The sequence below is a fragment of the Cucumis sativus genome, chromosome 5, assembly GCF_000004075.3.
Source record: "Cucumis sativus cultivar 9930 chromosome 5, Cucumber_9930_V3, whole genome shotgun sequence".
In the NCBI taxonomy this organism is placed as follows: domain Eukaryota; kingdom Viridiplantae; phylum Streptophyta; class Magnoliopsida; order Cucurbitales; family Cucurbitaceae; genus Cucumis; species Cucumis sativus.
Genome location: NC_026659.2, coordinates 16,021,816 through 16,093,904, shown reverse-complemented (window position 1 = coordinate 16,093,904; position 72,089 = coordinate 16,021,816). Strand labels below are relative to the sequence as shown.

Here is a 72,089-nt window from a genome sequence, read left to right as displayed (position 1 = left end):
TAAATACATCTATATACGTAGGATGAAGGTATTGGCATGCTTCTCTAAAAAAACTTTCCAAAAAGATGTTGTGTGACTTTTGAAAAGAAAAATTACAAATGGGGTCGTTTTTAAACAAATTAGATATATCGAGTTATATTTATTTAATTTTTTTCCTTTTTTCACATATTATCAATCACATCTTACTTTTTTCTTTTTTCTTTGGAACCCTGCAAAAATAACAAAAACATTTATAATCACATGACTCATGTCACTACATTTTCTAAATTTTAAAAGTAGTAAATTTAAAAGTTGATAACCCTATGATTATCGTTTGATAGTCATCTAATATCACTAATTTTGTCATATTCGTAATATCCAAATAAGGTTTCTTGGTGAGTCTAGAGTCAAACGTGAGGACTTATACTAAAAATATATTTATATTTTGAAATTATCTTAAGGTGATTAATAACATACGCCTAAGAACAATAGCGGTATCATCCACTTGTAAGGGGGGAGGGGAGTCATCCACTATAGATAAGGTCCACTTGTCTCCCTCACCCAACTTCATAAGGCTGCCAAAAGAGTTAGGCATAATCACATCCACACGTTTACCCTTCTCTCGAACATAAACCAACTCTCTTTTCTTCCTAATAACGAGTAATTTCATCTCGATTACCTACCTCCTTTTCCTTAATATGCCTAATGGGGGAGCTATTAGTCTTACTTTCCTCCAACTATTTAAAGTCTAACACCACATCCACAAGACACAATTGTCCATTCCTCCTCTTTGTTTGAAACCACCTTGCTCACATCCTTCTCTCGATGAACTTTGTTTTCCACAATCTTAGGACACTTACCACTAGAATGCCCAAAAGACCGGCACAAATTACACCTTCGAGGCTTCCACTCATAATTCACAGTCATAACGAAATCCTCTCCCCTAAGGTGAATTGTAAATTCAGCAAGCATAGGAGAGTCCACATTTGATTCAACACATACTCAAGCATGTGACAACCTTCGTCTTTCCTTAGTAGCTAGATCTAAAGATAGAGGTTTTCCTATAGCACTAGCCACAACAGTCAATCTGACATCTATCCATAACTCCATTGGAATCCTACCTAGTTTAATCCATATAGGAACATAATAAAAAACAAAGGATTTAGGGACAATACCTGGAGTCCATTTACAGAGGAGCATACTTTTGCCAGCAAGATGTCGCGATCAACGAGGTAGGATCCATTCAACAAGTTTTGGGCATCTGAATTGGAAACATATGAGTCCGTTCTCAAGAATTGTAATCGTTGGCATTTTAATTTTATCAACAATAACAACGAGCTAAACAAAATCCTCTATCCAGGACGCACTAATGAAAACTAAAATGTAAAATAAGTACGAAGTAATTAATTAAAACAGAAGACAAAAGAAACCCAAAGTAAGTTGACAAAATGCCCACAATAAGCTTCAAGATGAGTGAGAGGGAACACCAAGAGAAACATGAATAGCCTTGCTAACTTTTCACTACTAGCTAACTACATATATTTTTACAATACGTGTTAGGGAAATCTTTCCCTTTGCAAAACAGACCAATATATAATCAATCATTGGCTCCTTATGGGAAAATACAGAAGCCCTATACATGTCTGTTTCAAGCTTGTGTTGAACAACTTTTAATTCCCTAAGATAAGGAGATTTATCTGAAGGTTCGAGAATAATGGCATGTCCTAAACTAACCCACCATTTCGCAACAGTGAACCAGTTTGATCGTTAGGGGACAACTTTTGACAATAAGCGCACAACCATGCCCCAATTCCAATGTTGCCCAAAAGTAAAGGCCTTTCTTCACAATGCTCCATAAAAAAAAAGTTTGACTTTCACATAAAGATCTTATTTCTTTTTTATTGCTCCAAGAGATCTAATAGATCTATTTTCACCACGCAAATCCCTTTTGTTATCATGGAAAATGTGTTGGTTGTGCTCAAACCAAATCTCTGCTTGCAACACTTTTATCAAATTAACCCATGTTTTTTTTTAAAAAAAAAGAGGATATGAGTCTCACTATTATTAATATTGAAAAATGAAGAGACAAAGCTCAATGTCATGAGGATTATACAAAGAGCAATAGGATGGAGGATCAATAGACGCACCTGGACATCTCAACTAGGTTGACACCCCCTTAGCACCCTCATCACATCCAAAAAGCGACAACACAAGATCAAAACCAAAAGCCACAAATAGAAGGCTTTTTTTGTGTTTGTTTTGCCTTTGGACATTACTCCTTTGTTATGGGTTTTAGCTTGGTTGGATATGATGAGGGTGCTATGGGGGTGTCAACCTAGTTGAGATGCCAAGGTGCACCCCCTGATCCATGGTTACATGTTCATTGTATAACTCTCTTGTACTATGAGCTTTTGTCTAATTATTATTATTATTTTAATATTAATAAAGAGGTTGTCTCCTTTTCAAAACAAAAGCCACAAATATAAAACCAAGCAAAACGATAAAATAATATGTCCAAAACAAAATCATAAATCATAGGTAGCAGGTCGAGAACAAAGAAGAATAAGCCTTGATTGAGCAAAAAATCCCAACAAATATTGAATGTTTGGAGAAGACGGAACCAACATTTCGATACAAAGACATAGTCAATTCAAAGGTGCTAAATATTTTTCATGTTATCAACACAAATGGGGCAGACATGAGGTGAGAGGACATGGGAGGGAAGTTTTCTTTGAAGTACTAAAGCACAGTTTAATTTTCCAAACAACGTAATCCATATGGGGATATTTATCCAAAGAGTGAGCTAAATAGCCCAATGAGTGATTGTTTTATAAAACATCGTTTTGAAATAATAAGTATTTAACAATTAACTCTTAACATAAATGAAATCAAACTCAAACAACTTATCTCAAACTTTCCCTTTCAGTTGCTATACCTAGAATCGTCGAGACGAAAAACAATAAACTAGGCATAGAAGCCCTATCCCGTGATACGATACTTACGAGATGAAACTCTAGGCATCAATTGTGCCCTATCTCGTTATAACTACAATGAGATGGAAAACTAGGCATTCGTACAGGCTCTCATCCCTTGAGATGGGAAACTAAGCATCTTTAGAAGTCTTCATCTCTTATCTAATACCAATGATGGAAAGCTAGGTATTTACTGAATATCCAAATCAAATGACCTCTATGCACAAGAAAATATTTCCCGAAGGGTTGCTATATATCTTAGAATATTTTAGGTATAGACTAAAACATGCTAATATTATTTTCAAGCTTAAACATTTTGAAAACTTAGCACAATCATGATTGCTTATAATTTTCATTAGTAAATTCATCAATAAAAACATGTTTACCAAAATGTTTCTAAATTCATGCTTTGGAAATACTTTATAAGTCAGTATTCTCAAATATTCAAACATCAAAGCATGCTTGAAACATTTGATAGTAAATTCATGTTTAGAAATCAACTTTAAACTCATTTTTGTCATTTATAGAGAGTAGCTTGGACCCTTGGCTTATAAACTTGTTCGATCTCCTTCAGATCTAAAATAATGAAAAATAATGGGAAATAATTCCATTTAATTCCCGTTGATCATAAAAATATCAAAACTTTGCTTAAAATTTCCAAAAACCACAAAAACAGCCCAAAGACATTAGCTTGCGTACAAAATATTGTGGCAGAAGTTGGCAGGTGCGCGTAGGGCTTGCCTTGCCATGTCTCGTTCTAACCTCATGTGCAGCGTGTCACAATCACAACTTTTCAAACACGGAACAGACTATTGTGCGACACTTGTTGTAACTCGATGAACACGTCAGTTGTATGAAATTCGATACGATGTAGCCTCCCTATAGGTTTTAAGAGAAATTGGTTTTATTAAACATGAGAGAGAAAGGAAAGCATTGGAAACATCGTTAAAAAAAACTTTGAAGACTGTCCATTGCAAAGAGAGCTTAAATTGCAAAGAGTACCATTAGTGTCGTTTTTAAGAAAATTGTTTTCTTCTAGATATTATAACTCTCTTTCCTTCTAGGAATAGAAAATGAAGTAGAAGAGAATCATGAGATTCTATTAATTTATAAATAATTAAATTAATATATATTTCAAATCTACTGATTAATTAAACATTAATCAATTAGTTAATAATTAATGAAATCGAATTTAATTAAATAATATTAAACTAAACTATTAATTAATTCTCCAATTAACTAATAACACTAAATTATTTATCTTATATTTAACTTAAATTAAATTTGAATCATATTCAAATATAAGTTTCTCTCAATAATTTTAATATGAATCCAATTCACATTAAATTAATATTTGAACTCATTCAAATATTTTATCTCTCATAAATTAATTTTGAATCATCCCCAAAGTTAAATTTATATAGTAAAGTTTGATAAACTTTATATTATAATGTATCACTATACATTATACTAATTCCCAAGTTAAATTTAAACATTTTAAATTACAACCAATACAAATAAATCTCATTACCCTTTACGAGCTAGGAAAGGGACCTAATGGACCTACAGATCAGAAGCTACAACGATCTAAGATTAATTGGCTAAACTCATTAATCAATATTTGTTAGCTTTGTGTACACTCCACTAAAGACTCACAACTGAACTCTTCTCACTAAAAATATATTTATGTGTCCACGGATATAGACCAATAATAGTAAGTTAGTCCTTCACGAGTGTTTGTAACACCAGTTGGACCAATTTACCGCTTTACCCCTATGTTACCTCTAATCCTTAAAAACCAGTGCTCCTCTAATGAACAACTTGTTTATGGTCCTACTAATAAACAAAAACCCATCTCATGTCATAGAGAGGGTACGAGCCCTTTGTTCAAGTTTTGGAGACACCATTTAAGCTAACATTCATCTACTTACCCTAAAGTAGGAAATGAGTGAATTCCATTTTGTGCAATTATAATCCCAACTCCCCACTCAGTCTTGTCCCCAAAATCACTACTACAAAAACAGGCTCTCTTGACGGTTGTAGTTTTCCTTTCTTGACGTTTTTTCCCAAAAACGTCAAGAAAGATGTGATTTCAAATAAAAAAACGTCAAGAATTTTTATGAAAGGCCAATTTTCAACTTTCTTGACGTTTATTAAACGTCAAGTAAGATGTACTTTTTCTTGACGTTTTTTAAACATCAAGAAATATCTAATAATTTTTTGACGTTTTAAAAACGTCAAGAAATTTATAAAAAAATTCTTGACGTTTTTAAAACGTCAAGATAATTCTAAAAAATCATTGATGTTTTTAAAAACTTCAAGAAATTTTAATTTGTTTTTGATGTTTTAAAAACGTCAAGAAATTTCCAAAAAAATTATTGTGTTAATATTCTTTTACAAAACGCAACGTTTCAATTAGATCACTTCCCCTTTTCTTAATTAAACCTAATTCGCCGCGACTTTGTCCCTTCTCCACCCGAAATCAAAAGCGTCGTTCACCTAACCTTCCCTTCGCGTTCATCTGTGCATTCATCTGCGTTCATCGCCGAAAAAGACTTCCCTTCGCGTTCATCAGCGTTCACCTTCATTCATTTGCCTTCATCGTCCGTCACCGTTCGTCTGCTTTGCGTTCCCTTCACCTTCGTTGATTTGCGTCCGTCTGTTCACCGTTTGAAATGTGTAAACACATTCTCTATTCGAAAACGAGTAAACACGTTCACCGTCCTTCTGTCGCATTCCACTTTCGCTAAACCTCTATTCGTTTCCAAATCCTTCATGGTTACTCATTCATTTTCTTCCCTTTCTAAAGGTAATAATTTTCCTTTTTTCCTTTGTGATTAAAATTTGTAATTTGGAATTTAAAATTGGAATGCAAAATTAAAGAAGAGGAAATATGCCTTAGAGAATGGAAGAAAGGTTTTGCATTTTAGGCTTGAAAAGGGGGGATACAAGTTATTATAATTGTAATATATAATATTTTGAACAAGGCTACCAAGCGTGCGAATATGATTCATTGGTTAGTTTAGGGATTGGAAAGAGAAGGATTGTGGAGTTTGTGATAATATTTTGGTACACTGGAGCTGGAAACAGAGAATATTAAAAAACACATACTGTTATACACAATATTATAATAATACGAATCACTAGATTTTCTTCTTCGTTTTCTTTTTCTTCTCCTTGAATTTTTGTTATGGGTATTGTATTGAGTTTTGTGTTTTAGATTGTGAAGTATGGGGTAGCTAAACTCTTAATCCTAGGGATAGATGTAGACAAAGTTTATGAATTATTCTTTGTAATGCATCTGATTATCTGCTCTTAATCTTTTCATGTTTTTATGTGAATAATGTTCATAATATCTTAATCACAGATTAATTGTTGATTGGCCATGAACCTTAATCTTTGCATGACTAGAGTGGTTATGAACTTGGAAAGAGCTAATTAAGGATCCTTGAGGAGGTTGTTGAAAGAAGTGGACCTAAAAACTTTTGTTTGTTAATAAAAAGAAAAATGAACAGAGATTCATCTTCGTGAGGGGTCTTGATGTTTAATTTAATTTAAATTGTGTATGAATTTTTAATTACGAGCATTTTAATATGTTGCGTTTTAATCCTAGGGATAGATGTAGACAAAGAGCACTATAGCCAAGGTATAGAGTGAGGGAGATAAGGTTTATATGTCTTAGAGAATGGAAAGATGGAATTTGTGCTAAAATCATTAGTGTTCCAAATACAATTATGAATTGGGTATAGTTGCATTCCCCCTTCTGGATTGCATAGCACATAAATATACTCTCATGGATTGCATAGCACATAAATATACTATCAAAAACAATAACATAAAACACAAACTTGATTTAGTTTCATTCACACTTGTACACCAACATGTTTCAATTAATGATCATATATTAAAAATCATTTTCAAATTTGGTAATATAAAATGGAAGAAGTGAGACCTTGAGGTTTTAACCACCAATACTATCTAACTGATGAGTTTATGATTTTTGTTTCTATTGTGTTTTTTCCTTAAGCTTTAACTTGCTTTAGGGGCAAGATGGTGAAGGTCTAGTCCACAACCTTTCCCAAGAATTTAATGATGTTTGGGTTGACCCAATTATTGTTATTGGACACCGTTTTATGGTAATTGGTTGTTATGGTTTTTAAGTGTGTTTTGATATCTTGTGTTAAAAAGTAATTGCAAAAAGTCAGAAAAGTTTGTTAAAGATTAAGTGTTTTTAAGTTTGTCATTCCACTTTAATTCTCACCAGTACTTGCTGAATGGAAGCCTCTTGTCTAAGACAATTCGAGTGGAATAACTCTCGTGACTACCACAACATTTGGGAACTCACCAAATGTAAGACTATTCCTTTATCCTAGCATTTGATCTCTCTCTATAATTTGGTTTGCTATCGTAAGTTTGATTAAAATAAATGCTGATAATTCAACTCCAATGTTCTTATTTTCTTAACTCTCATTCAGTCAGTTAGAATCAGAACTCATTTATTTATCTTGTCTCCATAATTTGGATTCAAAGATTCATCACAATAATCTTCTCAACAACATTCTTGAAAAGGTATTGAATTTTCAACTGTGTGACCTTTATACACAAATTTCTTCAAAGAAATTTACATTCTTTAGAGTTTAGAGCTTTGAATTCTAGTACAACTTATGAAGCTTTTGATACTTGTTAGACTTTTTTGCTTGGTGCGGATAAAACCTTATTTACATTCTTTCTTTCCTGCATGTTCTCTTTTGATATTTGTTAGACTTTTTTGCTTGGTTGTCCTTAGTGTTTTCCTCTTTAGCTGAAATTTCTCTATCTTGAAAAAAATAGAGCTTTAAAATTCAACTTCAACTTTATTTGATACTATCTTAGTCCATACTTATTTTGGTATTTCTTTCCTTTCTCACAAACACATCTAAGAGGTTGCCTTCACAATATGGCCAAATTAACAATATGGCAACCTTTTTCATTGCAAAACATATTAGAGGTTGGTTACTTAGTTAGCCTTATTGGGTAAATAATTGACATTTAGGTACTTTTTAGTTTGTATATTTATAGATGCCAAATCGATATGTGAATTTTAATTGTTGCTTATTTGAAACATTGCAACCATTTGATAAAATGTTGCTATGTGAATCCATCTTAACTTGATATATTATTTTATTTTGGTTTAGGTTGTGGAATCCAAGTTTGTATTTGAAGTCAAATTCATCCAAGATCATTGAGTTTCAAAGCTTCTTTAATTAAGATTTTGTTTCTTGAACTAGAATTGTAGTCTTGTGATTTTTGGAATAGCATAGTTGGATTGGTTTTGTAATTTTGGGATTATCATATTAGGTTGGGGTTGACTGAAGTAGTGTTTTGTATATGACAATATCGAACAAACATGTAAAGTTTTCGAAATGTTCATACATATATGATTAAATGTTAATATATGTTAAAGTTTTGGAATTGTATTCGTGCATATTTATGAGATTGTTGGGCCACACTACAAGAATTATAGAGACAATACAGGAACAAAAATATAAATAAATTATAATTTAGAAAAAAAATGAAACAAGCTTCATGTTTTTTAAATGTCATAAACAAATACATTCTTGACGGTTTTTCAATGTCATTAACAAGTAAATTCTTGACGTTTTTTAAACGTCATAAACAATTGTGTTCTTGACCGTTTTTAAATGTCATAAATTACATTCTTGATAGTTTTTAAATGTCATGAATACTCATTCACTTGACGATTTTTAACTGTCATGAATATTTGTATACTTGACGTTTATAAACTGTTAAGAATCGCTATTCTTGACGTTTTATTAACCGTCAAGAACTTTGACTTTCTTGACGCTGGCTTCAACGACGGTTTTAAAACCGTCAAGAATAGTGATTCTTGACAGTTTAAAAACGTCAAGAGAGTCTATTTTTGTAGTAGTGAATGATAAGCTTATTGAGTCGGCGATCTAGCCACTCTCACTCGTACAAATCAAAGGACAATCTCTCGCGAACAAGAGTTCATAATACACTCAAGATTAAGACTAAGTTATCTAGGTCATCCTAGTGAAATAGAAACCTAACTAGTTAATGTAGTAACACCAAGTGGTTACTATTTCACGGTCTGGTCTATTGCAATCTCATTGCATAGGATACCTTCACTCGCATGTCAACTACATGAACACATTGGATCATTGTATTTGTATCAAATACAAGGTGAGTCGTATTCATAATGTTACCAGGATAAAGGTACCCAGTCTTATCCCTATACTATAGACCCTTTAAGCTGATCTCGAACATTGATCCTTGTATGTCTCTACATAATATTCAATACTTATTAAACAGTTTAGGATGTTAGTTTATTGGATTTGAGTTATTAAGACAAAACTAATAATATAATCAATAACAATTATTACAATAATAACACTTTATTAACAATGGTCAATGGATTATATTTACAATCTACGAGTTTTAGGACATAAATTCCAACAAACTCCCACTTGGACTAAAACTCTAGTCTCTTTGGGATGTTCATAATAAAGTAATCCTCTAACATTGAAAATGGTAAAATGTACAAGTGTATTACATAGAATGTGTATATACAAATACAATAAACTAGGGCATCCTCATACCCATTACACATCTGCCACTTTTCCTAGATTACCTAATGTACATAACTCGCAGATCTAGACTTTCTAGAAGACCCTTGAACACTTTAGCCATGAGAGTCTTTGTAAATGGATTAGTAATATGCCCCACTATTATCACAATATAGAGTGATGGGGTATGTTCATGTTTGGAACAACTTCCAAATTATGCAAGAACTTCCTCAGCAAAACTGCTTCTTTTGCTGCTTCACAAGTATCAATATACTCAACTTTCATAATAGAGTGTGTAATGACGCGTGGCTCAGGCTGCTTGATCATGCTAGGACATGCTTCCTGCATGTCCGAAGCCTAAATAACCTCTTTCGCTCAAAACACACGCTCATCTCACCTTGTCATCCTGGCAATCAACCCACCCTTGGCCTTGCCTAGAAATATGATTTTTCTACCAGAAACTTAACTCGACTTTGAAGCTTAAATCAATAAGATTCCTTCTACAAACTTACTTAGAATGTCTTCACTAGCTTACCACAAAGTGTCACTAACAAATTCCAAGTATTGAGTTATGTAGCTCCAAAATACTCTAACATTGTTTAGGTTTTTTTTTTTTTTTTTTTTTTCTGAAAATGACCTTTGAGTCTTTCTTCACTTCAATGCCTTTCTTCCTGGTAGCCTTTCTCCTGATACTACACTCAATTTAGGAGATTTTCGAAGTAGAGTTACCCAATTAACACAAGTTGATTGTTAACATAATTCGTCCAAAGTTGTACATATAGTGATCCTTGCATGCTCTTTGGTTGACACTTTTATTATCACCTCTTACGCCTATACTTGCCACTTTCCACCTCATGCAAGACACTTATTTGGCAAAACTTAGGTATCTTGTATGTTGTCCACTTGTACTCTACCGCACATCTTACCTCATATTGCTTAAGTCATCCTTGGACGCATATCCCTTTTTCTATAAGGGTTCTTTAGTAAATTCTTACTGCCAAGAATGCCTAAGACTTTTTTTTCTCGCCTAATCTCCCAAACATCCCTCAATGCCTTCAACAAACCATGCCATCTTGACTAGCATTTGGTTGAATTGCCCCATTGGCCGCATGGCCTATGTCCACATAGCCCACCTCTTTGTTGCATGACATTCCTTATCCACGTTCTAACTTCTTTAGAGTTTCTTGACATTTCCTAGATGCTTAGCTTCCTTGCCTAGCGCATACCCTTGGTCATATAGCCTTGTCTTATAGAGGTTGTCTTGACACCTTTCGGCCATACCACATCTCAACCTTTGGCCACCCAACATGTCTCTTTAGAGGTTCGCTTGACACTTTTGGCCGCCTAGAGTATGCAACATGCCCTAGCTAACACTTAGCCAATTTTCGAACACCCTTTAGGCCTTTCTTTGTTACGATGACACTTTTCTTTTGTCATCTTAAAAATATTAACACATCTTCCATAACACTTCAACTAAACTATCCAATCTTAAACCATCTTTCTCCTAACATCAACCCCTAATGTCCTATTGAGTTATTTAGATGAATTAAGGATTATTGGGTATCGGGGTTTACACGCGAGATGTAAGTCTTCCTCCTTGGAATTACGTATAGTAGTGTGCGGAGGGAGAGGAATGTGATGCAGTTCTTCCTCCTCAACCCTAAGGAATTCGTCTTCGCTAACAATGCCCTTTTTATCGGGTAAGGGCTTGTTCGGTCAGGTCGTGAGGTGAAGGATGTTGTTATAATGATGAGGTATTTGGTGGTGAGAGGATAATATTAAAGGTTTTGAGGTGTCTTCTTCTTCTCTGCCATTCCATTCTTCTCCCTTAGCTTTATTAAAGGTTTTGAGGTGTCTCTGTTCTTCTTTATTTTGATGGAGTGTTATGGTTTGGTTGAGATTCGCCTGAGAACATGCATAAGGGGTGATTGGAGAAAAGCTAAAAGCTTAGGAACCGTCGGAGGAAGGGCAGATCATTAATTGTATGTTACGCCTTCCTCTGACGTGGTGGCAGCAACGTTGAGAATAGATTTAGGGATTCCCGACGTATCATTAATCGCGTGGGAATATGTTTAGGGATTTCTGACGTTTAACAAATCAGGTCAAGAATAGGGTGCTATTCCCGACGTTTTCGTTGTGCGTCAGGAGTTCTCTGTCTTTTTTAACTCCATTCTTTACATAAAAAAAACATAAAGAGAAAGAAAATGAGAGAGGGAGAGGGAGACCGAGAGGAAGATTGAGAAGAAGAGGGCATTGTCATCTCCATTGCCGTCCCTGTTGTCGTCCTGTCGTCGTCGCCATCGGTAAGTGGTTTAGTTTAGATATTGTTTTGTTTTAGTTAATTAGTTTTAGTATTTAGATTTCAAATTTGTTTTAGGTGTTAGATTTTAGATTTCAAATTAGTTTTAGTATTTAGATTTTGAATTAGTTGTAAGTTTTAGTATTGAAATTTAATTTCAAGTGTTGTTAGAATTTTAAATTAGTTGTAGGTTTTAGAAATTTGAATTTGAAGTGTTGAAGTTGAGATTGAAGTGTTAAAGTTGAGGTTGAAGTGTTGAAGTTGAGTTTGAATTTAAAATTTTCAATTTGAATTTAGGAATTAATTGAAGTTATTTTTTTTAAAAAAAATAGAGGATCTCCCGACGCATGGTTCCTAGACATCTCTCGATGCTATATTGACAACATCTTCGACGTTCATACAACGTCGGAAGATGTCTAGAAACTCTCGACGCACAACATTGTGCATCGGGAGAGGAACTCCCGATACATTTTTCCTGACTTGTGTTCCGACGTATATTAGTGCGTCAGAAAAGCCTTTTCTGACGCTTTTTATATATCTCCCAATGATTTTATGCATCGAGAGAGCCCTCATTTCTTGTAGTGTTAGACAAAGAGCTTCAATGTGGTAGAGGGGAAAGGCATGACACCTTTAGGTTTCATCAAAGGGAGGATTGAGGTTCTGATTACGGCGCTAAGGTTAACTGCGCCATCTTCTTCTTAATGCAATAAATCATCATTGTGCACTCTAGTGGGATGGTGTTGTTGTCAACCAGGCAGGCGGTTTCGTTTTCAAGTCTTAGTTCTTAATTCTTAACAACCTTTGAGTATTGATGCTCTACCCCAACCCTCATCCAAAACGATAACTAACACAATGGTTTGGAAGTTTTTGTGAAACATCATCTATACTTTTTCTTTAATGGTCGATGAAAAAAAAGTCAGGAAAATGGTATTTCTGACCATTTTAAGTGTTACCAAAATATCACATTTGGTGTAGTATGGTATTGTTTTGAATATTTTTGTAAAATAGTGGATCAAGAAGTTTTACTAAGATAAAGTTTCATGTTGGACAAGAGGATAGTGGATGGGAATTAAGTTGAATGGTCCACTTTTTTTTTAAATCCTTTAAGGTTTTATGAAAACCTTTCACAATACCTTTTCATAATCATTTTGTAAAAATAATATCAAATCATTTAAATATACCAAAAAATTATTTCATTTCAAATAAACCTTTCTATGCTTAAAAAATCATTTCATTTTGTCAAGGATCCCGAATCGTTCTCTACGCTTGGTCTCATTACCTCGCGTTTAGACTACTGTATCAACAGCATCTGAGAACATACAAATTCGTCTTTGTTGCTCATACCGCTAAGCTTTATACGCTCATTTCAATGCATAAGTCAGCTTCTTATTACCATGTAGTTCGTACACTCCATAGTGGCCTTCACTCTTTATGTGCACACAAAAGTTAGCATCATCTCAAAGAAACATAATATTGAAATCATAGTCATCAAATCAAGCTTTAACATTATAAATAATGCTTGAAAACATAACTTTTCATAGAAATCTTTCTGAAACATTCTCATCTGAATTCTTCTTTCGAATCAGTAAAGAGAAATCGTAATAAAGTTTCTTAACATAAATTCTTTTGACTGAAAAGCACTCACCAAACTTTACTAAAGAAGTCCTTCTCACAACCATCTTTTCGTGTGGCTAAACCAACAACACTTTAGCATTTCAACAAAACTCTCATCATCCCCTCCTTAGTTACCTAAATTCTCCTATTTTATAGATCCCTTATACTAACTTAGTCATGCAAATCCTTAATATTTAACCTAGTCATGCTCAAATCCTTAATCTTACATGTTAACCCATGTCAAATCAGATTTGACATTTTCTTTACAAACCTTGCTCCCCACCTAACCCAAACCGTGAATAAATTCAACCACTTAACATTTCTCGTGAATAACCTTATCGCTTGATTATATTTTTATTATAAGAAACGTTCCACATGAACTAACCAACTTTTACTCGCATAAAACTCTTATCACGAACTTAAACTCCAAGGCTTCCTCGTAGACTTCTTCTCCACGAAATGCTTGATTCTTCTCGCGAAGACCACCCAAAACTCCTAGTCTAACACTCAAAACTTTCATTTCTTAACTTACGCAAAGACTTTTTCGCTTCTTATCGCACAACTTCTTTCGCGAACTACACACTTATCGCAAAAAAGTATACTTAACCGTAAAAGATCTTATCACTTAATCTTTCCATGGATTTATTTGAACACCAACTTCTTAATTCTTAGCCGAATTTTACTTCCTTACTCGAATTAGAAATGGGTCGCACAACTTCCTTCGCAAACTACCCACTGAATCGCAATAACGTATACTTAACCATAAATTTTTTTATCGCTTAATCCTTTTCGTGGATTTATTCAAACGCCAAATTCTTAATACCTAGCCAAATTTACTTCATTACTCAAATTAGAAATGGGTCTCACATTTAGAGCCTATCGCTTCTTTAAGATACATGATCTTACTGATTCAGAGAAATTAACCACAGGCGTTATTAGTTTTGATGATCTGGCATTGGATTGGTACCAAGCACAAGAAGAGTTGGAAGTTTTTAAGAATTGGGCTGACCTGAAAGAACGAATGCTTGTACAGTTTCGATCAATTCGAGAAGGAACTTTGGTTGGAAGATTTTTCTCAATCAAACAGAAAATGAATGTAGAAGACTACCGCAACCGATTTGATCGATATTTAGCTCTAGTAGCATTTCTTCAAACGGTAGTGTTAGAGGAGACTTTGATGATTGGGCTTAGCCCATGAATAAAAATGGAAGTGGAAACTGTGGAACCGATTGGGTTGGCCCAGATGATGAAATTTGCGTTGAAGATTGAGAATAAGGAACTAGTGAGAAAAGAGTGTGGGTTGAGCAGTGCATTTCATGTAAAACTGCAACTCACCCTATCTATTGTGGAAAACAACAATACAATGATGACTAAGGAAGAAACCAGCAATGGAAAGTCTACTGATGAGAGCTATCACCCTGAAGGGAGTTACTGATAGAACTAAGACATGCACAACAGAAAAAGAATCGAAATTCTACCCTAATTGGGCTTAATTAACGAGACTAAACCAAAAAATAAGGTTTTTAGAATACTTACATTTGAAGCTGCGTTTTATTCGAACAACCACTAAGTTTGACTTAGTATCCTCTAGACTCATAATCGAGTTGTGGGACCCGTTGGATGAAAGAACCGGACGAGAGAAATAGATGAAAAAAATGGGCGTGGTAAATTTTTTTTTTTTTTTTAAGTAAATAAGAAAAAGAAATTCCATTTGGTGTGAAAGCCCAAATTTAATAGGAAAATGAAAGGGAATTCCTTGGAAAGTTGGTTTGTGTGTCATTAAAAGTCAAGGTGGAAAACAAAGTACAACATATGGCTAAATGTGAGAGTAGGCGTGCAAGTATAATAAATACCTACCAAGATGTTTATTAATAACATGTGTTTGATACATAATTACAACACTTTGACCAAACAACCAATGCTTAACTATTTTCAAAACGTCTGGTCATCTCGCTGCAAATCCTTCAACCTTCTTCTCTACTTGGCCTAAACACCTCATCTTGGAAGATGAATTTTTGAAAGAATGTCTAAAAGACTAAGGTTTTATGAAATCCTTTTCGCAATACCTTTTCATAAACATCATTTCGCATAAACAACATCAAATAATTTTATCTCGCATAAACCTTTCTTTATCCTTAACATACTCATAACATAACAATTTCACATAAACACACATTAGTTAACATTCATTCCTTTCACCAAGGATTTTGAATCGTTCTCTACACTTTGATGTAGAACATCTCCCTTCTTGATGTTTCTTGAGTTTTATCCTAGAGGAGTGGTTTGAATTACCATTTTTATAGTTTAGGATTAGTTATTTGAATTACCAATTTTGTATCTTGAGTTAGTTATAACTAACTCAACTCCAAGTTAAACTAACTCAACCCCAAGTTAGTTTAACAACTCTCGTAATCTCCAGCCTATAAAAAAGCTTCTCATTTTCATTAATAAGACATAAAAAAAAAAGAGGCATTATACATAAAGATTTCTAGCTTTGCAATTACTGCATCAATTGGTATCAGAGTGTGATCCTAGCTCACTCTTCCCTAAAAAAACTTGGATCCTACCACTCTTATCCATGGACGCAGAAGCCTCCTTCAACCAAGGCTTGCAGTTGGTAGAACAAGCTATTGAAGAACTTCGAAAAGGGCAGTCGGATATACAGCAATCGTTAGTAGAATTAACAAACCTTTTTACCCGATTTCATGTCCAACCTTTAGAAGAAGCAATTCATCCCCCAAGAAACCCAATTGCAGCAAACCAAGAAAGACAAGAAAGACCAAGAAACCCAATTGCAGCAAACCAAGAAAGACAAGAAAGACCAATAAACCCTGTTGTAAACCAAGAACTACTAAGAAATCAACCTATTCACATCCACAATAATCGATTGTATGGAAACAACGTACTTGGAAATTTCTTAAACGATTCTGACTCTTTCGATGAAGACAACTTGCTGAACATTCATCAAGAACCTCAACAAAGGTTTGGACTTCGACCATACTTTCAAGAAGATCAAGAAATACGTATGAAAGTGGATCTCCCTACCTTCAATGGTCGAATGGACGTGGAGAAGTTTCTTGATTGGATCAAGAACGTAGAAATTTTTTTCGACTATGCCAATACACCCGAACACAAGAAGGTTCGATTAGTTGCTCTCAAACTTCAAGGTGGCGCAAGCGCTTGGTGGGATCAATTACAAAACAATAGACGATTATTCGGTAAACAATCTAAAGATTAGCTGAATATCTTATAAAAAGATGTTGCCGTAGGCTTAGTGGTGACAGGTGAGAAAGTAAGCTGTATCTTTTATGACTCTTAAACGTTGAAGTCAATCAATGAGTTCCAAATGCAATATTGGAAGTTTTCTTAAATATTTTGATGCTTTTGCATGTTGTGAAAGAACTTGGTTAGATGTGAGAAAGGGGTTTATGAGATTAGTTACTTACTATTCCCTTTTTCACTGTCATTGCTACTCCGTAGACATGCTATGGGCTCGTGTTTCTGTAGAATATAATTCAGATGCTCTTTCTCTAGAATATAATTTATGTGCTTTCTCTACAAATTTGAAGTAATTTCTACTGCTTTTGCTAATATTCTCTAAAGCTTATTCAAAATGTAGTTGTTTAATGACTGTTCAGATTTAAAATATATTATAGAGTTAAATTTAACACAGTTAATCAGCTTAAGCATTTGACTCTGGTGTTCTTAAGATATAAATTCAAATCCCTATAATTTTATCATGTTGATCTTTTCAATCTTCTCACATACCGTCTTCATTTCATAATCTTGCCTACTAGCTGTGTATCATCAATGAAATTACCATAGGAGTCCACATGTGGTAATTATGGATCTAGCACGATATACTGCGTATCATGTTGTTGGAGATCAGTTTAAATGATTAACCAGTCTATTGGTGGTTTGAGTCTTTTCTTTTGAATCTATAGGTTGTTCAATGGTCTAATATTAACTGTGTTTAGATTTATGGTAATTTTCATTCTTTTACAGCCTTAATAACCAAGAAAAGGTGTGCTTTGATAATCTTTTCTTTCTCTTCAGCATGTTGGTAATGTAGAAAGATTACATGTATACTATGCCCATGGACTAGATAGCCCAACCTTTGTTCGCCGGTGTTATTGGCTCCTAGATAAGTATGTTATGGTTGAAAGAAAATTGTTAAATTGCTTGCTACCAGTTGTTTCAGTGGGGTCTATCCCCATCATGCCACAAGCAAAGAAAAATGAAATTAGACAGTGGCAGTATATCGTGTTCTACTTATATAATTTATGACTTTCTTCTGCTTTTTGTTCAGGACCTTTGAACACATTGTCCTTGTTCATTACCGTGAAACACAAGAGGTTAGGTTCAACACAATGCATCTGCAGTTACTAAAATATTATCTTGAGACAAACTTTTATCATTTGGACTACTACATCTATTTAAGATTTGCTGATTTTTCCTCCATGGTTGCAATATTAGAACTTCATCCAAAATAATGTTGTCATGTGTGTCTTTAAATTTTTACTGGCAGTCTGGCACCATATAGATCTAGTAGTTGTGCATGCATGTCTTCCTCTCTATCCTCCATTGAAAAACTCGATAATTATCTATTTGTGTTTTATTTTGATGATTTAATCCAACATTTATTATGGATAAAGTCAGCCATAAAATACATATGTTTACTACTGCTCTTTGTACATTTTAAATACTAGATTTCTTGATGATTGTTGTCTTTAAGTTGCTCTTAATGTTGTTGCATATCGAGAAATGCACTGTAATTTCTGTACCAATTTTATCACTGCTTTTAACTAAATCTTCAAAAATCAAGGCACCACCTGGATGTAGAGTGCTATATGGTGATTCAAGTGTTGAGAGTTCTCTTTCTTCTGCTATCCATAAATTTATGGAATGGAAAGGCAATGATCATGACACTATTTTTTGTCAGATAAACACAGGTTTCATATGCTTCAACTCTGTGGTGCTTCACAGCACACGGATAAAACTTCCAAACATTCTGCACCCAATATTACCATAATGCATTTGGACACTTCATTAACAACTTCTTACAATTAGCCTTTCTATATTGAAAATAATTCGTTGTCTTAACTTCATGTTGCTGCTAGTTTCAAAATTTTGCATCCACATCGTTGAACTCAAATTCTGGTTCTGTCTCTAACCCATCAACTCCGTGGCTTTTATCGGAGGAACTTGATTCCAAGGCTACTCATGTTTATTCTCTTGGTGAAAATGAATTGTTAGGTGATACTGGCCGAACCTGTCAAAAATAAATGAGTCATAGTTTGTTTGATCATTCATTTTCTAATCTTTCTTCTTTATATTTAATTAGTTGTTTAATTTCTTAAAAAAGAATTCTGGTTTATTTATAGTATATTTGGTAGTATGCATGCCTCAGCTCCTTTAATGCATGTCTCTTACAGTATATTTGGTAGTCTTTTATAATGTTACACCCTTTTTTTTAATTCCTAAAACCTTTTAACTTTCCAAATTTTCATTCATTCTTTTAGAAAATTATTTTCATTATTTTTTTATGGTTACAAAACCATCCATTAACTACATTAATTAGACAATTCACTCCAATAATAAATAAATAACTTTTTTGGATCTAAGGTCTTTTCTCATTCTACAAATTTAATTTACTATATAAAGGTTATTATGCTAATTGAAAAATATATTTCTCTCAAGTATGCAATGACAGAAAATTAGGTTATAAATATAAAAAAAATATATTTTTAGGTATTATAATTTTTTTAAAAAAATTATATTTTAAATTTTTAATAAAACCTTGCATTTGGGGATTCACATGTTGTTACTTGTCGAACCAAAAAAGATAAATTCGTGGTGAAAACTCTTTAAAAGCCCAATTCGTGGAAGGAAAAATTGAAGTGTGGCGTTGAGTTATTTTGTTGTTGAAGAAGATCAGTAAAAAACCCACAGCATTAAAACTTCTTTTTGTTTCTTTAAGTATATTTTAGATTGCAACGTATTTTCTATTTGGGTTTAGTTAGGGTTTCTCTTGTTTATTCCAAGATATGCATGGATAGTTCATGTTCGACTATTTGGAAAGAGGGATTTATGTAGCACGGGTATTATATTCTGGTTTTGGAAGTGTCGAGATAAATTAAGGACTTTTTTAATCTTCTTCAAACAAACCTATACGAAGGCGAAGAATAATTTGTGCTTGTATTTTAGTCGGAATAAGAAGAAACATGAAGAGAATGCCCACGAGGAAAATGACCATGAGAAAAAGTTGTGTATTCCTCCATCCATAACTGAGCTCTCTAATGTGTATTCCTCCCTCCATAACTGGCTTACTTTGGACTGTTTGGATAGAAAGAAGAATCCTTCGAAGCCCTAGACTTGTCTCTACCGCATTCGAAAATGCCAAGTTCTCTCTGAGGATCTCTAACTTCTGCCGTGTTCACCGTCCGTCCGTCCGCGTTCACCACGTCTGCGTTCACCGCGTTCACCACGTCCGAGTTTATCTAATATATTTTTCCAAATCTTAAAGAAGAACTTTTGATTTCATTGGAGTTTATCATTAGAGGCATTACTATATTGGCTGCCTCTCAGTGGGCGATAGGTTTTCCAATGGTCATTTGAGACTGGTTGATAATAGCAAAAGTTAGAGCTTGAGAAGAAGGAGCGAAGAAAGTAGTGAAGACAAAAGAAGAAAGAAAGCTGAGTGAAAAACGAAAATTGACAAGGTAGAGATGTGACATGAAAATGATGATGAGAAGTGAAGGAGGCACGACACAATACTGGTACACAATAACAAAGCCTTGATAATTAAAAAAAGGATGGTGCCAAGAAAATTTAAATACAAAAAAAATGAAGGTTCTTGCAAGTGTATTGAGTGAATGGGAGAAAGAAAGGATAAAAAAGGTAGAAAGAGAGAAAGAGAAGTCAAGGGTAGAGATACATAGCTTTGTATATAGAAACTTTATGTTTATACTCCATTATACGTTGTGGAGAATATAACATCCTGATATGTTTGATTCAATTTGAATGATGCAATTATTTATTTTTCTGCAATAATTCTACTTCTAGAACCTAAATTTTGAAAGCCTACTAATTTTTCAGAATTAATTCGAGACCCCACTTTTGCTCCCCTTCCTACCTACGGTTACTTTTTGCTTAAACTTTAAAAGTTGTTTGAAAATTTTTGCTGAAACTTGTAAAATTTGTTTGAAGTTCGTATATCTCTCACATATTGCAAGGTTTCTTAATTATTTTATTGAATTTCCTACATAAATGCATTCAAACATGAGTTGACATAAATGCATTTTGCTATCAAGAGAGTATACCATACATGCATGTGTAGGACTTTTATCCCTTATATTTTATAATTTGTCTTACTACTGTTATTGACTGATATACCAATATACATGTGTAAAGTATTGATCATATAATTAATATTAAATTTATTACATTCACTCATCAATTTAAGTTTTTTAGTCAATGTATGTTCATGATGTACCATGGTCATATCATAATAGAATAGATCCAAGATTATATATGTTCAAACCAACTGGTGATTTAATTATCAAAGATATTATGATTTTGTCCAGTTTTTTTTTCAGTCACTACTAGAAAAATGGATTTTAATCAAGACATTGTGTCGTTGAAAATAAAAGAAAAAAGAGGTGGGATGAGGTACATTGTGTTGTTGAAAATAAAAATATGGATTATTTCTTAAAACAATCATATTGACACAATTTAATTTATTTCAAAACAATTTTTGCGTCATTAATTAACAATTTTTTTGTCATTAAAAAAATTTTCAAATGAAAAAACCTCAAATTTCAAAAAAGTTCGAAGTGGGCTACCGAGTCGTTATGAAGAACCCTTGCCCTCCAATTTTTTGCCACTTGCCGTCGTCGATTCCACACTCCAACCACTGTTGTCGTTGCTCCCACAACAAGCCTTCGCCGTCAAACCCACCAATCTAGCCACTTTCGTCGAATAAATTTATTTAGAAATATAAGTTTTAATGACACTTGAAATCAAGAAAAAGGGATATGAGGGAATAAAATGTGTCGTTAAAAATAAAAATACAAAATTTTTTGTGACACAAATTGAGTTTTCTTGACAAAATTTTCGCATTGTAAATAATGGCATAAATTATGTGTCATTAAAAATTACCCTAATAAAAAATCAATGTTTTCCTTCAATCATATGCTTTTTGATTTAAAACAAATAATTCGAAGCTTTCATCCCACTTGTGAACAATGACCGAAAAAAACCTTACTTCATCCCACATCGTCACTGTCTTTAGCTCTCTCGCAAATGCTCTCTGGCGACGTTCCCCCCTCTCTCGCAAATACTCTTCACGACTTTTTCTCTCTCTCAAAATTAAGCTCTTCGCCCACCGTTTGAAGGAACTCACCAAATTTGCAAGTAATTGAAGAATTTGTGGTCCATGAGATCGATTAAGTCCATTTATGAGTTAGTTTGATTAGATTATGTCACATATACATGTATTACAATTAAGGGACACTTGCGAAAATGGCAAAATAAGTTATAATAATTAAGTCCATAGAACACATACTTTATTATTTGAGAAAGTGACAAAAACAAAGACCAACTGTAACGACCCAACTTTTCTAGGTAAGTCGAGGTCGTTAATTTTTGACAAAAGACTTTGGTTGATACAAAATGAAATGTAAGCCAATTGAAAAACAACTTTAAGTCAGGCCTGATTTTCAAATATTCCAAAAACTTAAAAAAAGTACTATTTACAAATAAAAGTTTGTAAGCTAAGTTTCAATACAACGTCTTAAACCTAAAACAAACAATAAGCGGAAGCAAAATAACACATTTCCTATGGCAATCACACTTCCTTCCTGCCCCTCGCCGGTTTGCCGCCTTTATTACCTTTGCCTGAAAATTAAACATAAGAAGGGTGAGTATAAAAATACCCAGTAAGAGACCCTCTACTGGTCCCGTCAGGGGAAAAATAAATTGTTAACATTCTATTGGGACACCCTGTACAGTCGCAGTCTTGTGATCCCGTAGGATGCACATTTCAGTCTAACGCCCCGAGGGACGTACATTTCAGTGTAGTGTTCTGCAGAAACACATATCAGTCTAATGCTCCCGAAGGTGCAGAATAATTGGTGATCCCGTGGGACACCTACAAGGCACACATCCCAATAAAAGCTAACAATTTTTCCCCTCAATCCATTCGTACCATCTTTCAGTTACTTCAAAATATAAAGTTCTTTCACTCAACGTTCTAACAGTCAACTTATCTCACTTTAGCCCAATGTCTGTCAGTAACATACTAATACGTCAGTCAATCAAACTATATAGTCATAACGCCTCTCAGTTCACCAGCACACAGTCATACTTTAGTATAACGTACACCCAGTCTAAACGACAATCACAAGTTCACATCCGCATCTCATACAAACACAATCTACAATTGTCGTCCTGTCTACATCCACACACATATATATATATTCCAAGACAATCACAATATGCATTCAACATCAAGTCTACTTCAATCCATGTGTATATATATATTTTCAGTCATCCACAGTATACATTCAACACCGAACCTACATCCATACGTATATATATATTGTCTCAACACATTTACTCAATCAGAGGTGACTAACATTACAATTCAAAAGCATAGGTGAGTCCAGTAGAAAATAAAATCCCTTACCTCACTTTTATGCAAGTTCTTCAATCTACTAAATCCAATGAATCAAATCCTAAACATAATCAATCATAAAATCAACATCTTTCTAAATAGTTTCAACCATTCAAATTACCCCATATGTAAATTCCACAACTTACCCAAGAAGTGGAAAATCAAGTCCACTTCAACCTTTTGGAAAATCAAGGATTCGCTCACTGAATCAAGATGTACCTTCAAGAATTAAGCATTTCGCCAACAATTAAATCCAATGGCAGCATTCAACAAAAACCAAGAAACCAACAAAAACCATAACTTGTTCTTACCCAAATATGAGCCCAATGGTTCACGGCGAGGCAAAAATGACAATCAAGAACGAATCAAGCGGCTGTAAATAGAGCAACACTGAATGCGACTCAACTGGAAAAGAAAATCGGCTTCAAATCGTAACTCCGTCTTACAACGAGCAGAAGAACGTCGACTTGATAGGGGACACGTAATTTAGGAAGAGATCGACTTGGATCCGTGTATGACTTCACGAGATGTATGCGTCGACGGCTTCACGGAGGTGAAGACAGACGCGGTCGGAGAGTCACGCGGCAGTGCAGAAAACGGAGGAGAAAGGAACGGGCGGCGGCTGGGCTTGGCTTCGACGGAGACAGAGATTGCGCAGCAGGGCTTCACGAACGGAGAGGAAAGGAATGGGCACGGCGATGCAGATCTGGACGACTGCTGCAAGGTGACGCGTACGGCACTTCACGAACCGGCCGACGGTTGCAGCGACGGATCTGGGTTATGGCGAACTGCAAGGGTGAAGCACAAGCGACGGCGAGGACCTGGACGGCTCGGCGATGCAGATCTGGATGACGATTTGCTTTCCGAGGGAGGCACGACGGTTGTGAGCGGAGAGGCACGGTGGTTGTGAGCGGATGGGCGCGGCGGTTTCGATCCGAAGGAGAAAAGGAAGACGACCGGAAAGAAGAAGAAGAAACGACCGGCAGCTTGTGTGGCCGACTGGGTGAACGGAGAAGAGAGGGATGTGCGGCTGCTAGGGTACGGGAAGGAGAAAGGGATGGAGGACGCACGGGAGGAAGAAGGAAGGAAAAATTTCTTTTTTCTTTTCTTTTATTTAAATAATAAAAATAAAACTAAAATATAAATAAATATATATATAATAAAATTTCTTTTTCTTTTCTTTTATTTAAACTAAATAATAAAACTAAAAATATAAATAAATATATATATAATTATATTATCACATTTTCAAATCTTCTTTCCCCCTTCAACATATTTTCTTCAAAACAATAAATCTTGTACAAATCGAAAAAATCTCTTAAAATAAAATACCTTCGAGTTTGGGGCGTTACATTCTTCCTGCCTTAAGGCGAAAGTTCTAATCCTAAAATAACTCTTGATAACGAGTCCTCATCTCTTCTTCTCGCTCCCATGTCGCCTCTTCAATTCGATGATTCCGCCACAAAACCTTTACTAATGGAATGCTTCTATTACGAAGCATCTTTACCTCTCTAGCGAGAATCTCCACAGGTTGTTCTACATAGCTCAAATGCTCATCAATCTCCAAGGGTTCATAGTCCACGACATGAGATGTATCGGCCACATACTTCCTCAACATCGAAACATGGAAAACATTATGGACTGCAGAGAGTGATGGTGGTAATGCCAAGCGATACGCCACAACACCAACCCTCTCTAAGATCTCAAATGGTCCAACAAAACGAGGACTTAACTTCCCTTTCTTCTCAAAACGCATAACACCCTTCATAGGTGCTACCTTCAAGAATACCTTTTCTCCCACATCAAACTTAAGGTCTTTTCGCCGTACATCTGCATAACTCTTTTGTCTACTCTGCGCTGTTTGCATACGTGCTCTAATCTTTTGAATAGCCTCATTAGTAGACCGAACTAATTTAGGTCCCATCAACCTCTGTTCACCAACCTCACTCCAACAAATAGGGGTTCTACAACATTTACCATACAAAGCCTCAAATGGTGCCATACCGATGGTAGCCTGGAAACTGTTGTTATAAGCAAACTCCATCAAATGTAGATGAGAGTCCCAACTACCTGGAAACTCTAGAACACAAGCTCGTAGCATATCCTCTAAAACTTGGTTCAAACGTTCAGTTTGACCATCAGTTTGTGGATGAAAGGCTGTACTGAAATCTAATCTCGTACCCATAGCAGTCTGAAGTCCCTTCCAAAACTTGGAAGTAAACCGTGCATCCCTGTCAGAAACAATCGATACAGGCACTCCATGCAGTCTCACAACCTCAGTTAAATACAACTGTGCCCACTTACTAGCAGTATAAGTGGATTTCCCTGGTACAAAATGTGCCGATTTCGTAAGCCTGTCTACAACAACCAAAATCACTGTGAAACCCTTCAGGGTCTTAGGCAGCCCTGAAATAAAATCCATCGACACATTCTCCCACTTCCACTCTGGCACACTTAAAGGTTGTAACAAACCTGCTGGTTTCTGTCTAGGTGCCTTAACCTGCTGACATACTAGACACTTACTAACGAATTCCGCCACTTCCCTTTTCATATTCCGCCACCAATAAAATCGTTTTAGATCCTGATACATTTTCGTACTACCAGGATGCATGGAAAATGAAGAATTATGGGCTTCATCTAGTAAGTCAATCTTAGCTGCACTGTTCGCTGGCACACACAAACGTCTCTCAAACATCAATCCACCATCAGAGGATATGGAGAACTCATCAGTCTGCTCTGTTCCAACAAGGCGACGTCTCTCCATCAAATAAGGATCATTACTCTGAGCATCAACAATCTTCTGCCTCAGAGTCAGTTGCACCGTTAATTGAGCTAACTGTGAGGTGACTCTCCCCACAGATACTACAATCTCAGCTCTCTCCAAGTCTCGATGTAATGGTACCTGTCTAGTAATGAGTGCTGCCGAATGTGATACTTTTCTACTAAGAGCATCAGCCACCACATTCGCCTTACCAGGATGGTACAATATCTCACAGTCATAATCCTTTACCAACTCGAGCCACCTTCGCTGTCTCATATTCAACTCCTTCTGAGTGAAGAAGTACTTCAGGCTCTTATGGTCAGTAAAGATTTGTATCTTTTCACCGTACAAATAATGTCTCCATATCTTCAATGCAAAAACCACTGCTGCCAACTCCAAATCATGTGTGGGGTAGTTCTGCTCGTGACTCTTCAACTGACGAGAGGCATAAGCAACCACCTTACCTTTCTGCATCAAAACACAACCCAGTCCTTTCTTGGAAGCATCACTGTAAATCACAAAACTTCCGGATCCATCTGGTACTGTAAGGACCGGTGCAGTAACTAACCTTTGCTTAAGGTTCTGAAAACTATCCTCGCAAGCTGGACTCCAAACAAACGGAGTTCCCTTCCTTGTCAACTGAGTCAAGGGAGTAGCCAAACGTGAAAAATCCTCCACAAACCTCCGGTAGTACCCTGCTAAACCCAGAAAACTACGAACCTCACTAACTGTAGAGGGTCGAGACCAACTGGTAACCGCTTCTATCTTTGCAGGGTCTACAGAAACTCCCTCACTGGAAACCACATGACCAAGAAAAGCCACCTGCTTCAACCAAAATTCGCACTTAGAGAATTTAGCATAAAGTTTATTGACTCGAAGAGTCTCTAACACTTTATGTAAGTGTTCCTCATGTTCGGCCTCAGTCTTGGAATAAACCAAAATATCATCAATGAAGACTATCACAAAAGTGTCTAAGAAATCCTTAAACACCCTGTTCATCAAATCCATAAATACTGCAGGTGCATTAGTCAAACCAAAAGACATTACCATGAATTCATAATGTCCGTACCTCGAACGAAAAGCAGTCTTAGGAATATCACGGTCTCTAATCCTCAACTGGTGATAACCTGACCGTAAGTCAATCTTAGAGAACACCGTGGCTCCCTGTAACTGATCGAACAAATCATCGATTCTAGGTAAAGGATATCTGTTCTTGATTGTTACTTTATTCAACTCTCTATAGTCAATGCAAAGACGCATCGACCCATCCTTCTTCTTCACAAACAATACTGGTGCACCCCAAGGCGACACACTAGGTCGAATAAAGCCTTTGTCAAGCAACTCCTGTAACTGTACCTTCAGTTATTTCAACTCGACAGGAGCCATCCTATAAGGGGCTCTAGAAATGGGAGTAGTGTCTGGCTCCAACTCAATGGCAAAATCAATCTCTCTATGTGGCGGTAGTCCTGGAAGATCTTCTGGAAACACATCTGGGTATTCTCTTACCACAGGTTCTGAAGTTAAGGAAGTCTCATCTTCCCTAGTATCCACCACACTTGCCAAAATACTCCAGGTACCCTGGTTGAGCAGTTTACTAGCTTTCATAGCTGAGATTACTTTAGGCAGTACTACTGTTCCTACCCCTTGAATTTAAAGCTAGATTCGGTAGGGGGACTGAACACAACCTCTTTACGAGAGCAATCAATACTAGCATGATTAGTAGCTAGCCAATCCATACCTAAAATTACATCAAAGTCACGCATATCTAATACCAACAAGGTTACGTCCAGCACACGACCAGCTATCTCAATTTCACATGCTTTAATCTTTTCCTTAGACAACATAATTTCTCCAGACGGTGTAGACACTGACAAAACATAATCTAAGGGTTCCACCTCTAAGCATGCATGCGTCACAAAAAGCGATGAAATAAATGAATGAGAAGACCCCGAGTCAAACAAGGTCAAGGCAAAATGCCCTAACACTGGTAATGTACCTGTCACCACTGTGCAGGCCTTCTCTGCTTATGATCTATTAGTGGCAAAGATTGTACCCCGCTGTGGAGGTTTCGCTCCCTGACTGCTCTGTCCAGCCCCAGTAGATCTCAAGGGACATCGATCAGCCATGTGTCCCTCTTGCTTGCACTTATAACAGACTCTCGTTCCCATCAAACAACGACCCAGGTGGTGTTTCCCACACGTATTGCATAGTGGCTTCTCTCGAGTAGTGTCTCCTGCCCCGCCAGAACTCTGCTGGAAACTGCAAAAAGGATCGCCTAATCTCAAGTTCCTCTGAGGAATTCCCACAGTTCTCTGCTCTGCTTTCCTCTTTTGACCAGACGACGATCCCTTATCAAAACTCCTTGCCCGAATTTCATCCTTCCCAATGCTCATATCCACTGCCAGGCGCAGCGCTTCAGCCTGGGTAGTGGGCTTTAGTGCTCGCACAAAGCCTCTAATCTCATCTCTCAATCCTTTGACGAACCTATCAGCTCTAGCCTGCTCATTACCAACAAGTTCAGGGGCAAAACGCGACAGCATATCAAACTCCTGGTCGTACTCCTCGACTGTCATATGTCCTTGCTTCAATTCCAAGAATTCCTGGCTTTTGGCGTCTCTAAGGTTAGCCGAGAAAAACTTGGTATAGAAGCAGTCTTTAAACTGATCCCAGGTAATCTGTCTCACATCTCCACCTAGCATACGCATCGTAGTTCTCCACCAGATAATACCTCTGTCCCTCAGAAGAAAAGCAGCACACTGAACTCTATGCTCCTCTGGACATCTCATGTAATTAAATATGGTTTCCACAGAGGACAACCACAACTCAGCTTTAGTAGGATCCTCCAGTGACCCATCAAACGTCTGAGGGTCATATTTCCTAAAGTCCCTCAAATGTTTCGCCTCAGCAGAAAGTTGGTTCGGTAATGTCTGCGGCTGTTGTGCAGCCAATCCTTGCGCAGGAGGGGCTGCTGGTGCAGGTGGAGCTGCTGGTACAGGGGGAACCACAGGTGCAGGTGGAACTGCAGGTGCCTGCTGGTTCTGAGCTATAGCCGTCATAAGCTCCGTGAACCTCTGCTCCATGTGAGCAGACAGTGCAGCAAACTCAACATGAGTCACGGGTGCAGTAGGAATTCGCTATTCAGCTTGACCCTCAGTAGGTTGATTACGACCTGCTCCTCTACCCCGACCTCTACGACCTCCTCTACGTACACCTCTCTTTGGCGGCATAATTCCTATTATCCACCAACAACACTCTTTAAAAAGTCTTAATCATAAGCATAAGAAGTCTTTATCGTCATGCAATCTAGTTTAATTTAGGCAAACTCATGCAAATAAACCATACATATAAGCATAAAGCATACCTGACGAGAGACGAAGGGTCGCGTTAGCCATAGGGACATAAAACATAGACTTACATCGTAAGTCAGTCTACAGAACCTAAAACTTAGGCTCTGATACCAACTGTAACGACCCAACTTTTCTAGGTAAGTCGAGGTCGTTAATTTTTGACAAAAGACTTTGGTTGATACAAAATGAAATGTAAGCCAATTGAAAAACAACTTTAAGTCAGGCCTGATTTTCAAATATTCCAAAAACTTAAAAAAAGTACTATTTACAAATAAAAGTTTGTAAGCTAAGTTTCAATACAACGTCTTAAACCTAAAAAAAAACAATAAGCGGAAGCAAAATAACACATTTCCTATGGCAATCACGCTTCCTTCCTGCCCCTCGCCGGTTTGCCGCCTTTATTACCTTTGCCTGAAAATTAAACATAAGAAGGGTGAGTATAAAAATACCCAGTAAGAGACCCTCTACTGGTCCCGTCAGGGAAAAATAAATTGTTAACATTCTATTGGGACACCCTGTACAGTCGCAGTCTTGTGATCCCGTAGGATGCACATTTCAGTCTAACGCCTCGAGGGACGTACATTCCAGTGTAGTGTCCTGCAGAAACACATATCAGTCTAATGCTCCCGAAGGTGCAGAATAATTGGTGATCCCGTGGGACACCTACAAAGCACACATCCGAATAAAAGCTAACAATTTTTCCCCTCAATCCATTCGTACCATCTTTCAGTTACTTCAAAATATAAAGTTCTTTCACTCAACGTTCTAACAGTCAACTTATCTCACTTTAGCCCAATGTCTGTCAGTAACATACTAATACGTCAGTCAATCAAACTATATAGTCATAACGCCTCTCAGTTCACCAGCACACAGTCATACTTTAGTATAACGTACACCCAGTCTAAACGACAATCACAAGTTCACATCCGCATCTCATACAAACACAATCTACAATTGTTGTCCTGTCTACATCCACACACATATATATATTCCAAGACAATCACAATATGCATTCAACATCAAGTCTACTTCAATCCATGTGTATATATATATTTTCAGTCATCCACAGTATACATTCAACACCGAACCTACATCCATACGTATATATATATTGTCTCAACACATTTACTCAATCAGAGGTGACTAACATTACAATTCAAAAGCATAGGTGAGTCCAGTAGAAAATAAAATCCCTTACCTCACTTTTATGCAAGTTCTTCAATCTACTAAATCCAATGAATCAAATCCTAAACATAATCAATCATAAAATCAACATCTTTCTAAATAGTTTCAACCATTCAAATTACCCCATATGTAAATTCCACAACTTACCCAAGAAGTGGAAAATCAAGTCCACTTCAACCTTTTGGAAAATCAAGGATTCGCTCACTGAATCAAGATGTACCTTCAAGAATTAAGCATTTCGCCAACAATTAAATCCAATGGCAGCATTCAACAAAAACCAAGAAACCAACAAAAACCATAACTTGTTCTTACCCAAATATGAGCCCAATGGTTCACGGCGAGGCAAAAATGACAATCAAGAACGAATCAAGCGGCTGTAAATAGAGCAACACTGAATGCGACTCAACTGGAAAAGAAAATCGGCTTCAAATCGTAACTCCGTCTTACAACGAGCAGAAGAACGTCGACTTGATAGGGGACACGTAATTTAGGAAGAGATCGGCTTGGATCCGTGTATGACTTCACGAGATGTATGCGTCGACGGCTTCACGGAGGTGAAGACAGACGCGGTCGGAGAGTCGCGCGGCAGTGTAGAAAACGAAGAAGAAAGGAACGGGCGGCGGCTGAGCTTGGCTTCGACGGAGACAGAGATTGCGCAGCAGGTCTTCACGAACGGAGAGGAAAGGAATGGGCACGGCGACGCAGATCTGGACGACTGCTGCAAGGTGACGCGTACGGCTTGCTTCACGAACCGACCGACGATTGCAGCGACGGATCTGGGTTACGGCGAACTGCAAGGGTGAAGCACATGCGGCGGCGAGGACCTAGACGGCTCGGCGATGCAGATCTGGACGACGATTTGCTTTCCGAGGGAGGCACGACGGTTGTGAGCGGAGAGGCACGGCGGTTGTGAGCGAATGGGCGCGGCGGTTTCGATCCGAAGGAGAAAAGGAAGACGACCGGAAAGAAGAAGAAACGACCGGCAGCTTGTGTGGCCGACTGGGTGAACGGAGAAGAGAGGGATGTGCGGCTGCTAGGGTACGGGAAGGAGAAAGGGATGGAGGACGCACGGGAGGAAGAAGGAAGGAAAATTTTCTTTTTTCTTTTCTTTTATTTAAATAATAAAAATAAAACTAAAATATAAATAAATATATATATAATAAAATTTCTTTTTCTTTTCTTTTATTTAAACTAAATAATAAAACTAAAAATATAAATAAATATATATATAATTATATTATCACATTTTCAAATCTTCTTTCCCCCCTTCAACATATTTTCTTCAAAACAATAAATCTTGTACAAATCGAAAAAATCTCTTAAAATAAAATACCTTCGAGTTTGGGGCGTTACACCAACTCACACATCAAGAGGTAAAATGTCACAAATGCCCTCGTTATTGATGTACATTTGATACACCTTATACACGTCTGATACACCTAATACCTCTTGATACATTAAGTCCATTTATGAGTTAGTTTGATTAGATTATGTCACATATACATGTATTACAATTAAGGGACACTTGCGAAAATGGCAAAATAAGTTATAATAATTAAGTCCATAGAACACATACTTTATTATTTGAGAAAATGACAAAAACAAAGACCAACTCACACATCAAGAGGTAAAATGTCACAAATGCCCTCGTTATTGATGTACATTTGATACACCTTATACACGTCTGATACACCTAATACCCCTTGATACACTTGATACTTCTTACTGATACACTTGATACATTTGATAGATACAATTCATGCACTCGGTACTCATTGATACACTCGATACTTTTTGATACACACCTGAAACATCTTCATACACATAATACTTCTCGTTCCACATAATACTTCTCGTTACACTTGATTCTTCTTGATACACTTGATACCCCTGAGACCTTGATACACTTGATTAGTTTGATACACTTAAAGACTTCACTTATAAGTTTGATACACTTGATACACCACTAATAAACTTGTTATACTTCATTGGTACACTTAACAAATTCGATATGTTTGACGTACATGCACTACAAGAAATTTACCCTTTGTCGATGACAAATATCGTCAGTAAATCTTCAAAAACTAATCAACTTTTCTTTTGCCAACGAAATTAAGCTGTCAACACACACCGTCAGGTAGGTCTGTCGGAAGATCCTCTATCGATGGCAAAAAATAAACTGTCAGCAAAAATAGGAACTATCGATGAAATTGAACCATCAGTGGGCGTGTGTGTGTGCGCATGTCCACGTGTGCTTGGGTGTGTGTATGCGCACATACATGTGTACGTGAGTAGGTGTGTGCGTGTTTGCGTGTGCATTTGTGTGCGTGCGGTTTGGTGTGCGTGTGCATGTGTGTGTTTGTGTGTGTGTGCCTATGTTCGTGTGTGTGTGCGTGTATGGGTGCACGCGCGTGCAAGTGTATGTATGTGTGTGCGCGTGTGATTGTGTGTGAATAAGTTGATATTTTTTAATGTTGAGTTTCTCCCAATTTTAAAACAATAATTTAATTATCTTGATATTCAAGCCATTAATATTATTGTGAGATAAAGATAGTGAATAAGTTGATATTTTTTAATTTTGAAATTCAGTTAAAGTTATTTTGATACAAAATCTATTGCTGAGATTATCATATTCTGAAAAATAATAATTTTGTTATTTTGAAATTCAATTTGGTTATTTTGAAATTCAAATTCAATTAGGTTATTTTGAAATTAGTAAGATTAAATAAAGTTGAAGTCTTGAATCCATTAGTTGAGTCCCGAGATATTAAGAAAAAAGTATGATATGAGTTTATGTATCTTTTTCAGGTAAAAAATAATTAAAAGCTGATAAATGCATAATATAAATTAATTACAATATAGAAACAAGATAATTTTAGTTGGAGAATGTGAATATTTTGGTATTTTATAAAATATTATGCACGTGCAAAAAATGTTATTTGCTAAAATTAACAAAAAAATAGTTTTGCCATTTTTCAAAATGACCCATAAAAATGTTGCTATATCTCTTATGACAGAGTGTATATCTACTGGTTCATATTCGACATGTTTGTTGCTAATAGAATTGGATAAAATCGCATTATATTGAAATAATTACACGAATGACACTTTTAAGCCAATATTGGTAGAAATTATAGTTTAATTAATGTTATTAAGTCAATGAACATGGTTTAAAAGTCCTTCTAAACACAATTAATGTAGTTGTTTTTTAATTTTAACTCATTTATACATCTTTATGCATATGTGCGTGTAGTAGGTGTGCGCGTGTGTATGTGCGTGTGTTCGTGCGAGTGTCTGTGTGCATGTGTGTGTGGGTGTGTGCATGTTTGTATGTGTTTGTGCGTGCGTGTGTGTGCACGGGCTATTGCGTGTGTGCTTGGGTGTGTGGGTGTGCTCGCGCGTGCGTGTTTGTGCGCGTGTGCGTATGTGTTTACGTGTGTGCGTTTGTGCGTTTGTGCATGTGTGTGTGCTTGTGCGCGTGTGGATAGGTGTGTGTGTGTGCATGCGTGCGTGTGTGCATGTGTGTGTGCGTGCGTTCGTGCGTCTGTGGGTGTCTATGTGTAGGTGTGCGTGTGCACGCGTGTGTGTAAGTGTGCATGTGTACGTGTGTGCGCAGTGCTTCTATGCTTGTGTGCGAACAAGTTAATATTTTTTAATGTTGAGTTTCTTCCAATTTTAAAATAATAATTTAATTATCATGATATTCAAGGCATTAATGTTATTTTGAGATAAAGATAGTGAACAGGTTGATATTTTTTAATTTTGAAATTCAATTAAGGTTATTTTAATACAAAATCTATCGTTGAGACTCTCAAATTTCGAAAAATAATAATTTTGTTATTTTGAAATTCAATTTTGTTATTTTGAAATTCAAATTCAATTAGGTTATTTTGAAATTAGTATGATTGAATAAAGTTATTAATATGTTGAATTAATTAGTTGAGTCTCGAGATATTAAGAAAAATATTATGATATGAGTTAATATATCTATTTCAAGTAAAAGATAATTAAAAGCTGATAAATGCATAACATAAATTAATTACAATGTAGAAACGAAATAATTACAGTTGAAGAATGTTGATATTTTGGTATTTTATAAAATACCATGCACGTGCAAAAAATGCTAGTTGCTAAAATTCAAAGGAAAAAGTAGTTTTGTCATTTTTCAAAATGACCCCTAAAAACGTTGTTATGTCTCTTATGACAAAGAGTGTAGATCTACTGATCCATATTCGATTTGTTTTTTGTTGGTAAAATTGGATAAGACCGCATTATATTGAAATAATTACACGAATGACAGTTTTAAGCCAATATTGATAGAAATTATAATTAATCAATGTTATTAAGTCAAATGAACATGGTTTAAAACTCTTTCTAAACATAATTAATGTATTTGTTTTTTAACTTTAATTAATTTACACATCCTTGTGCGTGTGTGCATATGTGCGCGTGCGTGTGCGTGTGCGTGTCTGGATGGGTGTGTGTGCGTGTGTTGTGCACGTGTGCGCGTGTGCTTGTGTGCGAACAAGTTGATATTTGTTAATGTAAAATTTCTCCCAATTTGAAAATAATAATTCAATTATCTTGATATTCAAGTCATTAATGTTATTTTGAGATAAAAATAGTGTACAAGTTGATATTTTTTAATTTTGAAATTCAATTAAAGTTATTTTGATACAAAATCTATCGTTGAGATTCTCAAATTTCGAAAAATAATAATTTTGTTATTTTGAAATTGAAATTTAATTAGGTTATTTTGAAATTAGTAAGATTGAATAAAATTAAAATCTTGAATCAATTAGTTGAGTCCCGAGATATTAAGAAAAAAGGATGTATCTTTTTCAGGTAAAAAATAATTAAAAGCTAATAAATGCATAACATAAATTAATTACAACGTAGAAACGAAATAATTACTGTTTGAGAAGGTGAATATTTTGGTATTTTATAAAATATCATGCACACGTGCAAAAAATTCTATTTGCTAAAATTTAAAAGAAAAAGTAGTTTTGCCATTTTTCAAAATGACCCATAAAAACGTTGCTATATCTCTTATGACAAAGAGTGTGCATCTACATATTCGACTTGTTTTTTGTTCGTAAAATTGGAGAAATTGAGGACACAACTCCAATTCCTAGCATGCTTTCTCCCTAAGACTATGCTGGTCCTAGTCGGGGAGTGGCATTTACATCCCAGAAAGACACACATGTATCACCTCGTGTTGGCACTTCCATTGCAATGCACAACTCTGACATATATAGTGCCGACATTTCCTTCCTTAAGCTTGAAAAAAGGTGATTTGATGTCCATAAAAAATTAACTGAGCAGTTAGATATTTTCTAATATGTATCTCACGTAATTTGATGCTCATTGATACTGCAGTACTGTGTCAGGAACGTGTTGATGTAAAATCTTTCAGTTTTGATGGATCTTATTACAAGCTTTCAACTCTTCTTAGCACGACTTCTGACAGAACAAAGGTTTGATATATCTTTACACGATCGCATATCACATATGAACGATCGCATATCCCATCTGAAATATCGATCACCCTTGGTAAAACAACCGTTTAGATATTCTACACGATTGTTTGCTTAAGGATACACGATCATTTTGTAACTATTTTTTTATTATCCTTTTTTTTATTCTATACTAGAACCAGAATCAATTGTTTGATGATATTAACAACATGTATGATGATCTTCATGATGATTCTAGTCATCACAATCTGGACAAGAATGATGACCATCAAAATAACAAACATGTGATCATCCATGAGAATCCATTTGTTCAAGAGTCACATCTTCAAGAATCTACTGTAGAAACTCAACAGTTAGTGTTTAATTCATTAGTTACCGCTTTATATTGTTTAAAATTGCTTAGATTATAAATAAACAACAATAATTTTTTTTCTTTTCTGTGTAGGGAACAAAAATGAACAACGCCTCAACATCAAGAGTAGTCAGGCAGTGATATTAGCATATATGGCAGAGATGCACATTTGATATTAACTATAAGTAATATAGCAGAAAATATGGAAGGTCATACTCAAACAGAAAAGGGATTGCTAGAAATGATTGAAAATCTTCCGTTGGTAAGCCAACCACTTCCACTTTGTGAGATGCTACCATTAACTACTGTCAAAGGTCTTGCATTAGTTTAATTGGTATGTGTGCCCTAAAGGGATAAAAGCTCTTGGCAGTGAAAGATTTTACAAAACCATTCATCAATTTTAATTTGAAAATTCCAAAATACCAGTACATTGACAATATTTAGAATCAAAGTTCTAAATAAAGAACTAAATATGCTTTTAAATTAAAAGATACATAGAACTGACTCTTGTTGACGTCTTTGAATCTATAATCCACCGAATTGGGGACACCACCCGTTGGAGACCTTCCTATCTTCGAAGATGAGATTGGTTTGTGGAAAACAATTGGAATGAAAAAAAAAATTTAGAGAGAAACTATGTAACACCCCCAATATCAAGGTATTTCTCTCAAGCTAAATTTTTAAAATTTTATTAAGATTTTAAGGAATTTGGTTGTGGTGTGGATTTAGCAGGAAGTGAAGGGGGCTTTTATGAAAAAATATACTAATACTAAAGGTTAAATAATAATAATAGAATTAATGTTATTATTAATTTAAAATATCAATTCTTTATTGATTCACGTGCAACCCCATCTCTTTCTCCTTCACTCTTCCTCTTCCCCGTGCCCACCGCCGCCTGCCTCCCTTAGCCATTTTATATTACTCTTGGACGTCAGCCGGCCACGCCGTCACCGATCCCTTCGTCTCCGTTGAAGCCGAAGCACCGTTCGCCGTGAGTTCGAACTCTCGGCATCGCGTCTCACCTCTGTTTTCCAGCCAAGCTGTGATTCATTCGCGCGTAGCTCCTTCGACGTTCGCGCCACCACATTCTGCTCCAGGTGACGAGGAGCGTCACCGATTGACCTATCATCTCACCGGCGTTGTTACTTAGTTGAAGCAGCCGTCGACCAGACCTGAGCCCGTCACGTCTGTTGAAGTGCCGTCGCGCGGCTCTTCACCTTCCAGCCATGGGTTGTAAGCTGAAGTTTGTTTTTCGTTTGTTGATTAGATCTGATCTATTACACGCGTCGATTCCAGTTATTCGAAGTTGTTGCCCCCATTTTACTCTAATTTTTGGGATTTTTGTGGTAAGTTGTATTGGTGAGTGTGGTGGTTTTACATTGTAATTATCCTTGGGTTGTAGTTTTGGATAATTAGTTAAATTGTTAATTGATTCTTGAAGTTAGCGTTTGAGTTCTTTGGATTCACAACTAAATTGTAGATTTGTTGGAGTTCGATTCGCCAATACTTTGATAAGCTAGAATTTACATTGAGGAAATTAAATGAAAGAAAGTATTGTGAAAGTAATTGAGTTCCATATTCTTAGTATTAGGTTTCCTTCGTTCGAGAAATTTAAGTAACATTAAAGTAAGGGGTTTCTATTACTGGACTCTTTGAAAGTTTTGAAATGTGTTGACTGTTTGGATCTCTGGACTTAGTATGGTTTACCAAATATGTAGAAGTAGATATGATGACAAATGTATATTATGCCAGACTAGTATAGAAGTAGATACGATGGATAATGTATTTGTAAACTGAGAAAGGTGTTATGTATATATATATATCTTGACTGTCTGGTGTGTTGTTATAGTATCAACTGATTTTGTGATAGATTGAATAGATTGAACGTAAGTGTGTTAAGTTGGATTGATGATATGATTGTAACGACCCAACTTTTCTAAGTAAGTCGAGGTCATTAATTTTTTTTACAAATAAAAGACTTTGATTAATATAAAACAAAACGTAAGCTAATTTAAAAACATCTTTAAGTCAGGCCTGAATTTCAAACATTTAAGAAAACATAAAAACAATACTATTTACAATAAACGTTTGTAAGCAAACTTTCAATTCATCTTAAACCTCACAAGAACCCATAAGCGGAAGCAAACAACATATTTCCTATGGCAGTCACGCTTCCTTCCTGCCCCTCGCCGGTTTGCCGCTTTTATTACCTTTGCCTGAAAATTAAACATAAGAAGGGTGAGTATTTAAATACTCAGTAAGAGACCCTCTACTGGTCCCGTCAGGGGAAAATAAATTGTTAACGTTCTATTGGGACACCCTGTACAGTCGCAGTCTTGTGATCCCGTAGGATACACATCTCAGTCTAACGCCCGAGGGACGTACATATCAGTCTAGTGTTCTGCAGAAACACATATCAGTCTAATGCTCCCGAAGGTGCACAATAAATTGGTGATCCCGTGGGACACCTACAAGGTACACATCCCAATACAATCTAACAATTTTCCCCTCATTCCATTCAATCCATCTTTCAATTACTTCAAAACACAAAGTTCTTTCTTTCAACGTCCTAACAGTCAACTTATTTTACTTCAGTCATATGTCTGTCAATAATATGCTAATACATCAGTCAATCAAACTATACAGTCAACACACCCCTCAGTTCATCAGCACACAGTCATACTTTAACGTAACGTACACCCAATCTAAACGAAAATCACAAGTTCACATCTGCATCTCATACAAACACAATCTACAATCTTCGTCCTGTCCACATACACACACTTATATATATATTCCATGACAATCACGATATACATTCGACGTCAAGTCTACTTCAATTCATATGCATTCATATATATTTTCAGTCAATCCACAGTATACATTTAACACATACAATTCACAGTCATAAGTGAGTCCAGTAGAAAATCCCTTACCTCAAAGTTAGGGAAGCTCCTTAATCAACTAACGTCCTCGAAACAATCCTAAGCATAACAATACAAAATTCAATTACTTTCACGATACATATGTCACTTACTTTCCTCAACGTAAGTTCCAACTCACCGATATATTGGCGAACTGAACCTTCAACAATTCACAAACGGGTTGTGAATGTAAGGGAGCCTAACGTTACTCCCAACACCTCAACGCACGAATGTCGAACTCGCAGCAAAAATCCTAAGTGTGGGTCGGTCAGCGGTCGGCCAAAGGGAACGTGGCGGCTGGGCTTCACGGATGGAGACCGTCGCGAACAGACCGCGAATCTGAACGGTTACAGCAAATCTGAACGGTTACAGTAAATCTGAACGGTTACAGCAACTAGTCGGCCGACGTTGATAGCAGGTGGAGCGGCGGTTGTGAGCGGGGAGCGTGGTCGACGGAGACAGAACCGGCGGAGACGGTTGCAGAACCGTGGCTTCGACGGAGACAGAACCGGCGATGGAGAAGGCAGATCGGCGCGCGGGACGACTGCTGCAAGGTTGCTTCGCGAACCGGAGATGGAGACGGCAGATCGGGCGTTCGGCTTCAGTAGGGGAGACGCGACGGTGAGGCTGGGTTTGGACGGAGCGGAGAGGAGAAGAGAAGAAGGAGATGGTCGGCGGCTTGCTGCGAACGGAAGGAGAAGAGGAATGGAGGTCGGCGGTTGCTGCGAACGGATGGGGGTCGGTCGCGGCGCTGGGTGGAAGAAGAAAAGAGAAAGAGAAACGGAAGAAGAGAAGTCTCGGGGTGGCAGTTGCTGGGCTGCGGTGGCGGTTACTGGGCTGCGTTGGCGGTTGCTGGGCTGCGAACGGAGAGAAGGGGAAGGGCGCACGGGGAGGAAGGAGAAGAGAGAAAAGAAAAGAAAAAGAAAAGAAAAAGAAAAAAGAAAAGAAAAGAATATATATAATAAAGAATTTTCTTTTTCTTTTCTTTTTATTTAAATTAAATAAAAATATATAAAAAATAAAAAAATGTATATATATATATATTTTTACCTTTGGGGCTTTACAATGATGAAGTAGTTTGACTATACTAGGAATGGATTGATTAAATGTTTATAACGGACTAAGGGAAAATTGTTAGCTTTGTCGATTGGGTAGTGTGCCTTGCAGGTGTCCTACGGGATCACCACCTGTTGTGCATTCTTCGAGAGCACTAGAATGACATGTGCATTCTTCGAGAGCAATAGACTGACATGTGCATTCTTCGAAAGCACTAGACTTACATGTGCTTTCTGAAGAGCACTAGACTAATATTTGTGTCCTTTAGGGCATTGGACTGATTATGTGTATTTCTACATGATCACAAGACTTTTAAAGTGCAGGGCACCTCCAATAGGAAGTTAACAATTTTATTTTTCTTCTAACAGGATCAGTAGTGGGTCTCTTACTGGGTATGTTTATACTCACCCTTTTATGTTTAATCTTTTTCCGCGAAACTGCCATAGGGAAATGTCCTTCAAATTGCTTATACTTTATATTTTTTTTATTTTGGTTTTCTTTAGTAATTGAGACTGTTTTGGGTTTCATGATTGAACGACTTTTATGTTCTTGAACTTTCTTTATTATCGATACTTTTACACTTTCAAAATTTTATTTGAAATAGAGCCCGAATAAAAACTCTTTAATGTTGTTAAAAAATATATTTTTTTAAATTATAAAGTCTTATGGTTAAAGGACGAATCTAGTCTTAAAGTAATAACTTCAGCTTAATTCGAAAAATTAGGTCGTTACAATCTATTTTGCATAAAAGAAATTTTGGTTAAGAAAAGCTGTTTTTCTTCTACATATTTATAACTCTCTTTCTTTCATTGAGTAGGAGACGGGGTAGGAGAAAATCATAGGATTCTATTAACTTAAAAAATATTAAATTAATAGAAGTTTCAAATCAACTAACTAATTAACCATTAATCAATTAGTTAATAATTAATTAAATCATATTTAATTAATATTTCATTTAAATCTTATTGAATGAATATCTCTCCAATACCTTATAGTTTTATATTAATTTAATTAAATCAAATTTAATTAAATAATATTAAACTAAACTATTAATTAATTAATAACTAAATTAAATATTTTATATTTAACTTAAGTTAAATTTGAATCATATTCTAATATAACTTTATCTCATAACTAAATTAAATTTATATAATAAAGTTTCATTAACATATAAACTTTATATTATAATGTATCACTGTATATTATACTAATTATACTAATTTCCAAAATAAATTTGAATATTTCAAATTAGAACCAATATAAATAAATCACATTATCATTTTGTATCATCCATTACTTTGTATTTAGTCATACTAATTGGATCAACCTAATACATAAAACAAATATAGAAAAATTAAAAAAAAAAAAAGCATGCACAAATAGAGACAAATAGACATTGATAGCTATCTATCTCTATCTATCTAAAACAAGCACACATAAATAGCAGTCTATTTATATCTACCTGAGATACAAACATTAAAAAAAAAAAAACCTTACCAATAAAATTCTTGAATTTATTCTAAATGCAACACGTTCTCAGCCCAAGAAGTCAAACAACTCTTCATTGTAAAAGTAGCTTTACTTCTTTCATCAAACCACTTTTGCAATACATCTCTAATTGAACTAAGCATGGTAGCTACATGTAGTTCTCTAAGAAGAAGAAGACCTAAAAAAAATCAACAGTTACATGAGCAACTAATGGATGTATATTAGTTGTATCTTTAGCAAAAGATAAATACCAAGCCACATCATTGTCTTTCTTTACTGGCACCACAGTTGGACCTTGCTTTTACCAAAATCAAGTAAAACAGATAATTCTACTTATCCATCCAATTGAATCTGTTCACATATTAAATCAACTAGAGAATTAAAGCTGACTCGGACATCTACCAAAATTTCAGCAACTAAGTAATTCTCATAAATATTACATCCATTCCATTGACCTCCATAAAAAACAACAATAGGAAAAGACATTATAATCTGTAAAAAAAAAAAAAAATTAAGTATTTAATTGGGATAGAAAGAAATAGATAGACATAGATATACATTTATTACTGAATAAAAGAATAAAATGTACAAAATGATAATACTAAACACAATGCAAGAATAAGTAAACGATCGTGCAATGAAATAATATACATTAAACGATCCTATTAATCGTGATAAACGACCATTTAACAACGGTAAATGATAATATTGATTAAAATAAATTATCGTGTTGACATGGAAGGATACTTGTTATCGGTACACGATCGTGTTAATATTTGTAACTGATTCTATTGATAGTGGTAACTGATCGTGTAATTCCATGTAAATTATCGTAAAAAACTTTAAACTATCGATCTTTATAATGAAGTACATAATTCTTACATTAATACTTAAAATTTGTTGTAACGATCCAACTTTTCTAACTAAGTTGAAGTCATTAATTTGGACAAAGAGACCTTGATTGACACAAATTATAGTAAAATTCACTTGAAATCATACGATCAAAGAAAACAAACTTAAGTTCGGGCCCTATTTCAAATAACCAAAACTTTAAAAGTACTATTTACAAAACAACAGTTCGTAAACTCAGTTCCATCACAAATTTTTAAACAACCTCATGTACAAAGGAAAAACAAGAAACATAAAGCGAAAGCATTTGAAGAACATTCCCTTATGGCAATCACGTCTCCTTCTTGTCCCTCGTCGGTCTACCTCCTTTGTTACCTTTGCCTGAAATAGTTAAACATGAAAGGATGAGTATAAACATACCCAATAAGAGACCCGCTATTGGTCCCATTAGGGGAAAAAGAAACTGTTAACTTCCTATTGGGGTACCCTGCACAGTCACAGTCTTGTGATCCCGTAGGATACACATAATCAGTCTAACACCTCAAAGGACACATAAATCAGTCTACTGTTCTGCAGAAACACATATCAGTCTAATGCTCTCGAAGGATGCACATATCAGTCTAGTGCTATCGAAGGATGCACATATCAGGTGGTGATCCCGTAGGACACCCGCAAGGTAACTACCCAATAGAAATCTAACAATTTTCCCCTCAATCCATTCTAAACATCTTAACACTCATTCATAGTACAGTCCAGCTACTTCAACATATAATCCTTTCACTTAACACCCTAATAGTCAACCTATCTCACTTGAGCCCAATGTCCGCCAGTAACATATCAATACATCAGTCAATCAAACTATATAGTTATAACACCCCTCAATTCACCAGTACACAGCCCTACTTTAGTATAACCTACACCCAATCTAAACGACAATCACAAGTTCACATCCACATTCCATACAAACACAATCTACAATTGTCGTCCTGTCTACATCCATACATATATATATATATTCCCAGACAATCACAATATGCATTCAACATCAAGTCTACATCAATCCATGTATATATATATTTTTTTCAGTCATTCACAGTATACATTCAACACCAAGTCTACATCCATATGTATATATATCGTTTTGACATCTTTACTCAATCAGAGGTAACTATACAGACAGCACAATTCAAAACTATAGGTGAGTCCAGTAGTAGAGAATCCCTTACCTTATAACCTTACTTAAGCTTCTTTTTCAAACTAAAGTGCAACGAACCGACCTAAACATAATTGAAGAGAAATCAATCACTTCCACAAACAATTTAATCCATTCAATTCACTCTATATGTAAATTCCATAACTTACCCAAATTGTGGAGAATCAAATTCTAACGGAGACGGATCGGTGCAACAAATAACCGAACAATTCAGATCTAAACATACATGGCGTGACAGAACTGGAGTGACTCGGGCTAACGGTTATGCGACGATAGGAAAAAATTTGCTTGACGTTCGGTGTAGGTGGAAGACGGTGGTGAAGTTGATTGGAGAAGGAAAAGAGAAGGAAGAAAAGAGAGATTATGCATACACTGTGAGAAGCACACAAAAAAATTGAAAATAAATTGAAAAGAAGAGAGAGATAAGTCTGAGGGAGAAATATTCATTTCCTTTTCAAAGTGAATTGCAAAGAAATTTTCTCAAATTGAAAAGAAAGGAGAAATATACAAAGTCAGCCACCGCTTCTTCTCCCTTCAGTTTGCAGTTTTCGTCTCCCTCTCTTCTATTATTAAAATAAATAAATAAAATATCACAACCCGACTTAACACAAACTATTTACTCCAACTTTTTAAACTACAAATTTAATTTCTCAACTTTTAAACTATTTTAAACTTACAAATCTACTTTATTCATTTCTTCAGATTTATATCTAACAAATAAAAAAAAATCAAAATTTATAGACACTTAAAACATAAAATTGAAAGACCTATTAAACAATTGAAAGGTTTAAGAGGTAACTAGACAAACTTTAAAAGTTCTAAGGGAAAGAATCTTTTGTTTAACTATTACAGTAATTAATTTTGAAAATATGTTATTTTAAAAAAACTACAAGTGTTTGACAACTCTTTGAAAGCTATTGAAATACTCTCAAATTGTATTTTAAGCAATTTTAATAAAAAGAAAGTCTACATAAAAAAATTACCCTTTTTAAAGGAACATTTTTTCTCTAATCACTCCAATGGAACTCAAACACGTACTTCAAGTTAATTCTGGTATCCAAGAATCAGTCTCATCCAACATAAACAAGAACATTCAACTTGATAGAACTTCATTACCTCATTTTTACAATTCCCAAAGTTACTAAATGAAGGACCATTCCTAAAACATACTTACATCCAACTTTCTCCATGAATAAACTTATCGTCTTTTATGTACTGATGAATATAGAGATGGAGCGATCAGAGTTTGTTTATGTACCAAATTAGAGTGAGTTGAGAAAAGAGTGGATTTACACAAGGACGAAATGGCTGGCTGCTGCTTGTTCAAAACTGAAAGTTAGGGTGACCTTGTTTCTCATAGGGACTCAGCAAATTGAGGGGCCTCCAGGTCAACTTCTGGTCTCATTATACATGCCATTAGCCATTCAACGTTGAAAGTCCATATCCCTTTTTGTACGGCCACCAAGGCTTCCTCCACGTCTTCCTCACAAGCCACAAAGATCGTCTTCCATACGTTGTTTACTTTATCTAGCTCATGAATCACCTAAATTTTCAAGCATAATGAATTTGCCAAATGAGAGAAAAAATTATGTATATACTACAAGGAAATTGCAAGAATTCACCCTATCAAAAAATATTAAACAAATTCTTGTTCTAGTCCCTAAAATTTTCCATCTTTTCCCAACTTTCAAAATGATTCCTATGAGATATATTCCAATCACATATAGCAGAAATGACCGATGAGTATTGGATAAATGAATATTAGTTGATAAAATAATTTACAAAATACTAAAATCGTTAGTTGGCTACGTTTTGGAAGCTCGATGATTAAAATGGATGTTTTGAAAGTTCTAAGGCTAAAATGGAATTTAAATCAACATAATAGTAAGTTCAAGATCAAAGACAAGCTAAACAATAAAATGTTGCAAGCAGAAAACAATCTAATCATAATTAGAAACATGAATGTATGTATTTGTAAACCAAATCACAAAAAATAACTCCAAATTTCGATCTAGAGACAATTAAAAACTTGAACAAATTTGATAATTAAAGAAACACGGAGATGGCCATATGACCCCTTGTGCATAGACTTTTTACATTACATGCTCAATTCCTAGGATCAAAACAAACATAAATATTAAAGACTTAAGAAGCACATACACTCTAGTTTGGCTAGTGTATCAATAAACAATATGTATGGAACACTCGGAGAACACGTGTTGAACACTAGTTAGTACAGTAGATGTGTTAGACAACAAGTATTCCAATGCAATAAAGGTCAAGATTGGTCACACACACATATTAAACTCTTGGCTTTGAATAAGTTTTGAGTGAAGGACAAGCTTATTTTTAAGCATATAAATACATAAACTTATTGACTTTGAATTTCTATATAAATATGATACATACTTTTTAAATTATATATATTAAAACTGTGTTCTAGCACTATCCTATATTTTTTAGAAAAAAATGACACGTCACCATGTCTATGATTTATTGACCCATGTCTAGAATTCGTATACGTGCTTGTTTGTTGAGAACTTCACGTCTTCATTAGATGGGAGGATAGCCATATTATAGTGGTTGTATATGTAATATAGAGAACCAAACCTAGTACTCGAGATTTGTACAATAACAGAGAACTTACATTTCCACCGGTTGACTTGACTATCAGGGATAGAGTTTTAGGTGGTGGTTGAGCGTGAGCTGATATGCAAACATCATACCCTTCAAATAAAGCTCAAGAACATGCTTTTGCCCTGAGAACTGCAGCTTTTAGGCTGGCTCGATACTTCGATATGTAGTCATCATCATTTAGTATGTAAGGCAACTCGTCTGCAGATCAATAAGGAATTAATCAATCACAAAAATTAGGTAGGATGAAAAACATAAGTGGAAGAAAATACATTACGCTTTGATACTAGCAAGCCATTCGAACTTACCAACAAATCTGCCTTCCCGTTAGGTTTCCTTTAACCAACTGGAGGAGAAAATCCAAGCTCTGAGTAATTTGCAATTAACTTGCAATTTTAGTAACAAGATATAGTAAAAATTATGAGCAAGAGCACACTGACACACTTGAAGCCACATGGTAATGCATATGCTCGATAATCATTGAGAACATTAACAGGAGAAAATAAAGTTAAGAACAGTAGCTTGAAGAACAAAAAACATTCTACAACATAAAATCTTCAAAAACACATTGCTTAAAATCAAGTTTACTAATATAAAAGGTAAGATATTACGTTCCACTCTCCACACTACTGAAGTTCAACATTTCACATGAAAGAAATGAAATACTACTCTCAAATATAACTGAAAAAAGCATAAATGGGTAAAGAAAAAGCATAGAGAAATGCAAAAGAATCCTTGGCTTTGATATATTGAAAGGTAAAGAATATCAACCATAGATGCCCGGGAGAAGAACTCCTACAAATACACACTTAACGCAGATTATCATTCGCTAACATGAGACCTTCTAGAGGAATTCTGTTAGGATACTTCCAAACAAGAACAAGATCTTAATTTATTATAATGAACTATAAGAAAATACAAGATAAAACCAAGTATAAGGCACTTGGAACCTCCCTCTTGAGTACTCTCACCCAAGCCCTAGATCACTCCCCAGAATTCTCCCCTCACTTACCCTCCCTCCATTTATAATAAGATGTAACCACACTTACATAATAACTACTAGTAACTTTCTAAATATCTAATTACCCTTATACCCCTAACCTTATAATAATCTAAGTATCTAACATTACCCGATCCTTCAAAACACCTTGTCCTCAAGGTGTGCTTACAAACATGATCAAGGCCCCTTTCTCTTTTTTTCTCTTTTTAATTGCAAACAATCCCCAGCATTCTGCTCTTCAATGTTGAAAAAGAAATCCTCCCCTTCGGCTTTGAAAAACTCTTGATTCCAATAAGGTCCATTGACTTCAGCCCACAAAGCAGCCCAATGTACTTGAATTTTCCTTTTCCAAAACACATTGTCTTAGTTAACCCTTTGCATATCACCAACAAGTGTTTAATTTTCAAACTCTTCATCTCTAGTGGGCTCGGCCATAATCAAAGTGTTGCGTCAAGACCAAAATCATATTGCCGCCGGTTTCATTCCTAGGACCCACCTACATACACGTTTTTCTTCCCTCCTATTTTTGGAACTCTCCACCCACTTCATCTACAAAATGATGTGCCCCCAATGTTTTATTTAGAATAAGTTGAAGCTCATTTAGAGTAAGTTGAAGCCCACTTGAAATAGTAAAACCCAAGATTGTTACTTTTGTCCTAATCCTCTTTCCTACCAATTTCTACCACGTCATTGTCACCATCATGTGTGCAGCAACTTCTTCCTCGTCACGTGATTCACCCCTATTCCAGACCACCTTCTCGAGCCTCTGTAGACCGGTAACTGTCGGCTTCTTCTTTCTCCATTGCAACCAGCCATTTTGTGTTTCTTTGAGCAACAAATTTTTCTCCACTCGCGTCTTCATTTCGAGCCTCACAGGTAATCCTCGTCGACCTTCCTCTATAGTTTCTTCTTGGTCACTCTTTGCCATCCTCTTCACCTTCGTTGTATAACCGTTGCAATCGCGTTTTCCTCGATTCTTCTATGGATTTAGCAACTTCTTGGAATCCATCGATTTATGGACCTGAAGATTCCAATCCGTTCTAAATAAACACAATCCAGATCAGTGCCACTGAACACAGGCATTTCAACCTTCTTGAATTTGCTATGATCGTTCGAGTTTTCATCCCTTTTAAAGTTGTTTGTTTTACCTTCTACCTTGATTTCCTTCAATGTCTTACCTCCACCTTCGATGATACTCTCAATCGTTGGTCCTTTGCTCGACGATCCTTCCATTCTTCCGGAGATTTTCGAATTATCCTTCTGCTATTCCTTCGATGCATTTAGCAACCGTTCTTGTTTTTCCAACTAGATGACCAGTCTTTCGATGCTTTCTGGCAAGGATAACAAGTTTTATTCAATTGCCAGCAACTTGTGTAACTCCACTTGTATCCCCGAGATTTCCTTATCAGAGGTCTCCAACTTCTCTTCGATCCGTTTTTGTGCTGCTCTATCGTTCTCCCAAGTTAAAACGCTCTGATACCAATTTGTTAAGATACTGTAAATATACGGCAAGTGTATCTTACTTTATTGAATTACCTCAACGAATTACAGTATAGAGAATAAAAAATCACTCACATCTACTTCCTAAAGGCACACTCCAGTGAGGATCACAACAAAGAACAAGAAAAACTAAGAACAAACCGCAACCATGAAAATGACCAAAACAAACAATAAAAAGAACTTGACTTGGACCCTCTACTTCTCCCGAGCACGAAAGACGGCAGCCTCTACTTCTTTGGAATATTTTGTCCCCTTTCTCCCTCCTCTTTCCTCCCTTTTATTTTGCTTTACTAACAAACTAATGGGAAAGATCTCCTCCGATATTTTCTCCTCCTATAATCTCTCCTATATTCTCGTGTGGGTCAATATTACCCTTTTTAATTCTTCTACTGTATTTAAATAATATTGGAGACATATACTTCCTAACAAGAACAAGATCTGAATTTATTATAATGTAACTATAAGAAAATACAAGATAAAACCAAGTATAAAGCACTTGGAACCCTCCCTCTTGAGTACTCTCACCCAAGCCTTATATCACTCCCCAAAATTCTCCCAACTTACCCTCCCTCCATTTATAATAACATGTAACCACCCTAGTTACCACACTTACATAATAACTACTAGTAACCACACTTACACAATAACTACTAGTAACTTCCTAAATATCTAATTACCCTTATACCCCAACCCTATACTAATCTAGGTATCTAACAAATTCCATAACATAATGTATTAGGGGAAGAAGGAAATCGAGGATAAAAACACTAGCTAGCCAACAAATATCTTTCATTAGTGAGCTTGAGCCATTTTACACGTAAAATGGGAAAAGTAAGCCTGAAACCCAAATTAGCCTAATGGTTGTCTTAACAACCACTACCCACCATCACGATAGAAACAACTGAGAAGGAAGAGCATGATACAATCCAACTCAAACATAAGAATTGATTTTGATGTTTAATTAAAAGTAAACAGGCAGTAGAATAAGAAACTATGCCCTTTTAGATCTAGAAGGTTCACAACAATTTCCAGCCTAAGCACAACTACGAGGCAATGGAAGAATAACGACAAAGGCCTTGTGTGCATGGAATCGCTAACTTTTGTGCAAATGAGATGATTATCGGTATTCAAAGGCCAAAAGGATACATAGAAGAGTGTTCGTCTAAGGTTGCAAGACTAACCCTGAAAAGAGAGCAATACAAAAATTTAGAGTTTTCCGCAAATTTCCTGTAATGACATGAGTGCTTGTACTCCCATCAGCAGTGAGAGAACCACCAAGCTCCTCAATCATCTGAATCAGAAAACAACTGCACATTAGAGCAGTCACAATTTGGAATAAATAGAACTTTTTATTGTTAGAATCTTAGAATATTTATGAAAAGTTTATGGGAATATTTTTCTTAATTCCTAAATATTTTCCTTTTTTATTCCTCTGTATATTCTATTTATTCTCCCTTGTACCTATTGTATTTTTCATCAAAAAATAATAAGAAGAAAAATATAGTGGTTTTTCTCCTGGTACACAGGTTTCCACATAAAGTTCTGTGTTTATTTGTCTCCCTTTCAATATGGTATCTGAGCAGGTGGTCCAAGAAGGTCTTGTGTTCAAGCCTCGCATTGTCGTTTCCTCCCCAATTAAAATCCATTTCCAGTTGTTGGGCCTTTCAAATATTTCAAGCCCACAAGTGAGGAGAGTGTTGGTGATATATAATTGAATTTTCTTTCTTTTTTTAAAAAAGGATACGAGTCTCACTATTATTAATATAAAGAAAGAGACAAAGCTCAATGTACATGAGGATTATACAAAGAGCAAAAGGGGAGAGGGAAGATCAACAGGCGCATCCGGGCATCTCAAACTAGGTTGACACCCCCTTAGTGCCCTCAAAACATCCAAAAAGCGACAACACAAGATCAAAACAAAAAGCCACAAAAACAAAGACAAACAAAATGATAAAAAGAATCTTTCCAAAGCAAAATCATAATCCAAGGCAGCATGCTGAGAACAAAGAAGAATAAGCCTTGATTGGTTGAGCAAAAACTGTTTGAAGCAGAGGGTTGATCCGAAAGTTCTGATCATCACAATATCCTACGTCGAAGATCTTCTTTTGCATTACATTTTCTAAAATTTCCAATCCACTCTGTTAAAGGCCTTTTCAAGGTCTAATTTAATGATCCATCTTTTCTTTTTTCGGATACTATAGACCTCCACAGTTTCTTTTGCTATTAAAATAGGATCCAATATTTGGCACTCTTCCAGAAAGCCACATTGTAATGGAGAAGTATGTTAGGATTCTAACAATAAAACACAAAATATCCTAACCAAATGGCTAAACAGAGGCAGCACTCTGTAATTCTTTATTTATGTAAAAGCCAAAACACATTCAACTGTAGTAGATATGAAAAATAAAGGATGAACAACATAGAAAACTTACCCAGCTCCTTTATACGGGGCTGGATACCCTCAGGCTACAACAGCCTTTACTCTCCTTGAAATAACCAAAAAAGACCTAGCCTCCCCTACCCCAACATTACATATTTATACCTCTCTCTCTCATCCCTCCTGGCGGGCCCACCTGCACGATCCTCTCCCATTATTCTCTCATCATTGGTTGCTAAGGAATTTCCCTTTCTACCGTTCCTTTTATAGGTATAGATAATAGGAGGTCTTACAAAGTAATACCTGGCCTGACTTTCTTTAATCTTTCTGCGAGAACCTTTCCAAACAACTTATAAATTAATGTTGAAACAACTTATAAGCCACACTGTAATGACATTCCTTCTCTTGACCGAACTTCAATAATCGACAACTTATATTTATCCACATAATCAGCAAAACTCTTAATCTGCCACTAGCTTCAAACAAAGACCCAGCCAATTCCTTTTAAACTCCATAGTGCCTTTATAATACAACTGGCAATCTCTTCTCTTTTGGTCTCCGGAATCAATGCTCTATCTGGATTAGCTTTCTTCAAAAGATTTTTAATAGCCAATTGTTTCGAATGGCCCATGAATCCTCTAGTGTTCCATGATATAATCTCCATCTTTGCTACCTCTGCCTTATATCAATTCAATTTCACATGCTGCCAAGAAAGGAACCAACTCTTGAGGGGGAAGGATACTTGCTGACCTGCACAAAATTTCTTTTTATGGGGAGGAAAACAATTTAATAAAATCTGGACCAAGAGAGTCAATGTCCTCTTGTTTCTCTGTCTCTGATTGAATTATTTCTTCCTCAACTGGTTCAAATTCTGCACTACTTAAACTGGTGACTGATTCAACTTCCATGAATTCATCTTCTAGGTTCTCAACTTTTTTGAGACAAGAAGTATCTTGCACAAAATTAAAGAATGAACCAAAAAGTTTGGAGGAGGATTGAGAAAATTTATTACTTAAGGAGGAAGGCAGTACTGACCTTTTGCCAACTGAATTTGGAATTTGTATCTTCACACAACTTTCCTCTAATAAATCAGAATTAGCCAAGCTCATCCAAATGTTGCGAAAAGAAGTTCTCCCTTTGGTATAGGTCTTGAGGTGCTCATAAATTTTTTTGGCATGTATTGGAATAGCTTTCATTGCAGAGGATATTTTAGTCTTGGGAGAGGCTGGTAATTTTGGTTGAGAACTGAAAACAGGAGATGGCCAGCAAGTGAAGTTCCTTGATGGAGGAGAGGACTCTGATTCTTCCTCCAATTCGTCAGAATACCAAAAGCCATTGGTATTCTGATTAATAAAATTCTTGGGGCCTACCATCTGTGTGTCAGATTTTAAAATGTCTGCAGATACATTAAGTTTGAAAAAATCTGGTTGGGGAGGGCTAGGTGAGCTATTTTTTGAGATAATAAAATACCGGCTGGCTGCCTTTTCTACTTTCAAGGTCTGTTTTTCTCTCTTTTCTGTTGAAGTCTTTTCCCCTTCTAAGTACGTGGAGATGCCAGCTATACCCAAATTTGAATTTTGCCTTCTGAAAATTATTTTTTCCGGCGAGGATTCAAGGTCTGAAACTCTTTCCGGTCGAACAAGGTTTTCTTCTTCATCATCCAACTTCCTAAGTGCTTCGAAAGGATTTCTTGAGATGGATGGGGCATTCTGTTTGAGAAATTCAGGTATCTGGGAGACCATCACTTTGGAGCCCTTCATCTAAAATCACTGAATTTATTCTACATAAATCAATAGGATTGGAAAAATCACTTTGAAATAGATCAGATTGGATTATTACAGGAGCTTCTAAGGGTTCAAAATCCCCAAAATTAAGGGAAAATTTTCCTCAGTTCTCACTCTTTAATTCTATAGTTGCTGGTAAAAATCCGCAAAGATTTTTCCAAACTTTAATTCTTGCTTCAGAGAACTTGATCAGATTGAGTGTTTCTAAGATTATACTTTCTAGTCCACCAAAGTAGCTTAAGCTTAAGGCTATAATTGAATTTTCTTTCAACCACCAGCTTAAACTTTTTGGTGAATCGGTGGTTTAATATTTATATTAATATTTTATAAAAAAGTATACAGCTAATGCCATATAAAATAAATAAAGAAATACTATAAAATCTACATCCATAAAATATGCATGTGAACACATATCAGAAGATGGATATTCGTAAGTTAGAAAGACCGATAACAAAATGTCATAATTAAACAACATCATTAATATTATGGGTAGTTTCAAGCTTCATTTGTCTATTCTAGGTAGGGATATTGAATAACTCTTAAAAATAATATAAAGATTGAATCCCTAAACTTCATGTGCTTGCTAGTATACAACCTAAAAGTTCAACAGTTAAAGAAACTGATTAATCATTTTTGGCAGGATGTCAGATTCGCCTTTCGAAATCCTACATGAGTAGAGCCAGCCAAATAAGCCAAGCCTCTTAAGGAATATGGAGAAGTTCAATGACTGGGTATGTATATGATAAGCCTTAACCTCAATTTTATTTGTCAATAATGGAGGGAAGGAATCAAAAGCTTCTCTAGCTCTCCCAATTATTCTAAGAAACCTAATACAAGGTATGTCAAAACATACCCTCCCCAAACAATCATAATAGCATTTATATGAAAGCATAAAAGACTCATGGCCCCCTTAACTAGCAACATTCAGACCAACAAATACAGCTTCCCATCCTCCTCTCCTGAATCCTTTCTTGTGCCTACGGGTGTACACCTTCACTACCATGGGCCTATCAGTATTTAGAGATCGTAGAGGCTGTATGAGCCAAGGAGCTGGAAGAGTAGGATTAGGGAAGTGTGGAGTTTTCCGCTCTTTGTTTGGCCAAAAGTGTTTGTGGACTCCCGACAAGAAAATTTCAATTTTATGCCTTATTGACTTCGTATGTCCTAGGCCCTAAGAGTTCAAAACTTTCTAGATTTCACAACTTCTTGGACCACTCCTTGTGCCAAACACCCCTTTAAAGAATACTAAGCCAAGGATATAAAACTTCAATACCATCAATAGAAAATCTCATAAAAGAAACATGAATGATGAATATTTTAGAAGACTATAAATTGGTACCGTACCTTCATGAGCTGAGTTTTCTTAGTTTCGTCTGCAATGTTCATCAGCATAATTTTAAATGATTTTCCTAATGTGTTCTCTTCAGAATTGAGGTCCTCTGATGCCACATTTACACTTCCAAATTCTTGACAGAATTTTGTGTACACTGATTGGTTGGATTTTTAGGATAAATACTTGATAAAATCTCATGCTTTGAATTGGCTAAAGAGCATCCTGGAGAGCAGGTATCGTATACATCACTTTTAGGATCAAGATTTTTGTTAGAGTGGGAATGGAAATGGTCCAGATTGACTCCTTTTACTTTCTTTGACTTCAGGGAAGAAAGTGATGCTTCCCAAACTCTCTTTGCGCTATGTTTAGAGCAAGAACAATGTGTCTCATCCAAATTACCAAGAGTATTGGATAATTTTTCAATACTAGCTGTCGTGTTGTTCTCTATTTCTGCAAAAGAAACCAGACCGTTGCTGTCATGCACTGCATCCTGGTTTAAATAAACCGTTATGAGATAATTAAGCAACATATGGAGAATAATTTAAATTGTACTATCTTGTGGAACAAAACCTGAATTACACATACCCTGAATTTCATTTTCTTCTCCAAGGGGCACTAAAGTTACAAACTCGTCATGTTGAAAATTCAAATTTTGAATGGTATGCTGATCAGTTGCATTTGAAACGTTGCAACCTCGATTGGCAACACTGATTCTTGCAGCATACGGGGCTTCAGGCTTTAATAGAGAAAGTAACTTTGGAAAGTTAGTCGAACACATTGAAATTCCCTGAATGTGCGAAATCCATGGATTTTATTACACATCCCAAAGGTGAACGACTTTGAGGCATCTTGGTTATAATCAATTGGTTCTCGAAGTACGCCACCTTCATCCCCACTACAAAACTATGTTCTGTCGAGCTGATAGCACACTTGTTCTTTAAGAACGTCTTGAAGTTATGGAGAGTTCCATCAAGCATTGTGAGTGACAGGGATGGTAGATTCATTGGTACTCTCTGGACCGAACTATTCGCCTTCTTGGGGACACGCCTAAATATATCCTTAAGCTGCCATCCTCAGACGAATGGCCAAACTGAAGGATTCAATTGTATGCTTAAGGAATATCTACGACATTTTGTTGATTCTGGACAAAAGAATTGGGCCTAGTTGATGGATGTGGCTCAATTTTGTTTTAATGCACAAACTAGTCTATCCACAAGAACGAGTCCTTTCGAAATCTTGAGTGGAAGACAACCTATACTGCCTCATATTGTTGATCATCCTTATGCCGGAAAAAATCCTCAAGCTCATAACTTTACGAAAAAGTGGGAGAAGACTACGAACATCGCTCGAGCATACTAAGAGAAAGTCTCGAAGCGTATGATAAGAAGCATCATCCTCTCAAGTTTTGAGCGGAAGACCAACTCTTCATAGAGTTTAAAGCAAAGCAAATTTGATTTAGAGGACATCAACATCAGCATCTCACCAGAAAATACAAAGGGCCTGTTGAAGTTCTGAAGAAAATTGGAAATGCATCCTATAGGGTATCGTTGCCTGCATGGATAAAAAATCATCTAGTAGCTCATGTGAGCAACTTGAAACCTTACCATCAAGATCCAGATGACCAGTAGTGCAACAATGGTGTATGGTCATCTAGTGACCTAAAGCAGAAAGACGATAAAGAAATGGAAGAAATCCTTCCTAAGAGAGTGAGGAAGGGTATACCCATGAAGAAGATACATGAATTCCTACTGAAGTGAAAGAACCTCCATGTGGAAGAAACACGTTAGGAATGTGCTGAAGACCTTGGAGCGTGAAAGAAGAAGATCGAGGAATTCTAGCTTCGCCAGTCGACAGGGACGTCAATTGTTTAAGTGGGGGAGAATGTAACAAGCATGCTTGTCCAAGGCGCTGTTTACTTATGGCCGCATGCCCAAACACCCCCAATTTACATTGTTTTTATGTTTTGTATTTAGTTTTACTTTTTGCTTTCCTTTTTATGTCATAAACCTTGGGTGTGACTTGGCTTTTTCTTATGCAAGCCTACCAGAACTAAAAAAGTCTAAAATGTACTATAGATGGGACATAGTAGTTGAATTCCTGCCCAAGCCTTGTTGCACTCTTCGCAATCAAAGTTTTTCTTTGCAATTGACAGTCTTCAATGCTTGCTTTAACGATATTTTCATTGAATTTCTTTCTCCTCACGTTTTATAAAACATTTTCTTAAGAACGTGAAGAGAGGCTACATCGTATCATGTGTTTGTCCGTGGTTTCTGGATTTTGATCAGCTAACTTGTTGTCTACGTAAAACAAGTGCAACATAATCGCTCCTCTCGTGTTTGAAAGCTCGCGATTGTGACACAAGAAATGCACTAGCCAAGAATGCACACGAGGAGGGCTACACGAAATGCCAAGCACGCAACCATGTGAGGTTCACAATGTGCTTGTGTGTGAGGTTAGCACGCGGGCATGCCCAACACGCGTGAAAAGCCTCTTGTGAGATTCACACACAGTAGCCAGCGCCCAACCAAGGCCCTACTACCCACCCATTCGTGCCAGGCAGTGTCATATTGCGTGTTGAGCTATTTTTGGTAATTTTTTGTGTTTTTTAAGTATACTTTTGATATTTTATTGGCAAAAGATAATTAATTGTACTATTTTACCATTATTTCAGGACATGAGAAGATCATACAAATTTATAAACCAAGGATTTGAGCTTGTATCTATGAGTGGAAAATGTTTTATTTAAAGTGATTTCAAGCATGTTCTTAAGTCATGATTTATGACGGATTTATGATAAAATGTTTAAGTTATGTTATGAAAAGTCTTTCAAGGGTGTTATTGTTTAAAGGTATTTATTCAAGCATATTGTTTACTCTTCAAAATGCATAATATTCAAAATGTTTTCCCACTTTCTAGGTAGAGATCGTGTCCTCTAAGCCTAACTTGCTACTACCTGTCTACTAAAGGATTTCATTTTGTTATCATATGTGTCCTGTTATTTTGTACTAATGATAAATTAGTCTTTTGTGCTATCAGACTTAGGCTTTTGGGAAGGTTTAATAAGGTTTTGTTCTAGATAAATAAGATTACGTTTTTTCTATGTAAAACTTGTCTAAGGTTGTTAAATGAAAAAGGTTTAGCCCAATTGGTTTTAGTAAAATTTATGTGTTATGTTTCCGCTGTTGTTTAGAGTTTAAAGGTTCAGGCTAAGGGTTAAATGGTGTCGTTCTTGACGTGGGTGCTATCGATTGGCTTCACGCCATATCTCGAGCCACGCAAGTAGGTTCTCGTGGTGGGGTGTGATAGCCTAAGTTGGCTTATTAACGGTTAAAATGTAAACATGTCCATAACAAAATAGTCGGGCGAGGCCCATGTGGACCGACTGGTAAAGGTTGAAGAGCAAATGCTCTACCTAATGAAAGTTCCTAACTCAATTCGCTTCTTGGAAACCCGCCTTGAAGAAATTTTTTAGAAAGCTGATGCTATTAATTAAACCACCACCCAAAATCTTAAGCTAGTGATTAAAAGTAAATTTAATTATATATCACTAACAATCCCCCACTTATGGGTTCAAAATATCTAAAAGGTCCAACAAGTGAAAATCAATTTTAATTGGGAAGGAAACACCAATACAAGGTGTAACGACCCAACTTTTCCAAATAAGTCGAAGTCATTAATTTCAAATAAAGACCTGAGTTTACGCAAAATCTCAATCTCAAATAATTTCAAAGTCTCAAAGAAAACAAAAATTTATATTTGGGCCCTGTTTAAAATAGCCAACACTTTCAAGAAAAGTTTACTAATTCGTGAATACAGTTCAACTATAAAATTTTCTAAACAATCTCAAGTACTAAAACAAAACATGAGAAACAAAACATTAAGTGGAAGCAAATTAAAATATCCCCTATGGCAATCACGCTTCCTTCCTGCCCCTCGCCGGTTTGTCGCCTTTATTACCTTTGCCTGAAAAAATTAAACATAAGGAGGGTGAGTATAAAATACCCAGTAAGAAACCCTCTACTGGTCCCATCAGGGGAAAATAAATTGTTAACATTCTATTGGGACACCCTGTACAGTCGCAGGGCAATGGTTCACGGCAAGGCAAAAATGAGCCCAATGGTTCACGGCAAGGCAAAAATGACAATCAAGAACGAATCAAACGGCTGTAAATAGAGCAACACTGAATGCGACTCAACCGGAAAAGAAAATCGGCTTCAAATCGTAACTCCGTCTTCCAACGAGCAGAAGAACGACGACTTGATAGGGGACACGCAATTTAGGAAGAGATCGGCTACCGGTGGGGACACGGCGTTGCAGATCTGGACAACGGCGCGGAGACAAAGGTTGCGCGGTGCTGGGCAGAGGGTCACACGTGACTGGGCGGAGGGTCACGCGGTGCTGGGCAGAGGGTCACACGACGCTGGGCAGAAAACAGAGGAGAAAGGAGAGGGGAGACAGCCGGCGGTTACAGGTTCACGCGACGGCCTTGGCTTCGACGGACGGAAGGGAAGAGAGGGAGATGATCGGCGGCTGCGACAAATAGAAGAAGAAAAAGGAAAGAGGTGGGCGGCTGCTAGGGTGAACGGAGAAGAAGAAAGAGATGGAGGACGCACGGGAGGAAGAAGGAAGGGAAAAATTCTTTTTCTTTTCTTTTATTTATTTTAAATAATAAAAACTAAAATATAAATAAATATATATATATAATTATATTATCACATTTTCAAATCTTCTTTCTCCCCCTTCAACATATTTTCTTAAAAAAATAAATCTTGTACAAATCGAAAAATTTTCTTAAAATAAATTACCTTCGAGATTGGGACGTTACACAAGGACTTGAACATAGGACCTTTTGGACCACCTGCTCTGATACCATATTAAACCCCAAATTCACCCAAAAGCTTAAGCTAGTGGTTGAAGGTAAATTTAATTATATATTACCAAAGTATGAGGTTTCATCACAATACCAATTGGCAATGAGAGGAGTAGCTCATCTATTTTATAAGGAGTCTAAGTTTCCTTGGTTTTTCAATTGTGGGAACATGCCCCTTCAAGATGGTGCCTCTTTGGTTTCACCTATCTTGAACCAAATATCCGTTTAGGCTTAATGAGCTCTAATACCATATTGAAAGCAATATATACGAAACCAAAGCTTACGTGAAAACGCAAGAATCGAAAGAAAAGCATTGTGTTTGTAGAGGCACAATTAGTTGTTTAATATATATCACTAACACTATTGCTGCAATGATCGATCATCTCGATGGATTACCCATTTAAGAGTTGTTGACAAGAGTTGACACTCTAGAATCAAAAGTTGTAAGAACTAGATGTTGTAATTTATGTCCTAAAACTCGTTGTAATCATAATCTATTCAATTAAGTCGTTATTGATACTATAATCTTAAAGCCAATAAACTAAGGACCCGAGGTTATTATTAAGTAAACTTGAACTTTATGTAGAGACATAAAAGTTGATCAAGTTTAAGTATAGAGCCTAAATAGTATAGATTGTACGAATACAGTTAGGCACCTTATTCCAAGACACAATGAATGCAGCCTGCTTTGTATTTAGTATAAACGATGTGATCCTAAATCCTAGAGACATGAAAGTATGAACATCCTATGTAAAGAGTTTACAAAAGAATAGAACCATGAAATAGTCACTTTTAAGTTATAACACCGTTAACTTTGAAAAACTTACTATTTCATTGATAGATATCAAATATAACTTAATCTTAATACTGGGCTAACTATAAGCTTTTGTTCTCACCAGCATGCTTGTTTAAGGCGTTGTTTATCTATGGCCACATGCCCAAATACCCCCAAATCACCTTTTCTTTATGTCTTGTATTTAGTTTAGTCTATTGCTTTCCTTTTTATGTCATAGACCTAGGGTGTGAGGTGTCACACATTTTCATTTGCAAACCTGTCAAAGCTCAAAAAGTCTAAACTATACTATAGGAGAGACCCAATAGTTGAATCCCCAACCATGTCTTATCGTATTCTTTATAATTAAATTTTTATTTGCAATTGAAAGTCTTCAACGCATTCTTTAATGATGTTTTTAATGATATTCTCTCTCACATTTTATAAAACAATTTTTTCAAGAACGAGAAGGGAGGTTATATCATATAGTGAGTTTGTTTGTGATTTTCGGATTTTACATGCCTGACTTATTGACTGAGCAAAACAAGTGTTCTACAATTGTCCGTTCCATGTTTGAAAGATTGCGATTGTGGTACGCAGAGTGTCACAAGTGTGCTTGTCCAAGGCATTATTTGCCTATGGTCGTATGCTCGTATATCCTCAAACCACTTTATCTTTATGCTTTGTACTTAGTTTAGTCAACTGCTTTCCTTTTGTTGTCACCGACCTAAGGTGCGTCGTTTCGCAATTTTCATATGCAATGTTGTCAATGCTAAAAAAGTTTAAGATGTATTGTAGGGGAGGCATGGTAGTTGAATCCCCAACTAAGCCCTATTGTGATTTTTGCAAATCTAAGCTTTATTTGTAATTGACAATATTCAATTTTTTCTTTAAGGATGTTATCAATGTTTTTCTTTATCTCTCACGTTTTATAAAACCAATTTCTCTCAAAAGATGAAGCGAGGCTACATCGTACCACAAGTTTGTCCGCAACTTTCAAATTTCACAAGGTTGCCTTGTTCATCAATTTAGAACAAGTGTTGCACAATCGCCCGTCCCGTATTCGAAAAGTTGCATTTTGTGACAAGTGGTATTAAAGCTTTGTTAGCTCCTTGGCTAAGCGAGATGCAATTATGTCAACAATGAAACAACTATCAAAGTTGCAACCGGAGCGACTGACTGAGATTGAAGAGGAATTCTTGGATATGAAAGAATTGCCAAACGAAGTAAGATTTCTCTAGACCCAACTTGAGATGTTTAAAGAAAAAGTCAGAGAAATAGACGCATTGAATGCCTAAATAGACAAACAACCCATAAATGAATTGGTGCTGAGGGTTGTTTCGTTAGAACATAAAACCACCAAAGTAGGTAGTTTCGAACGTGGAAGTAGCTCTTCAAGTTCTATTGCACAAATGGAAGAGCGTGTCGAAGATTTTGACTTTTGACAAGCTCCAACATAATCAGTTATATTTGAAGAAAGAGAAAAGTGTTTTTGCTAAATAGCGTATCAATTTTCTAGGTCACATCATCGAATGTAGAAAGATTTGAATGGACGAACATAAGTTGTAAGCTATTAAGGAGTGGAGAGCCCCCACTTCCGTTTCTAAAAATAGGGTTCACCTACTATCCTCTAGACTCAGTACCGGGAGAAAGAAATAGATGGAAAAAGAAATGGGCTTGGTAATTTTTTTCTATGTAAATAAGAAAAAGAAATCCAATTTGGTACAAGAGCCCAAATTCAATAGTCAGCCCATCAAATGAGGTCAACGACCCTATTTATAAGGATTTTCCATGCAAAATTGCATGTCCATGGAATACTAAAGCCCAACAACTCAAAGCTCTATTTCTAATATGAAATTCGATGGCTATAACACATATACTTGTCAGTTTCTCTCTCTTCTCCCAATTCGAACAATTCGACTTATTCCATCACACTGTTTTAAGTTTATTCCATATGAGCTAGCAAGGGAACCTAATGGACCTATATATCATGGACTCCAATGATTCAAGATTAATTGACAAAATTCTTATAGACTGAGTTAATCAACATTCGTTAACTAACGGGTCATTCATGTATGTATTGGAACGATTCAGAATCACCTCGTTTGTACTAACTACAAAGCGGGCGGCATCCACAATTTCTCTGAAAAAATCTGGGTTACTACAACGTCACCACGATGTACAATTTTCCTGATAAGATGGTACTTACGTTCGATATGTATTTCCCGTTTACGACTTTTAGGTTCTCTTGAATTTGCAACTGCACCACTGTTGTGACAGTATAAAGTGATTGATAGATGCATATTTGGAACGACTTTCAGATCTGTCAAGAATTTTCTTAGCCATAATGCTTCTGTTGTTGCTTCAAAAGTTGCTACGTATTCTCCCTCCATTGTGGAATCAACTATACAAGTTTGTTTTATGCTTCTCCAAACTACTACTCTTCTATTTAGAGTGAATACTAATCCTGATGTAGACTTTCTAGCATCTTTATCAGTTTGAAAATCATAATGAGTGTATCCAGTAAGGATCAAATCTTTTGTACCATACACGAGAATGTAGTGTTTTGTTCTTCAAAGATATTTTAGAACATTCTTAACAGTTGTCTAGTGATCACGTCCAAGATTGGACTGATACCTACTGACCATCCCTACTAAGTAGCAAATGTCAGATCTAGTACACAACATTGCATATATCAAACTTCCAACAGCGGAAGCATAGGAAATTTTTCTCATATCCTCAATTTCTTGAGGTGTCTTAGGACATTGTTCCTTTGACAAATGAATTTCGTAGATGTATAATAGCATACCCTTTTTGGAATTCTACATTTTATATCTAGACAACATTTTGTCTATATAAGATGCTTGAGACATGGCTAGTGTTTTGTTCTTGCAGTTCTGTACAATTTGGATCTTAAGAACGTATTGTGCATTTCCCAGAACTTTCATTTGAAATTGCATAGCTAGCCATTTCTTGATATTAGTATGAAATCCTATGTCCTTTTCCAATAAGTAGAATATCATCTACATACAAGACTAAGAATACTACAATGGAATTGACGACCTTTTTTGTAAACATAAGGTTCGTCAACCTTTTGTATCAAAGCCATAAGATTTGATCATAGTATCAAATCTTATATTCCAGGATCTAGATGTTTGTTTTAATCCATAAATGGATTTTTGAATCTTACAAACCTTTTGTTCTTGATCTTGATCTATAAACCCCTATAATTGAGTAATATAGATACTCTCTTCAAGATTGTCATTCAAAAAAAGTTGTCTTGACATCCATCTGCCAAATTTCATAATCATAAAACGTGGCGATGCATAAGACTATTCTAATTGACTTTAGCATGGCAACGATAGAGAAAGTTTCTTCATAGTCTATGTTAGAAAGAGACATGCGCAGTGGAAAAATGGAATACAAAATTCCCCTAATTGCACCTATTTAACTTGCAACCCTAAATTAAAAGAATTAGGAAATATTATACCTTTGTATCTATTCGAATATGAATGTCTATACCTCTCACAAAATTCCAAAAGTTTTTGAAACCAAAATGTAACACCTTAAACTTAGGATTTGGAATTCGTATCTCCAGCATTCTCTGCATCCCCTGCCACCTGGCAGCATCATCCTTACTATTCTTAAAAACTTATTAGAATGAAATTCCTCTTCACAAAACAACACGAAATCTTTCAGCATGCTTTTCCTCACTCACATGCATCCTAGGAAAATTTCCAAGAGGTCACCCAACATAGAATTTCTTCAAGCTAAGCACGCTTAACTTTGAAGTCCCTATAATCGAGCCACCGAAAAAAAAAGGTTCACATTGTTGGTATAGGTATTAAGTTTTAATTCTTTTCAGTCTTTCTTAACATGACTTTCATGTCCTCAAGGTGCACCTTGTCGGTATACTTGTCGATTTCTCTCTCTTCTCTCAATTCGGACAATTCGACTTATTCCATCACAGTTCTAAGTTTATTCCATATGAACTAGCAGGGAAACCTAATGGACTTATATATCATGGGCTCCAACGATTCAAGATTAACCATGATCAATAAGTTACTCCTTCACATGTTATTCGTAACCTCGAATGGATCAAATTACTGTTTTATCCTTGAGACTACATCTTATTTCTTAAGTCTCATTGATCCACTATTGAACAATTGGTTTAAGGTCCAACCTATAAACTTAATCCCTCTCGGGCTAATGTGAGGGTGGGGCCCCTGTTCAAGACATGGATTTAGTGCTTAAGAGAACAACCTATCTACTAACCCTAAAACAGGTAGAAGTGAATTTTTTCTTGCATTCTATGTTCCCAGCCATTCATCTGATCTTACCCTTGAAATAGGAGGCTTATTGGGAGAACGTTGATGAGATACCCTCACCTATGCAGATGTAACCCTAAACCAAGTAGAAGTGAATTCAGTCTTATGTAAGTACTTTATAGTGTTTAAGAGAACAACCTATCTACTAACCCTAAAACAGGTAGAAGTGAATTATGTCTTGCATCCTATGTTCCCAGCCATTCATCCGATCTTACCCTTGAAATGAGAGGCTTATTGGAAGAACGTTGATGAGATACCCTCACCTATGCAAATGTAAGGATAATCTCATGTGAACAGGAGTTCATAGTTAGCTTAGGATTGAGATTAAGCTACCTAAGTCATCAATAAACGAAATAGTCAGTTCTAAACAGTAAACGGTGTTTAACGTAAAAGTGACTATTTCATGGATCAGTCTTATGTAAGTACTTTACATAGGATGCCCCCACTTTCATGTCTCTACATGAACAATTTAGGATCACCTCGTTTGTACTAATTACAAAGCGGGTCACATCTGTAGTTTCTCTAAATAAGGCACTATAGACTATTGAGGCTATATACTCGAACTTGATCCACATTTATGTCTCGACATAAAGTTCAAATGTATTAAAAAATAGCATCAAGACTTAGTTTATTGGATTTAAGATTATAATTTTTAATTTTTCAATAATGATTTTATTGAACTGAATATGATAACAAACTACGAGTTTTAGGACATAAAATCCCAACATATGTATTTTTGCCTCTAATAATAATGTTGAAAGATGTTTATTGATGTTGTCTCTTTGATTTGGAGTCGCCATGTAGGAGTTTCTCTGATTGTGAGTTTTGTAAGAAATTTACATAACCACAAGCCTACCCTCCATATACAGTTTGGTAAGCACATTCAGAGCCTAAGTGAGGAGGTTCGTATTGCTAAAGAGTCCATGGATAAAGCTCAGAGAAAGGTTGGGCAAAATCCTATGTCTGATGTTTTGAGTCGCCAAGCAGGTCTTGCCATTGAGGCCTTTTGGATGGCTGTTAAATTTGAGGAAGCCTTCATGTGTTAGAAGTCCAAGAGGTTTGTGAGTTTCCTTAGAACTTGTGTTACCTCCTCGATGTTCTCCATTATGATTAATGGGTCTTTCAAGGGTTTTTTAATGGGAAGAAAGGTTTGCGGTAGGATGATCCTTTATCTCATTTCCTTTTTATCATGGTGATGGGGGTCCTCTCTCGTATGTTAAATCGGCCTCCTTCGAGCTATCAGTTTCACAGGCATTGTGAGAAGGTTAGCTTAACTCATCTGACCTTTGCTAATGATCTTATGATTTTTTGTGCTGCTGATGATTCCTCTTTGAGTTTTATTAACGAGACTATTCGAAAGTTTGGTGATCTCTCGGGGTATTTACTAATCTTAGTAAAATTTCTATGTTTGTTGTAGGGGTTAATAGTGATGATGTTTATCGTTTGACTACCAGTTTGGGTTTTGTCCTCAGACATCTCCCTGTTTGTTATCTTAGGCTTCCTTTACTTTCTGGAAGGTTACGACCTACTGATTGTGCTCTCTTATTCAACGTATTACTAGTCAGATTCATTCTTGGTTTGCTAGAGTTTTATCATTTGCAAGTAGATTGCAACTAGTTCAATATGTGCTTGATAATCTTAAGGTTTACTAGGCTAACGTGTTTGTGCTGCCTGTGAGTGTGCATCATGAGGTTGATAAAATCTTGAGGTCTTATCTTTGGAGGGGTAAGGAGGAAGGTAGAGGAGGTGTTAAGGTGGCGTGGGCTGAGGTGTGTTCCTTTTGAGGAGGGTGGTCTTGCTATTCTTGATGGGTCTTCTTAGAATGTTGTGAGTACTATGAAGAATCTTTGGTTGTTGCTGACTAGTTCGAGTTTTCTATGGGTTCCTTGGGTGGAGGCTTATATTCATAAAGGAAGGTCATTGTGGGAGGTCGATTCTTGTGTTGGTCGGTCTTGGTGTCTTTGCGTTATCATGTGGAAACGAGATAGTCTAAAAGAGCATGTTCAGATGGAGGTTGGGGATGGTAGGCATTGTAAACTGTGCCTGGATCCGTGGTTGCAGGGTGGTCCTATCCTTCAACAAGTTGGTGAGAGAGCGCTTTATAATGTAACGAGTAGATAGGAGGCTAGGCTCTCTAAGTTTATTGGTTCGAAAGGGGAGTGGAGGTGGTCGAGGGTGTCTTTGGATTTGATTAATTTATGGGATAGGGTTCAAGTTGTAAGTTCGTGTCCTAATGTTGGTGATAGGTGGGTTTGGGTTCTTAGTCGTCATAGTGGTTTTTTGATTGCTAGTGCATGGGATACTATTCATCCTCGTAGTGTTAAGGTTCGTTGGACAGGTTTCTTGTGGGGTGGGGATTGGGAGTCTCGTTATCATTTGTTTTTTCATGTCCTTTTGGGTGTGATATTTAGTCTCGGGTCCTTCAGGTTATGGCTTCCTCTCACAGGATTGGGTATTGGAGGGTTGAGTTGTTTGGGGTTTGTCATTAGAGTATTGGTAAGGGTGTGAAAAGGAAGTTGTGGTATGTTCTCTGGTGTGCTACGATTTATTTTATGTGAAAGGAGCATAATCATTGTTTCCATGGTGGTCACGCTCGTGAGCTCATTGTTCTGTTTCAGCTTATTCCATCTTGTATCAGTGCTCGTGTTGTTTATTTGCGTTAGGATGCTCATGGTATTATTTAGCTTGTTTTCTTTTTATTTTTGTTTTATCTGCTTGTTCTCGGGCTGTGGGGTTGTTTGGACTTTTTATGTTTTGTTGCTCTTAATTTTGTTGGGTTTATTATTGTTCTTTCTTTTGATACTTTGGATTCTTCCTGTTTTTGTGAGCATTGTCCGCTCTTGTGAGGTCATCCTTGTTGTATTATGATATCAACTTTTTTTAAAAAAAAGAAAGATAATGCAATTCAACTTTAGATAAAAACATGATTCGAATTTTCATTTCAAGAAAATACAAGGGGACAGAACTTTTCTTTCACTATTTCAATTACTAGAATCTAAATTTCAATTCTCACTTTTTTGTATTTTGAATTTACAAGCCTTTTTTTTCTTTCTTTGGTATGAAAGGTGGCAACTAGGCCTTGCTAGAACGAGTGGGGTAACCTTTCTATGGTTCTACACTTAGTTTCAAAGTTCGAAGTTTTCCTCCTACAGTGGATCATCGCTATTGATTTTTCTACTGTTAATTCGACCTCCCACGAATTCTCTTCTTCTAAGGATTCACTTTTCTTTAAGGCTCTGCACTCTACTAAAAAGCCTTGATCTTCTTCCCCAATGTTTTCATAAACTTCTTAAGACAGACCCTGACTTTGGTTAGGCTCGGATCTCCTTGGATTATCACCTTCTTCCCCTAATATATCAATGTTAACATCATATTCTTCCAATCCACTCCAACCGTTCCCAAGGAATACAATTACTGCATTCCAAGTATGGCAACTAACCCTCCCAGCATTAACTCAACATCTTCACAAATTACCTTCCCTTTGACTACAGTGCCCGAGCCCAAAATGACTCCATAATTCGACGTTTCTCTTGTACTCAGTTGCAACTCTTTCACTATTTTTTTTTAAATGAAATTGCGTGTGACTCCACAATCAATTAGTACTATAGCCACCTTCCCTTGTATCATCTCTTTTACCTTCATTTTCCCTAGGTGGATAATCCCACCACATAATTAATGGATAATTCCACCATCACTTGACTCTCCTCTACGATCTCAGGGGCATTCAATTCTTTCTGATCAATTCCTCCTTCTTCAATAATTTCATACTCCTCGCCTTCTTCCTTGACAACAATCATTCGCAATTCCCTTTGCTCTTTCATCTTGCATTTGTGGTCATGAGAATTTTTCTCATTACAACGAAAGCACAATCCCTTCTTTCTAGATTGAAATTCAGCATCAAATAAGCGCTTCGTCTGTCCCTTTTTCCATACTTCCTCTTTTGTTGTTCCTCGTAGAGTAAAAGTTCTCATCGGCCAATTCATTCCTCCTTTACTTTCTTCTGTATTCGCAATGGTATTAGCCTTGGTGCTATTATGGGAGTTTATTGTTGGAATTTTTTGTCCTAAAACTCGTAGTTTGTAAATCATATTCTATTCAATAAAGTTGTTATTGAGAAATTAAATATTATAATCTTAAATCCAATAAATCAAAGTTCCAAGGCTATTTTTTGAATAAACTTGAACTTTATGTGTAAACATAAACGTGGATCAAGTTCGAGTATATAGCCTAAATAGTCTATAGTATATGAAATAAAGGTTGGGCGCCTTATTTAGAGAAACTATGGATGCGGCCCACTTTGTAGTACAAACGAGGTGATCCTAATCGTTCATGTAGAGACATGAAAGTGGGGGCATCCTATGTAAAATGTTTACATAAGACTGAACCATGAATTAGTCATTTTTACGTTATAACACCGTTTACTGTTTAAAACTGACTATCTCAATTATTGATGACCTAGGTAACTTAGTCTTAATCCTGAGTTAACTATGAACTCCTGTTCATACGAGATTATCCTTAGATCTGCATAGGTGAGGGCAGCTCATCAGCGTTGGCCCAATAAGCCTCCCATTTCAGGGGTAAGATCGGGTGGATAGCTGGGAACATAGGGTACAAGATGGAATTCACTCCTACCCGCTTTAGGGTTAGTAGATAGGTTGCTCTCTTAAGCACTGAATCCAAGTCTTGAACAAGGGGCCCCACCCTCTCATTGGCCCGAGAGGGATTAAGTTTATAGGTTGAACCTTAAACCAATTGTTCAATAGTGGATTAGTGGGACTTAAGGAGCAAGATGTAATCTTGGGGGTAAAACGGTATTTTGACCCAGCCAAGGTTACGAGCAACCTGTGAAGGATTAACTTACTGATTATGGTTTTATCAAATGGACACAAATATATCTATAGTGAGGGGAGTGCAACTACGGGACTTTAGTGGAATGACCCGTTAGTTAACGAATGTTGATTAACTCGGTTTAAAAGAGTTTAGCTAGTTAATCTTGAATCGTTGGAGCCCATGATCTATAGGTCCATTAGGTTCCTCTGCTAGCTCATATGGATTAAACTTAGAACAGTGTGATGAAATAAGTCGAATTGTTCGAATAGGGAGAAGAAAGGAAAACCGACATATACAGTGATATAATCGTCGGTCTTCTAATTAGAAATAGAGCTTTATGTTTTACATACTATAAGTATGAATGCGGATTCATACTAAGAAGCTCGGAATTGGTCAAAAATAGTAAAAAGTCAAAATGTTGACTTTTGACTTTGAAAAGTCAAACTTTGACCGGCCTTATATTCAAATGTGATTTGAATTTTGGAAAAATGAATGCGGATTCATGCTCGGGAGGTTGGAATTAGTCAAGACGGACAAAATGGTAAAAAGTCAAAATATTGACTTTTGACTTAGAAAAGTCAAAGTTTGACTTTTGACTAGAAAAATCTAATGACCATTTTACCCTTGGACTAAGTTAGTGGGAAAATCCAACATTTTGTTGGATAATCCCACTAACTCTTAGTGGGATATGTGGCTATATGAGATATAGACACCTAGCCCACTAAGTTCCACTAATTGTTAGTGGAATATTAGGTGTTGAGATTTGGCAATTGAATTGCATGCATTTTTGCATGTAATTAGGCTATAAATAGAGATGTTTTCAAATGTTGAAGGACTTTTGCCTCTTTTATCATTTTCATAATCTCAACAAAAGAAAAAAGAAAGCTTCCAATCTCATTTTATCTCCATTACTTTCTACACCAAAATTGGGTCCCACAACCCGGTTCTTTGTCTAGAGGATAGCAGTTGAGTACTAGTGGTGGTCTCGGGTAGAATTGGTAAGAAGACATCAAACCTTTTGAAAGCTTCAAAGGTAATACTTCTTAAAACCCTAATTTGATTAGTTTATGGTTACATGTTAATTGTGGCAATTAGGGTAGAAATTCGATTCTTTTTCCGCTGTGCATGACTTAGTTCTATCATTTGGCTTTTGTGGGCAAGAAACTTCGAGATCACTCAAAATCGGACCACCCAGTAGCTAGATGTGGACTTTCGAGGCCTCGGACCCCGTTCCAAGTCCGACCGTCCCTTTCTAGGCCATTGTGCCTTTCTTCGGCGTTTTGGGACGGAACCAAGAAACCGAGTCTGGGGCGTCACCGTTCGGCTTTTGTGGGCAAGAAACTTCGAGATCACTCAGAATCGGACCACCCAGTAGCTAGATGTGGACTTTCGAGGCCTCGGACCCCGTTCCAAGTCCGACCGTCCCTTTCTAGGCCATTGTGCCTTTCTTCGGCGTTTTGGGACGGAACCAAGAAACCGAGTCTGGGGCGTCACCGTTCGGCTTTTGTGGGCAAGAAACTTCGAGATCACTCAGAATCGGACCACCCAGTAGCTAGATGTGGACTTTCGAGGCCTCGGACCCCGTTCCAAGTCCGACCGTCCCTTTCTAGGCCATTGTGCCTTTCTTCGGCGTTTTGGGACGGAACCAAGAAACCGAGTCTGGGGCGTCACCGTTCGGCTTTTGTGGGCAAGAAACTTCGAGATCACTCAGAATCGGACCACCCAGTAGCTAGATGTGGACTTTCGAGGCCTCGGACCCCGTTCCAAGTCCGACCGTCCCTTTCTAGGCCATTGTGCCTTTCTTCGGCGTTTTGGGACGGAACCAAGAAACCGAGTCTGGGGCGTCACCGTTCGGCTTTTGTGGGCAAGAAACTTCGAGATCACTCAGAATCGGACCACCCAGTAGCTAGATGTGGACTTTCGAGGCCTCGGACCCCGTTCCAAGTCCGACCGTCCCTTTCTAGGCCATTGTGCCTTTCTTCGGCGTTTTGGGACGGAACCAAGAAACCGAGTCTGGGGCGTCACCGTTCGGCTTTTGTGGGCAAGAAACTTCGAGATCACTCAGAATCGGACCACCCAGTAGCTAGATGTGGACTTTCGAGGCCTCGGACCCCGTTCCAAGTCCGACCGTCCCTTTCTAGGCCATTGTGCCTTTCTTCGGCGTTTTGGGACGGAACCAAGAAACCGAGTCTGGGGCGTCACCGTTCGGCTTTTGTGGGCAAGAAACTTCGAGATCACTCAGAATCGGACCACCCAGTAGCTAGATGTGGACTTTCGAGGCCTCGGACCCCGTTCCAAGTCCGACCGTCCCTTTCTAGGCCATTGTGCCTTTCTTCGGCGTTTTGGGACGGAACCAAGAAACCGAGTCTGGGGCGTCACCGTTCGGCTTTTGTGGGCAAGAAACTTCGAGATCACTCAGAATCGGACCACCCAGTAGCTAGATGTGGACTTTCGAGGCCTCGGACCCCGTTCCAAGTCCGACCGTCCCTTTCTAGGCCATTGTGCCTTTCTTCGGCGTTTTGGGACGGAACCAAGAAACCGAGTCTGGGGCGTCACCGTTCGGCTTTTGTGGGCAAGAAACTTCGAGATCACTCAGAATCGGACCACCCAGTAGCTAGATGTGGACTTTCGAGGCCTCGGACCCCGTTCCAAGTCCGACCGTCCCTTTCTAGGCCATTGTGCCTTTCTTCGGCGTTTTGGGACGGAACCAAGAAACCGAGTCTGGGGCGTCACCGTTCGGCTTTTGTGGGCAAGAAACTTCGAGATCACTCAGAATCGGACCACCCAGTAGCTAGATGTGGACTTTCGAGGCCTCGGACCCCGTTCCAAGTCCGACCGTCCCTTTCTAGGCCATTGTGCCTTTCTTCGGCGTTTTGGGACGG

The 72,089-nt window shown here is 36.5% G+C and overlaps 1 protein-coding gene and 6 long non-coding RNA genes across 10 annotated transcripts; 1 reads left to right on the top strand and 6 right to left on the bottom strand.

Moving 5' to 3' along the window:
* Positions 1-18,035: 18,035 nt before the first annotated feature.
* LOC116403738 lies at positions 18,036-21,965 on the bottom strand. Its single transcript, XR_004216570.1, has 2 exons — positions 21,296-21,965; positions 18,036-18,723 (listed from the first exon to the last, which is right to left on the bottom strand). It is a non-coding gene; the product is annotated as an uncharacterized LOC116403738 (long non-coding RNA).
* A 187-nt stretch (positions 21,966-22,152) lies between these two features.
* LOC116403729 lies at positions 22,153-24,249 on the bottom strand. The gene is made up of 4 exons (XR_004216558.1): positions 23,439-24,249; positions 23,274-23,346; positions 23,140-23,188; positions 22,153-22,349 (listed from the first exon to the last, which is right to left on the bottom strand). It is a non-coding gene; the product is annotated as an uncharacterized LOC116403729 (long non-coding RNA).
* Positions 24,250-27,912: 3,663 nt separating this feature from the next.
* Positions 27,913-28,968, bottom strand: LOC116403919. The gene has a single exon (XM_031885865.1). The coding sequence runs from the start codon at positions 28,966-28,968 to the stop codon at positions 27,913-27,915; it is 1,056 nt and encodes a 351-aa protein (XP_031741725.1).
* Positions 28,969-35,416: 6,448 nt separating this feature from the next.
* On the top strand, positions 35,417-37,718 carry LOC116403733. The gene is made up of 4 exons (XR_004216564.1): positions 35,417-35,711; positions 35,800-35,897; positions 36,136-36,249; positions 36,343-37,718. It is a non-coding gene; the product is annotated as an uncharacterized LOC116403733 (long non-coding RNA).
* Positions 37,719-38,239: 521 nt separating this feature from the next.
* Positions 38,240-40,079, bottom strand: LOC116403734. Of its 2 annotated transcripts, XR_004216565.1 has the most exons (3): positions 39,313-40,079; positions 39,186-39,233; positions 38,240-38,465 (listed from the first exon to the last, which is right to left on the bottom strand). It is a non-coding gene; the product is annotated as an uncharacterized LOC116403734 (long non-coding RNA). The 2 variants fall into 2 exon arrangements; XR_004216566.1 differs by lacking the exon at positions 38,240-38,465 and having other exon boundaries at positions 39,064-39,233; positions 39,287-40,079.
* Positions 40,080-42,720: 2,641 nt separating this feature from the next.
* Positions 42,721-44,406, bottom strand: LOC116403737. The gene is made up of 3 exons (XR_004216569.1): positions 43,929-44,406; positions 43,793-43,843; positions 42,721-42,947 (listed from the first exon to the last, which is right to left on the bottom strand). It is a non-coding gene; the product is annotated as an uncharacterized LOC116403737 (long non-coding RNA).
* A 396-nt stretch (positions 44,407-44,802) lies between these two features.
* Positions 44,803-54,569, bottom strand: LOC116403731. 3 transcript variants are annotated; one of them, XR_004216562.1, is made up of 4 exons: positions 54,419-54,569; positions 46,722-46,780; positions 46,427-46,614; positions 44,803-45,322 (listed from the first exon to the last, which is right to left on the bottom strand). It is a non-coding gene; the product is annotated as an uncharacterized LOC116403731 (long non-coding RNA). The 3 variants fall into 3 exon arrangements; XR_004216561.1 differs by lacking the exon at positions 54,419-54,569 and adding an exon at positions 50,095-50,240; XR_004216560.1 differs by lacking the exon at positions 54,419-54,569 and having other exon boundaries at positions 46,722-46,901.
* Between the last annotated feature and the right edge of the window lie 17,520 nt (positions 54,570-72,089).

What these genes read in the sequence shown, in the direction of transcription:
- LOC116403919 (XM_031885865.1), bottom strand. Translation starts at nt 28,968, where the DNA reads ATGGAGCAGAGGTTCACGGAGCTTATGACGGCTATAGCTCAGAACCAG.